General features: G+C 34.8%; 3 long non-coding RNA genes across 3 annotated transcripts; 2 read left to right on the top strand and 1 right to left on the bottom strand.

The window, feature by feature from the left end:
• Positions 1 to 31,719: 31,719 nt before the first annotated feature.
• LOC142232762 (uncharacterized) lies at positions 31,720 to 32,187 on the bottom strand. Its single transcript, XR_012721202.1, has 2 exons — positions 31,951 to 32,187; positions 31,720 to 31,883 (listed from the first exon to the last, which is right to left on the bottom strand). It is a non-coding gene; the product is annotated as an uncharacterized LOC142232762 (long non-coding RNA).
• Positions 32,188 to 46,560: 14,373 nt separating this feature from the next.
• LOC142232824 (uncharacterized) lies at positions 46,561 to 47,198 on the top strand. The gene is made up of 3 exons (XR_012721221.1): positions 46,561 to 46,818; positions 46,912 to 47,000; positions 47,154 to 47,198. It is a non-coding gene; the product is annotated as an uncharacterized LOC142232824 (long non-coding RNA).
• Positions 47,199 to 49,198: 2,000 nt separating this feature from the next.
• On the top strand, positions 49,199 to 49,668 carry LOC142233225 (uncharacterized). Its single transcript, XR_012721361.1, has 3 exons — positions 49,199 to 49,291; positions 49,385 to 49,473; positions 49,627 to 49,668. It is a non-coding gene; the product is annotated as an uncharacterized LOC142233225 (long non-coding RNA).
• The last annotated feature ends 22,421 nt before the right edge of the window (positions 49,669 to 72,089 follow it).

The raw sequence follows: 72,089 nt of genomic DNA, 5'->3' as shown, positions 1-72,089 counted from the left end.
AGTCGGTGGGAGAGAGGTATTGGCGCTGCTTGACTCCGGTGCGGCTGCATGTTGTCTAGGTAGAAATTCGCGGTCGTTTCTCAATAATTTTGAAAAGGATATAATAAAGCTCAGGAATCAAGATGTCAGAACGGCAAGTGGTGGTAGAGTTTCGGTAGAAGGGGTTGTGACATTGCCGGTCATATGGAAAGGAATTACCAAAGACTTAGATTTTCTTATTGTGCCTGGTTTGGAGCAAGAGGTTTACTTTGGTATAGATTTTTGGAGGACGTTTGGTTTAACCTTAGTCGGGGAGCCCAAAAATCAAGTACCAAATGTAGATTGTCTGACGAGAATGGTAGAAGAGGATGAAGAGTCACACCTTCACCAACTATCTTCTGATCAGGAAAAGTTGTTATGCGCTGTGAAGAATGAGTTTCCTTCATTTTCTCTTCTCGGTCTTGGCCGTACGGCTTTAGAGGAGCATGTGATTGAGGTTACGGACGAAGATATACCAGTGAAGCAGAGACACTATCCCGTGTCTCCTGCCATCCAAGAGCTTTTATACAAGAAACTCGACCGCATGCTAAGTCTTGGTGTTATTGAAGTTAGCAACAGCAGTTGGAGTTCACCGGTTACTCTTGTGAGGAAGGAGACAAAGAACAGGTTATGTCTTGATGCTCGTAAGTTGAATTCTAGGACCATAAAAGATGCTTACCCTCTTCCTCACATTGATGGTATCATCAGTAGATTACAGGACACAAAATTCATATCTGCCATAGATTTGAAAGATGCATTCTGGCAGATTCCATTGGAGAGGAAATCGAGGGAGAAGACGGCTTTCACAGTCCCTGGGCGGCCATTGTACCAATTCACGGTTATGCCATTTGGATTGTGCAATGCCGCCCAGAGAATGTGTAGGTTAATGGATAAAGTTATCCCTGGCAGTCTTCGCAACCATGTCTTCGTCTACCTTGATGACCTCTTGGTGGTTTCTGCCAGCTTTGACGAACATCTTAATCTTTTGCGAGAAGTTGCACGCCGCCTGCGTCTTGCTGGTCTTACCATCAATGTGGAGAAGAGCAAGTTCTGCTACAAGGAGGTGCGTTACCTGGTATTTGTGGTGGGCAATGGGAGCATTAAGACGGATAGTGCAAAGGTAGAGGCGATCAGGGAGTTTCCTATCCCGAAGACACCAAGGCATCTTAGACGATTCTTAGGGATGTGTGGATGGTACCGCAGGTTCATCCAGGATTATGCTAGTATAGCGGCACCATTGCACGAGAGCCTGACGAATGACAGAGTCGGAAGATTTCACTTGTCTGAAGAAGCGATCCGGTCCTTTGAGACTTTAAAGGATAGGTTAACCTCAGCACCGGTGCTCGTGAACCCGAACTTTTCGCAAAGGTTCTACATCCAATGCGATGCTTCTACTCAAGGTGTTCGCGGCGTCCTTTATCAAACCGATGATGATGGTAATGAGCATCCCATAGCCTACATGTCGGCAAAACTTAATAAAGTTCAGAAAAACTACAGCATAACTGAACTTGAATGTTATGCTGCAGTGCTGAGCATTAAGAAGTTCAGGCCGTATGTAGAAGGGTTGCCCTTTACCATCATCACCGACCATTCGAGTTTAAAATGGCTCATGGGTCAGAAGGAGTTGTCCGGTCGTCTCGCTCGTTGGAGCCTAAAACTTCAGGCGTTCGAATTCGATATTCAACATCGAAGGGGCCAACATAATGTCGTCCCTGACGCTCTTTCGAGAGCTTACATGGAAGAAATAGTAGAGGGGATTCGTATATTGGACATTGATTTAGATAGCCCTTATTTTGAGTCCGATGATTATGTTGCTTTGAGAAAAAGTGTACTGGAGAGTGAAGGAGAAGTACCAGACCTATGTGTATCAGACCGATATGTTTATAAACGAACCCGATTTGCGAGTGGTGACGTTGTCGACGATGATGCAACTTGGAAGCTATGGGTGCCTGAGGAGTTGCACGCGGAGCTAGTATTGGCTGCCCATTCATCACCATCCTCCGGTCATGGAGGTTTGCATAAGACCCTTTCGCGGCTTAGGGAGAGATATTACTGGCCACGCATGGTGAGAGACGTCCAGGATATCGTTCGTTCATGTGATATCTGCCATGCTAACAAGACATCAAATGCATTTAAGCGACCTCTTATGGGTGAGCAAATTGTCACAGGGAGACCATTCCAAAGGCTCTACGTGGACTTTATGGGTCCATACCCACGATCAAGAGACGGAAACACCTCACTATTTGTATGCTTAGACCATTTCAGCAAATTTGTCTTCTTGGAGCCTATGCGTGCTGCCACCGCATCTAATATCACACGATTTCTGGAGGAAAAGGTCTTTCATATATTTGGGGTTCCTGAATATATCCACTCGGACAATGGGAAGCAGTTCACATCCGAACTGTTTCGCCAACTCCTAGATGAATATGGTATCAGACATATTCGTACAGCTTTGTACGCGCCCCAATCTAATGCGGCAGAGCGTGTGATCAGATCAGTCTTGCAAATGCTCCGTTCATATATTGGTAAAGACCAAAGAAATTGGGATTCTCACATTAGCGATGTCGCATTTGCGTTGCGAAGTACGACACATTCATCAATAGGACTGTCGCCATACTACACGGTATTTGGTGTGAACATTGTGCAGCATGCATCAACTTATGGGGTATTACGTCGAGCTGGACCTCTAAGGGATTTGGACCTGGATACCATTAATCGTTCAGATAAACTACAATTAATACGCCATAAAGTTTTTACGCATTTAGAGAAGGCTCATGAGAGATCGGCGAGATGTTATAACACCAGGTCCAAAGAAATTCGTTTTAAGGAAGGTCAATTTGTGTATAGAAGGAACTTTAAACTAAGTAGCAAAGTACAGAACTATAATGCTAAACTTGCCCCAGCCCACATTAAGGGGATTGTTTTAAGGGTTCTTGGAAACTCATTATATGAAGTAGGCGGTTTGGACGGCAAGAGCAAAGGTATATTCCACGGTAAGGACTTATTTCTAGGATAGTGTATTTGCCCGGTTTTATAGAACTTCGTGGGTCCTTGCCACACGTTTCGTTAGGATTTATTTCAGATATCCGTTATCAATATCGTAACATTTAGGATTCAGCATTCATCTGGCAAAATGCGAATTATGTATTACTTTCCTGAACCTTTAAATGAACTGATTCCGAACGAGTATAGAAAATGATAATCGAACTTTTTGCTGTCGGTTGACAATAGTAATAGCAATAAAAATATTATAAATAAATTCAATTCAAAAACATAAATAATAATTATAAATAAAAATAAAAATAATAATAAAATAAAATAGATAAATTAAAAATAAATTAAATTTCAATCCACTCAAGCATTAAATTTTTAGTTAAAAATATTTCCGATATTCTTAATATCAATTTTTGTTTTATTGGGACAAAATTACAATTGTAAGGAAAGTTGATAGTGACTTGTCAACTGATACCATTTTTTTCTTTTAATTATTACCATTAATGTTTTTCCGACCCTTCATACAATTTTATTATACCCTAAACCACATAGTGGTTTGGGTATAATAAGTTTGATCGGCCAAAAAATGTGCCTACCAGAAATATTGATTTTGGACCCCATAAAATATATACCGATCGACTCAGAATCACCTCCTGAGTCGATCTAGGGCTTGGTGTCCGTCCGTCCGTCGGTCCGTCCGTCTGTCCATGTATTTGTTGTTCACAGGATTCCGGTCGCAGTTATTAACCGATTTTGACGAAATTTGGTACAGGGAGTTTTTTGGGCACAAGGACGAACGCTATTGAATTTGGAAGAAATCGGATCAAATTTAGATATAGCTCCCATATATATGTATCGCCCGATTTCGACAAATGGGGTCACGTTGCGCGTTTTTGCAAACGCATCATCACCAAATTTGGCAAAAGGTAATATTTTCCATCGCCCTTCAAGTCTGCAAAATTTCATCCAAATCGGTTCAGATTTAGATATAGCTCTCATATATATGTATCGCCCGATATTCCCAAATTTGGCCACAAAACCCTTATTTATCAACCGATTTTGGCTAAATGTAGTCTTCTATAGCACTTACTATATGTGCAAAAAATCATCGAAATCGGTTCAGTTTTAGATATAGCTCCCATATATATGTACCGCCCAATTTTTCTAAATTTGGCCATAAAGCCCTTATTCATCAACCGATCTGACCCAAATTTGGCTAAATGTAGTCTTCTATAGCACTTACTATATGTGCAAAAAATCATCGAAATCGGTTCAGATTTAGATATAACTCCCATATATATGTATAGCCAGATTTTCCCAAATTTGGCCATAGAACCCTTATTTATTAACCGATCTTACTAAAAGTTTGCTAGATTCAGTCCTCTATAGTACTAACTATATGTGCAAAATTTCATCGAAATCGGTTCAGATGTAGATATAGCTCCCATATATGTATCACCCGATTTTGAAAAATCGCCCCTAATAACCTTATGTTTGACCATACAGGCCTCATTTCTTAACTGATCTTACTCAAATCTTGCACAAGGTAACCTTTTGTGGTATTAATCAAACCCGCAAAATATTATGCAATTTGGTTCAGATTTAGATATAGCTTCCATATATATGCATCGCTCTATTTTCCCAAATTTTGCCATAATACTCTTATTTATTAACTTCCTCAAGATACTCTTCTATGATATTATTGGATTAGATTTCAACTTAGTTAAAACATTAGTTAGCTCATATTTTTTTGTTTTCATTTGAAACCGTTTTTTCATTTAAATTATTTCTTCCCGTGTAATGATTAATTTTTATGTGGAATGCCTTTTGGAATTGAATTCAATAATCAAGCCGAGAAAATTAGTCATCAATAACTAAAATCAAACTAATCAAGTTGAAGATTTGGAATAAATTATTTATTTACTTAACGAGATGTTCTGTTTTTTTTTACGCAATCGTTCCATACAACAAGTCGCATCGACGTCTGCGAGCCTGTTACGAACGAACATCACGTTAAGCAATAATAAGTTGTTTTTAGATTTAACTACGATTTGAACGCAACCATGATCACTATTCTTCAGAAAAGAAGAAGAGTAGGAACAGATTTCTAAGGGGAGAGTGGGGGGAATCTTGCTATTGACTTGGTCACGTTTATTGGAGAGCTCGTTTTTTTCTTTTTTTTTTTTTGAAGATAACAAGACAAATTAGAGAAAATGAACGAGACAAGAGAGATTTTGTAAATCAAAAAAATATTGTTCTTTTCCACAAAAGTTAATTTTCTATATATATATAAAATAAATATGTGCAAAGGAATTTTATGTAAACAAAAAAAAACATAATAAAGATAAATGTATTCAACAGTTAAATTGAAAATGAAGCTACTCATATACAATAAATGTATATACATAATTACTATACACAAAACATATTTAAAAGTATACAAAAAGAATAACTAAAGAAAACGATTAAGAATTAAATAATATCTAAATACACCTCTTGAATAAAAAAAAGGAAAGCTCGCCACTTTTCCACCCTCCATGTGGTGGATGTTCTCATTCTCAAAAAGGGGCATGTCAAAGTGGGTGCTGTGTTAACCTAACCTAATTAAAAAAAAATTGTTGTGAAAGAACAATATAGGCAGATTCACATAATATAGTGAACCTATCAAAATAAAAATATCTCTAATAAAAGAAAAAAATAAACGTTTGTGAATTGGCCTTGCAAAAATAAACATCAAATTTAAATAAAAAGAATTAATAAGAGTATTCTATGGCAAATAAACAAGAAAAAACATAGAAACAGAGTATCAAAGAAATTGCAAAAACAAAACATAACAAAAAGGTAAAAAGTCACTTGTTTGAACGATAGATGTCAAGAAAGAAGAACTCAAAATTAAATGCAAGCGCGATAATAAAGAAAAAAAAAAGACAACAAATATAAAATTACGACAGCTGCAGCGATTTTGGGACAAACGTACGAGGAAAACAGACCAGAAATTATTGGAAAGCAGTAAACTGTACACTGTTAGAAAAATATGTTTTTCATATGTTCCGATATAAACAAAATGTGTTTCGGGCACAATTTTTAAACACAATATATTTAAGTGCCAACATGTAATGTTCCTAAACTAACACTAAATGTTTGGCACACATATGCTAATATGTTAAAATATATTTTGTTTGGGGCATGAATGTTTCATAAAAATAATATGTTGAATGTAAACATATATAAATTTACAAATTTCGAGTAAACATATATATGTTTACAATTTCTGTGAAACGGTTGGATGTTGTTTCGGAAAACTGCTTTATGATAAGGCCACAAATTTGATATGCTTAAGTCTAAATATTATTTAATTTGAATATTAGAACGAGTACTCGAAGTAAAGAGAATAGACATTCGGAACCAAGAGCATAGAGATTTGAAAAACAAAAAACAGCATGTGTTTTCGCCTTGAGAGGAGAATTTTATGTATGTGTGGGTAAGTGTTTTGTTTATCATTTTGACATTATGGATACACATTTTTAACGGCCTTAAAGGTAAAAATTTAATTAAGTACAAAACACAAAAGTGTTGTTAAATGCTAGTAAAAAACGGTTCACGCCTAAATAAATTTATGTGTACATTATAAAATTATTTATGTATGTTTATACTCTTCTTTTGTTAGAGTTTTTGATTTTCTTCCGAAATTTCAAACTTGTATACCAAAAACAGTTTTTTGTTATAAAATTGTTATTTTTGCAAAAAAATATAATAATATTTTATTCAAAAGCCATTTCGTTTATATCAAGCACTGTTTCTGACTTTAAATCTTTAATAACCCACATTTCGAAGTTTCATTATAAATAAAAAAAAAACAAAAACATTATAAATTACAAAAACAATTGGTTCGGTCGGAGCAGGAATTGAACCCACGACCCTTTGCATGCAAGGCAGACATGCTAACCACTGCTCCACGTGGCCAACAAATGTATGTTTCTCTTAAATAATGTTATGTTGGCATGGGCTCGTGGGCGCTGCAAACTATGCTATATAAATGTAACTTATAACGATAATTGTCTACTGGTGACTATAACTGCTACGTAGCCCAGTGGATAGTGTGTTGGCTTACAAACTGTATGGTCCTCGGTTCGATTGAGGAATAATTTCTTCAACATTATTTGTATTATAGAAAAAGGTACCAAGAACTAAAAATTTCGTGGAAGTGAAAATTATGTTAGGGAATGAGCACAATCTTCTTTGGGGAAAGTTCTTCCAAGCATATAATATTTTTGGGCTCAAAATGCTTCCAAACATATAATATGTTCACAGAAAACAAACATATTAATGTTTCGGCAGCATCCAATAATATATGTGCTTCCTGCAAAATATGTTTGGAACATATGTTAGAGAAGTGATTTTTTTGAGGGTGTATGTATGTAGGTTTATAAGAATGGGAAATGTTGTCTAATAAATTGGAAATTAATAAATTAATAAAAACAAATATGTATATAGCTATTTATATATATATAAAAAAAAGTTATATATACACCCTCAAAAAAAATCGCTTCTTTAACATATGTTCCAAACATATTTTGCAGGAAGCACATATATTATTGCATACTGCCGAAACATTAATATGTTTGTTTTATGTGAACATATTATATGTTTGGAAGCATTTTGAGCCAAAAATATTATATGCTTGGTAGAATTTTTCCCAAACACGATTGTGCTCATTCCCTAACATACTCGTAATTTTCACTTCCACGAAATTTTTTAGTTATTGGCACCTTTTTCTGTAATACAAATAATGTTGAAGAAATTATTCACTTTTATAATTTTTTTAAATTTTACCTTTCGCCTGCACGGAGAATCGAACCGAGGACCATACAGTTTGTAAGCCAACACACTATCCACTGGGCTACGTAGCTGTTAGTCACCAGTAGATAATCATCGTTTTAAGTTACATTTATATAGCATAGATTGCAGCGCCCACGAGCCCATGCAAACATAGCATTATTTAACAGAAACATACATTTGTTTGCCACGTGGAGCAGTGGTTAGCATGTCTGCCTTGCATACAAAGGGTCGCGGGTTCAATCCCTGCTCCGACAGAACATTTTTTTGTTTTTTTGTTTTTTTTTGTTTTTAATTTACACATTTATATTTATACTATATTAAATTTTTTTAAATGAAAATTCGAAATGTGTGTTATTAAAGATTTATAGTCAGTTACAGTGCTTGATATAAACGAAATTTACTGATTTTTGGATAAAATATTATTTTTTATTGGAAAAATAAGAATTTTTTAATAAAAAACTGTTTTTGTACAAAACTTTAAAATTTGGAAGGAATTCAAAAACTAACAAAAGAAGAATGTGGAGTCGAGTATAAACATTTATACATAATTTTATAATATAAACATAAATTTATTTAGGAGTGAACAGTTTTTTACTAGCATTTAACACCATCGCTCTAAAATTCCTTTTATTTTTCTTTAATAATTCATTTTAAAGAAAATAAACTTTTTAAATTGTTTTAGCTGTAAAACTCGAACTTAATGCCCGCTTTTATATTTGATGGTGTCCGTCAACTCCTCGTGGACTACTTTTTAATAAAGAGGAACTAAAGTTTGTTTTTTTACATTTTACTGTGTAATTTTTCACTATTTCCTCCTTATTTATTTTACTGTCCCAACTCTAAAAAGAGTATAGTGCCCTTTCGTTATTTTTATGAAGACCCCTGATTTATTTTAACGAAAAATTGTGTCCATAATGCCAAAATGATAAAGAAAACACATGTTCACACATGCATAAAATGCTGCTCTCAAGGCGAAAACATATGCAGTTTGTTTTTCAAATGTCTATTCTCTTGGTTCCGAATGTCTATTCTCTTGGTTCCGAATGTCTATTCTCTTTATTCAAATTAAATAATATTTAGACTTAAGCATATCAAATATTTAGCCTTATCATAAAACAGTTTTCCGAAACAACATACAAGCGGTTTCACAGAAATTGTTCTTTTTTCATTCTCTCGCTTTGTTATGTTGATATCTTTCGTCAACCCTCCCGGTTTCCATCTCTATTTCTTTCTCTATACTCTCTTTTTGTCGCTCTCTGAATAAAGTATCACAACATATATATGTTTACTCGAAATTTGTTAATTTATATATGTTTACATTCACACATATTATTTTTATGAAACATTCATGCCCCAAACATAATATATTCTAACATATTAACATAGATATCCCAAACATTTAGTGTTAGTTTAGGAACATTACATGTTCGCACTTAAATATATTGTGGTTTAAAATCGTGCCCGAAACACATTTTGTTTATATCGGAACATATGAAAAACATATTTTTCTAACAGTGTAGTGAATTCAACATAAATATAAATAAAAATAATTAAAACCCTGTATGTATATAGTTAGTCTAAGTTATCATTGGAAATATTGTTGTAGATATGTAGTTCTCTGAATTGTAAATAAAAATAAGAACACTATGGAATTGAAACCTTTCTCTCTTGTCTGTAAATTCTTTGACATGATGGAGTAGATGCTTAATATGTAATGATGTGTGGGTGTTGTGTTTTTGGTGATCAGAGAGGGATGTACGTTTGAGTAATTTGTGATATCGAACATGCCATGATCGTATAAACAGAGGGGGGGCTATTTGACTAAGGTACCACATATGGGTATTTCCATGAATTTATGTGAGCCAAAAGGAAATAAAAAGGATGTATTCTCGCTGAGTTACAGGAGGGGAGGGAGGCTCTGACAGACGGACAAAACAATTTCGAACGGATATCTTGTGTTATATATGTTGTGGGTAAAATTTGGAATTTCAGGAAAATTTTGTTTCTTTATGACACGAAAGAATTATGATTATGGTCTGATATATCCTTGGTGGAAATAACTCAACCCGATTCACGACGAGCAGCCTAATTTAGCCACCGTGTCAGCTACCATTATTGGGATATATCTTGAAGGAAAATGAACCATAACAAAACATAAACATACACACACACATTACAAATATAACAAAACCTCTTCTCTACGTCTGTTGCAAAACAAAAAAACTTTCGGAGAGTAGTTACTTCTACTCTGTGTATAGACTTTCAATTCCAATCAGCGTTGCCGTTTTGGTCCGATCGGACCAAAAGATTTCTAATTTTTAAATTTGGTCCGATGGTCGGACCGAACAGAATTTGGTCCTTTTCCATAAATTTGGTTTCTATCACATATTAAATACTAGATGGTGCACCGCAAAGAATATTGTCGGGAGGCCAAATATTTCACATGCTTAAAATACGAATACGAATTTTGCTTAGAATAGAAGACGTATTTCTCTGCAATAAAGCTTTTTCCTTGTCTAAAAGTCTCTAAACTTTTCAATGAAGTCTGTTTGTCCTTATAGCTAAGTGATTCGACATAAAAATGTGTATCCTAACATGAATGAAAATTTCGTTTTAATGAAGTCAAAATGAATTTAATATTTCTGAAAAAATCTTCAAAATTAATAAAATGTTTCAACACATTGTTTTAAAGTCATTATACCCTAAACCACATAGTGGTTAGAGTATAATAAGTTTGATCTGCCAAAAAACGTGCCAACAAGAAATATTGATTTTAGACCCAATAAAATATATACCGATCGATTCAGAATCACCTCCTGAGTCGATCTATCGCTTGGTGTCCGTCCGTCCGTCTATCCATGTATTTGTTGTTCACAGGATTCCGGTCGCAATTATTAACCGATTTTGATGAAGTTTGGTACAGGGATTTTTTTTTTGGGCACAAGGACGAACGCTATTGAATTTGGAAGAAATCGGATCAATTTTAGATATAGCTCCCATATATATGTATCGCCCGATTTCGACAAATGGGGTCACGTTGCGCGTTTTTTCAAACGGATTGTCACCAAATTTGGCAAAAGGTAATCTTTCCCATCGCCCTTTAAGTCTGCAAAATTTCATCCAAATCGGTTCAGATTTAGATATAGGTCCCATATATATGTATCGCCCGATTTTGCCAAATTAGGTCATAAAACCCTTACACCCTCAAAAAAAATCGCTTCTCTAACATATGTTCCAAACATATTTTGCAGGAAGCACATATATTATTGGATACTGCCGAAACATTAATATGTTTGTTTTATGTGAACATATTATATGTTTGGAAGCATTTTGAGCCCAAAAATATTATATGCTTGGAAGAATTTTCCGCAAAGAAGATTGTGCTCATTCCAACATTTTCCATTCTTATAAACCTACATACATACACCCTCAAAAAAACTTTTATTTATGATTTATCGCTCGATATATATATATATATATATATATATATATATATATATATATATATATATATATATATAATATATATATATATATATATATATATATATATATATATATATATATATATATATATATATATATATATATATATATATATATATATATATATATATATATATATATATATATATATATATATATATATATATATATATATATGTATTAGAAGTAGAGGAAAATTACGAATTTCTACAAATTTCGCCTAAGCAGAGCCGATTTTAAAAGGGAAATGTTGGTATTTTGACCATTTTTGTCGAAATCAGAAAAACATATATATGAGAGCTATACCTATATCTGAACCGATTTCAACCAAATTTGGCACGCATAGCAACAATGCTTATTATACTCCTTGTGCAAAATTTCAACTAAATCGCAGTAAAAAATTGGCCTCTGTGGTCATATGAGTGTAAATCTGGCGAAAGCTATATATGGGAGCTATATCTAAATCTCAACCGATTTCCGTCAAATTTGGCACACTTGACTACACTACTAGTTGTACTCCTAGTGCAAAATTTCAATCAAATTGGGCCAAACCTCTGGCTTCTAGGACCATATTAGTCCATATCGGGCGAAAGATATATATGGGAGCTATATCTAAATCTGAACCGATTTTAACCAAATTTGACACACATGACTACACTACTAATTGTACTTCTAGTGCAAAATTTCAACCAAATTTGGCCAAAAGTCTGGCTTCTAGGACCATATTAGTCAATATCGGGCGAAAGATATATATGGGAGCTATATCTAAATCTGAACCGATTTCAATAAACTTTAGCACACTTGACTACACTACTAATTGTACTCCTCGCGCAAAATTTCAAGCAAATCGGGATAAAACTCTGGCTTCTGGATCCATATAAGTGCATATCGGGCGAAAGGTATATATGTGAGCTATATCTAAATCTGAACCGATTTCTTCCAAAATCAATAGGGTTCTATTCTGACCCAAAACAGGAACATGTGCCAAATTTGATGTCGATCAGACTTAAACTGCGACCTAGACTTTGATCACAAAAATGTGTTCACAGACAGACGGACGGACGGACGGACGGACAGACGGACAGACGGACAGACGGACATGGTTATATCGACTCAGGGAACCACCCCGAGCATTATTGCCAAAGACACCATGTGTCTATCTCGTCTCCTTCTGGGTGTTACAAACATATGCACTAACTAATAATACCCTGTTCCACAGTGTGGCGCAGGGTATAACAAGTATATACAGCACTAAGTTCGGCCGGGCCGAATCTTAAATACCCACCACCATGAACCAAATATTAGGGTTTCCTGTGAAATTTCAGGAGGGCTTGAGGACACTTCCCGAAGATAAATTTAAAGATTTCACCTATGAGGACTATATCAAATTCTGGATTTATAAGAACCATTTTTGTTTGAGTTTTAGAGGAATCGTTAACATCTCTTGTAAGTGTGCAAGAAAATTATAAAATAACGTCTTGATTTGAAATTTTAAATCTGTAAATTTTCACCCGAGAAGTAAAAACTGGAAATTTTACATTGAGTTTCAAGCAATTTTCATGATCAGTGCGCCTTCTATACCCTCAAGAAGTGAAGTCGTTCTATATATGGAGGCATTACCAAATGGACCGATAAAAACTTAATCCGATACACGTTTTTGTGAGCCTAAAATACCAGAATATTTACAATTTCAGGCAAATCGGATAAAAACTACGGTTTCTAGAAACCCAAGGAGTTAAATCGGGAGATCGTTCTCATGGGGGCTATACTAAAATATGGACCGATACTCACCGTTTTCGGCACACCTCTTTATGGCCCGAAAATACCTCTAGATTTCCAATTTCAGGCAAATTGGATAAAAACTTCGGATTCTATATGGGGGCTATACCAAAACATGGACCGATACTCACCATTTGTGGCACACCTGTTTACGGTCCTAAAATACCTATAAATTTCCAATTTCAGGCAAATTGTATATAAACTACGGATTCTATAAACCCAAGATGTAAAATCGGGAGATCGGTCTATATGGGGGCTATACCAAAACATGGAACGATACGAACCATTTTCGGCACACCTTTTGATGGTCCTCAAGTACCTCTAGATTTTCAATTTCAGGCAAATTGGATAAAAACTCTGGTTTCTATAAGCCCAAGACCCCAAATCGGGAGGTCGGTTTATATGGGGACCATACCAAAACATGGACCGATGCTCACCATTTTTTGCACACCTCTTTACGGTTCTAAAGTACCTCTCGATTTCAAATTTCAGGTAAATTGGATAAAAACTGCGGTTTCTAAAAGCCCAAGAAGTAAAATCGGGAGATCGGTCTATATGGGGGCTATACCAAAATATGGACCGATACTCACAAATTTTGGCACACGTATTTGTGGTCCTACAATACCTCTAGATTTCCAATTTGATGTAAATTGAATAAAAACTGCGGTTTCTATAAGCCCAAGAAGTAAACTCGGGAGATCGGTCTATATGGGGGCTATACCAAAACATGGACCGATACTCACCATTTTGGCACACTTCTTTATCGTCATAAAATACCTTCAGATTTCAAATTTCAGGAAAATTGGATAAAAAACTACGATATCTATAAGCCCAAGACCCCAAATCAGGAGGTCGGTTTATATGGGGACTATATCAAAACCTGGACCCATATAGCCCATCTTCGAACTTGACCTGCCTGCAGACAAAAGACGAGCTTGTGCAAAATTTCAGCGTGATTGCTGCATTATTCAAGACTGTAGCGTGATTACAACAGACAGACAGCCAGACAGCCAGACAGACAGACGGACATGGCTATATCGTCTTATAATTTCTCCCTGATCAAGAATATATACACTTTATATAGTCGGAAATCGATATTTCGATGTGTTACAAACGGAATGACAAACTTATTATACCCCAGTCACCATTCTATGGTGGTGGGTATAACCAGATCGGGGATAACTATACATGACAACTATATCTAAATCTGAACCGATATTTTCCAAAATCAATAGCGATCGTCTTTGTTCCCCAAAACGACCCTGTGCCAATTTTGAGGACGATCGGACTTAAACTGCGACCTGTACTTTGCGCACAAAAATCGACTCAGAATTTAATTCTAAGACGATTGGTATACTAAACGATGGGTCTCAGACTTTTCCTTCTTGGTTTTACATACAAATGCACAAACTTATTATACCCTACAGTGTGGCGCAGGGTATAAATATGGGAAATATGAAGCGGCAGAAATTTTAATGCAATTGTACAAAAGAGCATTTATGATTTATCACGCGATACTTATGTATTCGAGATATAGGACATTTAGAGTAACATTTACAAGTTTTGCTATTTAGCAGTGGCGATTTTACAAGGATATTGGTTAGATCTCGCCAAGATATGTAGTCAAGAGTGGGTTGTGATATATTATTTGGTCAAGTCGGGCGACTTGGAGCCTTATTTATGTTATGTATTCGAGATATAGGACAATTTTAGTAATATTTACAATTTTTTCAACTCATCAGTGGCGATTTTACAAGGATATTGGTTAGATCTTGCCAAGATATGTGGTCAAGTGTGGGTTGCGATATATTATTTGCTCAAGTCGGCGACTAGGAGCCTTATTTCAAACTCAACCGTTCTGTGGAAATTCTGGCATTACAGTGTATAGGATATGACTAAGATATGGGGAAATCATCACAGAGTTCTGTATAAAGTCAAGGAATTTTGGCCATATTTGTATAAACCGGAAAAACGAATATATGGAGGCTTTATCTAAATCTGAACCAAATTAGATCACACTTGATACACCTAAATATCATACTAAATATATTCTCTGTGGAAACTATCCAGTCAATTGGAGGAAAATCCCATTGAAAATGGGTCTAAGATATGAAAAAGTCTACCATATTTCCCCAACTCTGGTGTATGTATATATAGGAGCTATATATAATCTGAACTGATTTTGACTAAATTTGAACTGCATAGTTAAAATAATAATTTACCAAGCATTGGTAGAATGCCAACTCTGTTCTCTGTGCAAAATTTCACGAAATTCGGTAGTAAACTTTGGCCTCTGTTGCCATATGAGTCTAAATCGGACGAAATATATATATGGGAGCTATATCTTAATCTGAACCGATTTGGATAACATTTTGCAAGTTTTTCGAGACTCATAAAATATTCGGATGTACTGAATTTAAAGAACATCGGTTGATAAACACGCCAATTATAAGCAGATCGGGGATAAATATATATGACAGCTATATCTAAATCTGAACCGATTTTTTCCAAAATCAATAGCGATCGTCTTTGTTCCCCAAAACGACCCTGTGCCAATCGGACTTAAACTGCGACCTGTACTTTGCGCACAAAAATACATGAACAGACAGACAGACAGACGGACATCGCTAAATTGACTCAGAATTTAATTCTAAGACGATCGGTATACTAAACGATGGGTCTCAGACTTTTCCTTCTTGGCGTTACATACAAATGCACAAACTTATTATACCCTGTACCACAGTAGTGGTGAAGGGTATAAATATGGGAAACTGAAGCAATTTTAACGAAACTTCGCAAAAGTTTATTTATGATTTATCGCTCGATATATATATATGTATTAGAAGTTTGGGAAAATTAGAGTCATTTTTACATCTTTTCGACTAAGCAGTGGCGTTTGTACAAGGAAAATGTTGGTATTTTGACCATTTTTGTCGAAATCAGAAAAACATATATATGGGAGCTATATCTAAATCTGAACCGATTTCAACCAAATTTGGCACGCATAGCTACAATGGTAATTCTACTCCCTGTGCAAAATTTCAACTAAATCGGAGCAAAAAATTGGCCTCTGTGGTCGTATGAGTGTTAATCGGCCGAAAGCTATATATGGGAGCTATATCTAAGGAAAATGTTGGTATTTTGACCATTTTTGTCGAAATCAGAAAAACATATATATGGGAGCTATATCTAAATCTGAACCGATTTCAACCAAATTTGGCAAGCATAGCTACAATGGTAATTCTACTCCCTGTGCAAAATTTCAATTAAATCGGAGCAAAAAATTGGCCTCTGTGGTCGTATGAGTGTTAATCGGCCGAAAGCTATATATGGGAGCTATATCTAAATCTGAACCGATTTCAATAAAATTTGGCATACTTGACTACACTACTAATTGTACCCCTAGTGCAAAATTTCAACCTAATTGGGATAAAACTCTAGTTTCTGGGACCGTATTAGTCCATATCGGGCGAAAGATATATATGGGAGCTATATCTAAATCTGAACCGATTTCAATAAAATTTGGCACACTTGACTCTAGTACTAATTGTTCTTCTTCTGCAAAATTTTAAGCAAATTAGGGTAAAACTCTGGCTTCTGGGGCCATATAAGTCCATATCGGGTGAAATATATATATGGGAGCTATATCTAAATCTGAACCGATTTCTTCCAAAATCAATAGGGCTCTATTCTGAGCGAAAGCACATACTTGTGCCAAATTTGAAGTCGATTGGACTAAAACTGCGACCTAGACTTTGATTACAAAAATGTGTTCACGGACAGGCGGACATCGCTATATCGACTCAAGGGCCCACCCTGAGCATTTTTGCCAAAGACACCATGTGTCTATCTCGTCTCCTTCTGGGTGTCATATGCACTAACTTATAATACCTTGTGCCACAGTGTGGAGCAGGGTATAATAAAACTCAATTGAACAAATAATACAATGTTTGTACTATAATTTTCTCGAAGAGGAGCGGAGCGGTTTTTTTTTTCTCCGGAGCGGGAGCGGAGCGAAAAAAATGGACCGCTCCGGATCCCTGATTTCAGCCACACTAGGACAAGCAAACATACAAAGGTATGTGAACAGCGGCACTCCCTAAGGAAGAGTTCTATCACCTCTTGTTTGGAATGTTGCTATAAACAACCTTCTGGTTTCCCTAGAAAAAGAAATGATAAAAGTGGTGCCATACGCAGATGATGTGGCGCTGGCAATCAGGGCAAAATTCCTTTCCACAATCAGAGATATTATACATAGAGCCCTCCAAATGACTGAGAAATGAGCGGAAGATAATGGTCTTGGGGTAAATCCTGCCAAGACAGAACTAGTCATGTACTGGAAAGATCGCAAAACTCCCACGGTTAGGCCCATTTCCTTAGGGGGTATTGAAATTCGCTTTGCTGAGTGTGCAAAATACTTTGGCGTTATTTTGGATAGGAAGCTGAACTTTAAGCTTAATATTGAAGAAAGGAAAAAAGTGGGGACTAAAACCAAAAATTGTGCATTGGCTATACACGGCAGTGGTTAGACCAAAGAGTATATATTTAGAAAGAAATTACATCAAGTTCGAATCGAAAATTCGAAGTTTGCGAACTCCGTCCAACATTGGATCCCGTAACTTTTGGGGTACAGTGTTGCATTGTGGGCTTAGAAAATATTAATGTCGTTTGTTTTTTTACGAAATCAGATTGGCACTACATTGCCATTTACATGACATCAATATAGCATAGAAAAACCTACCCATATACGATGACAAACAATTAACAGCAGCTATACTAAAGAAATGTTATGATGAAATTCCCATTTTGAATTTGGAAATATGTTAATACCTAACAACTAATGGGATGTAAATATTTTCATTTTGTCCCTTGTAAAAAAAACAGCAAGTAAATTAAAAATGTCAATCTAAATAATAATAATTATTGGATATTTAGTGTGAATGTAGTACAACAACAACATTGGATTTAAATTATAACTATCGGGGTCTCAGAAAATAACAGGTTGATTTTGAGAAAAAAAACATAGGTTACAAAGCAAAAACCTCGTAATTTTATGTTGCAATATATGAGAGTGTATGCGAGTAAATGTGGGACAATGCGTATTTGCTCAATATTTAAAAATTCTCTTTCGCTCCCACTGCAAGTTCTAATTTACTATATGAGTCATACATTAAGAACTTGTGAAAATCAATGATAGACTAATATTTTTTTTGCAATGTTCTCAAAAGGGAAGGGGAATTCTAAAGGCGATTGCGCACGGTCCTCTAATTGGCAAAGTTTCATGTCATAACTTGATATATGGATGAATATATTCTTGCATGTGGAATTTTCTTAGCAATCCTCAAAATAATTTTTTGTTTTTATTGTCACATTGGATTGAATTTAAAAATATCGGGGTCTCAGGAAATAACAGGTTGGGTTTGAGTAGCTACGCTGAAAAAAAGCATACCCGGTTCCAAAGATTTTGTCTTTACTTTAAAAAATTTGGTATTGATTCCGAGCCAAAGAAGCGGAGAATACAAGTAAGGATACTTTTAAGACACAATTCTCTTTTAAAATCGGGGTTTGTGTACTTGCTTCTAGGAAGCAAATTTTAATTTTTCGCTTTTTCAGCTTTTTTTCTTCATATGCTATCAAATTCCTTTAAAAACAAGTTAACGACGACTTTATTTTCCAAATTAAGACTCGACTTCTAGTAGAAATTATGCTGTGTTTCAAGTAAAAAACGTCTTTAAAATAAAGTGTTGAAAAACATGTCCTATATTTGAACGATTTTTTGCTTTGTAGTCAAGATGCAAAAAGACAACAAATTTAAAGACAATTTCATTAAATTTAAAGATTTTTTCTAAATTATTAAAGTCAAGTTGACCTTAGCCCAAACATTTTTTCTTTCATGTTATGATATCCATTTTTAAATCAAATCACTTAATTATAAGGACAATACGACTTCATTGAAAAGTTTATCGACCATTGGTCAACTAGAGAAATGCGTCTTCTATGCTAAGCAAAATTTGCATTCGTATTTTAAAGACATGAAATCTTTGACCTCACGACAATATTTTTTTCAGTGTATGCATCCATACATATATGTAACTACCACTACAAATGGCTTTATATGAAAAATAAAAATACCAAGATAATCCTCGTAATTTTAATTTGCAGCATGTGTGTATACGTATTAGCTCAATATTTAAAAATTCTCTTTCCGTCTCATTACAAGTTCTAATTTACTATCTCATTCACACACAAACACTTGAGACGTTAGAAACTTACAGCCGTATTCATAAAAAGTTAATTGACGTTTATAAACGATTGAAAAATAGCATTCATAAACGATTAATAGCTTACCAAACCTTTAACAAGTCTTTGGTAAATTGGGCAATACCTATTAATTTATCGCTGTTTTATGCTATTTTGTATATCATTATATGCCAATGCGCATAAAATGGGCGATCTTTTCTAATAAAAACCCTATTTTGATGCCATTTTTCAAAATACTATTCCAAATAAGAGAACTGCAGAAATAGAAGTACAAAATTCATACCTACCAATATTATGTAAATTTAACGTCATCTTAAACTTCCTTTTGTTAATTTAATGAAAAATGCGTAGCTCGAGAAATTAAATAGATGAATTCCATTAGATTAGTGATGTGTTTTTAATAACAATAGACTTTATATTCGAATACAATCCGGTTCGATTAATACTAATATTGATACTAACATATTGACTAAGTACACTAGCCAACAGTCGTTTTGTGAATTGGTTCTAGCATAATGTTTCTCATTGATTTTGACCTACTAAACACGAAAATGAGTTTTAAAAAATTTTCTGTCGATTGGTTTTCGAGATACAAATTTTTGAACTTTTTTTTAATTTTTGGAGGTATACTTACAATTTTGAGCATATCTTTCGTCTTCTTTGACCTATTTGATCCTACTGCTACTCAAATTAAAGAAAATTGAGCCGTCTACAACTCATTCTCAGAAATTTTTCAAATCGGGTAAGTAGTTTGGATGTTGGCGGCTTAAAAAGGTTAAAAAACGGCGTTTTTTAGTAAAAATGTGGCAGAAAAAAGACCAAATCAACGCCAAAAAAAAATGAGTAGAAACAAAGATATAACTGTACATTTTATGCCATGTGGAAAACAGCGTTGATGCGTTGATTTGGTCTTTTCGGTCTTTTACCATTCCGCTATTTGTTGTTAGATTTTGTTAAGTAAGGGCTTATTTTCTTTGTAAAAATTTCAGCTATACGTAAAAAACCCAAAATTGCTGTTAGCATCGTGTTTTATATTTTATATGAATTTTTATATGGTTTTTTCTGCCACATTTGTACTAAAAAACGCAGTTTTTTAACCTTTTTAAGCCGCAAACATCCAAACTATTTACCCGATTTGAAAATTGTGAGAATGAGTTGTAGACGGCTCATGAGAATGAGAATGAGTTGTAGACGGCTCAATGTTCTTTAATTTGAGTAGTAGTAGGATCAAATAGGTCAAAGAAGACGAAAGATATGCTCAAAATTGTAAGTGTACCTCCAAAAATTAAAAAAAAAGTTCAAAAATTTGTATCTCGAAAACCAATCGACAGAAAATTTTTTAAAACTCATTTTCGTGTTTAGTAGGTCAAAATCAATGGGAAAAAGTATGCTAAAAACAAATAACAGAGAAAATTTTGTTATTTGTGACCTAGTGTTATAAAATGATTGTATATTGTGAGTAATGTATTCTGTATAAATTAATTTAGCCTGGAAAATTATGTTTCGCCACAAAATCATTAAAATGTTGAGACTTTATTTTTATTAAGATCAACCGGTTATAATTCGATCTTCATCACTACGATGAAAATGACAAGATGTAACGACTTGTGTTGCCACCTGATCACTAAAAACGCATGATAACTATAATAGTGTTATTAATGATTAATGAATACCTATTTTTATATAAGGCTTATAGAATAAAAAGAGCGTGATAGCTATCAATGGTTTAGAGTGCACGTTAATGATTTTTTATGAATAAGGCCGTTATAGTGCAAACCAATGATTGGTTCGCATTTAATTTTGCATTATGTTCTTTGATTTCCACAAAAATGTAAAATTTGGCACATTGCCTAATCAAAAATAGTTAAAAATGCACATTTGCATATGCAAACACTTTTCCCATGCACTTTTTTTCAAGAAAACTTGCAAATTTGGCAACATATACCTTTTACGGCCATTTACAGGTAGCTCCGTTAGGCTTTAACTCCCATTTAAAAAAAGTAAATTGCAAATATCTTCTTTCCGGTTAACTTTAACTGAAAAATTTTCGACTGTAAAGTTTCTAATTGGCAAATGGAATATATAGGCAAGATGGCAGCTATGTCCATAAAACGGTTTAAAAGTTCGTTAGTTAACGAAGCAGTAACGGAGCTTCATGAAAATGGGGGTTAATTGGATTTCACAAATGACTTTAAATTACAAAATCGAGCCACAAAATGGAATAATTTTTCTCAGGCGATGCTGTCAAATTATATTTTTGTGATAACCAATAATTTGATTAAAAATGTGCTGGCAGTTCATTCTGCACATTTTCGTTTCTCTGTTTCAAAAAAGGGCCTTGTTGCGTTTGAAAAACTAAGCTATATGAAAATGTATGTATCTGAAATTCGTAGCAATCCTCAAAACTAGTTTTTTCCGCTTAATTCATTTCTAATAAATTAAAAACAAATAATATAAATAAGTTTTGATTCTCGGTTTCAAAAATGGACTTTGTTGCCAAATTAAACTTTGAAAAAATAAAACGTATGAAAATGTGTGTATGTGAAAATCATAGCAAAAGCAGCATTTGTTCAATTGTCACATATCTAAACAAAATCCTAATAATACAAAAGTAACTGAATTTTAAACCTACACAGAAAAAAAATTCACGAAAATTTTTCCAATTAAAATCTTAATTGAGTTTTAAAAATATTCAATTAAAAATATAATTGATTCAACAAATTTTTTAATTGAACTAAAAATCAATCACACAAATTAATAGTATCAATTAATTTGTTAATTGACTGTCAATAATATTTTAATTGATACTATCATTTCTGTGATTGAATACATTTCAATTAAAAAATTAATTGGATCAATTAAGTTCGTGATTGATAAAATTTGTTTTTTTTTTTTTTGTGTAGTAAAGCAAAATCGATCAATTCCAATAGAGCGTATTTATTTTGCATATGTACATAATTTTGTATTTAACCTACAATCTTAGATCTTCCGTTTGGATATTTTCATATGCTTTAAGATTGTGGCAAAAAAAGCAAAAGTAATAATCGTAATAAAAACGTAACATTGTACAGCCAACATGGGGTAATGTTGTTTAGAAATGTGACAATTGAACAAATGCTACTTTTGAGGATTGCTTCGATTTTCACTTACATACATTTTCATACGTGTTATTTTTTCAAAGTTAAATTTTGGCAACAAAGCCAATTTTTGATTGACATTGAACCATTCAACATGCATACGCATACATATATAAAGTTATGGCATCACACATACACACAAAAAATTATAACCAAATTTTTTTCAATTAAACACTTAATTGAATTTGGAAACGTATTCAATTAATATAATTATTCAATTAATTATTTAATCAAATCCGAATAAAAACCAATTAAAAAATTTATTGATATTTGTTGCCTTTCCAATTAAAATATTAATTGATTCAATCAATTTGTTAATCAATTCGGAAATAATTTTCAATTACAAACGTGATTGAAATTTTTTCCGTTTCCAATTACACATGTGATTGATCCAACCACCTTTGTGATTGAAATTGGATAATTTTGAGCAATGGAAAGAGCGAAAAGAGAACGGGTATTTATTTAACAATGTATGATGGAGAGATCAGTCTGTGGAAGTAACTCGTAACGAACGGCTAGGTTTTTGTTTTTCGCGTAAATTGAAAAACATGATTGGTGACATTCTGTCTGCTGCATTCAAAATGTTTGCATAAATATTTTGAACGCAACAACAAATCATAGCAAAGGGTTGAAATAAATAAAGTGTGCAACAATAAATGACCACGTGGTAAAGGTTTGAAAAATATATGACAGAACGCATTTGAAATTACCTGTGTTTGCGTTTTGTGGTATTGTAAAAATGGAAAACAATCTACGTTTATTGAAGGTAAGAAATTATGAAATGTGAATACCGTTTTCCATTGAAGCCTGTTTACATTAAACTGAATAAAATAATATATTTTTTATTCATTTCTTTTAGTACCCAATTTTATTTCGTGAAATGGACCAAACAATCCCATCAACTCCATAATTTTGTCACATATATAAGAATATGTTTGCAATCAAAAGGTGGGTACCGTATTGTTCTTTTAAAATAATAAATTTTTTTCACTCCTAGTTTTCTTAAAACCAAGAGTGGTATGGGTTTGTTGGAAGATTCACCTTGAAGTTGCGAAGTAGAGTTGGCATTAAATTAATTTTTGTTTTACCTGCCTTTTTCAGTTTGAACCCAAGTAGAGAGCAGTATATCTGATATATAAACTAATGTGCTGAATAATGTAATGGTTAAAAAGTTCTTTCTTTTGCATTTAAAAATATGAAAAATATCCGAAAATAATAAAAATATGTATTTTCCATTTATTTTTTTTTTTATTTCCAGAATTTGCAAGTTATCATCAATATAATACCAAATATTACATTGCTTTCCCATTATTTTTGTCTTTGATTGGTTCAAATTTTAATAGACGATTTCAATGTGTGGACATTTTGGAAAGGAATTAAATTACCGAGCTCCTTAATACACCTTTTTATGCTAAAAGACTACAACTGCAAAAGAAGATTATAAATCTGTAACCTGGAACTAAGAATTGAACTTGATATTCTATGCAGGTAATGTTTAACAAAATTAACTTTTAATTGAACAAAATAAAATTTGAATTATTCTGTTTACTTTCAGAAAAGCTAATTTGGCTTACAGGCTGCTGATTTATTGGAAATATAGGCGCATCTACATGTTAGAAGGAACATGCTGATATGATTATTATGATAAGGACGATAATGATTTATATAGTTTATTTTTTCACCCTATAGTTGTTATTGATAGTAATTGTATGTGTAAGTTATGCTAGAACAAAATTTATATTGCACAATTCAAAAAATAATAAAATATTGAATATTTTTAATAAGAAACACATATTTTCTTTTATTTAAAATAAAACTAAATTCGATTTTGGGGGCGCAATATATAATTTTTTTGAATGAAATTTATAGCCAATTTCAATTAATTATTTAATTGAATAAATCAAATAGTTGATTGATTTTTGTCGCTAAATTAATTACAATTTTGATTGATTCAATTAAAACTGTGATTGAATTTTATGTTAAAAATCAATCACGTTTTTAATTGATTCAATCACATAATTAATCGATTCCGTGACAAAAGTCTATTAAATTTTTAATTGAAAATCGTGTTGGTTTTCAATCATAATGGGTGATTGATACTATCATTTTCGTGATTGAAGACATTTCAATTAAAAAAATGATTGAATCCGCGATTTTCGTGATTGAAATCAACAAAAAATTTTTTGTGTGTAGTCATCTAATGGTCCGGGCGCAATCGCCTCTAGAATTCCTTTTCCCCCTCCCTTTTGAGCACATTACAGAAATAAATGGTAGCACATTTTCCATCAAATCATTGGTTTTCACAAATATCTAATTCGACAATATAGCCTAAAAGAACTATTCCATTTTGTAGCTCGACATTTAAAGTCACTCGATTATCCAAAGTAAAACGTATATGTTGCCATGTTTCAACGTTTTCTTGAAAATAAATGGGTCGGAAATCTGTAGTTGGCATATGTAAATGTATGTGTTTAACTAGTTTTGTTTAGGCGATGTTGTATTTTTTGTGGAAATCAAAGAGCATATTGCAAAATTAACAGCCTATTTCTGATATCCGAACGAAAGCAATTGCGAACGAACGGTAGTCACTCACTTTCGTCTGGATTTAGGTTTCTCTAACTTCCTTTCGTTCGTTCGCATGGCTTACGTTACTGTCAAATGCTAGCATTACCAGATCTCAATTATTACAATTTCCTGAAAAAGGACCATACCCAATAAACACAAACGTTTGAAAAATGCCAAATTTCAAAAATTTTTCAAACATTTTTTCAAAGGATTAGGGTAATATTCAAGTTGAGAAATTGTTGAGAAAATCGCGTCCTCAACAAAAAACAGACATTACCCTCAACAGTGAAATTCAACACATTAGTAATAATATCTCAAATGTTATCCTCAAATTGAAATGCATCGCTACTAAATAATTTGTCAAACAATTTTCGATGCGAGTCAAATTCAAAATTAACATCGTTGCAAATACTTTTCAACCTAAATTTGTATGAATGATATCCCCACTTCAAATTGAAAGTCAAAGCCAAAATTCTATGCATTTTGTATAATTTATTCATTTTCATCAAAATAAAATATATAATAATACACTACACTACATAATACACTACAATACCAATTGATAAATAATAATCTTATTAAACATATCAACAAATTAGAACAAAAAAAAAAAAAACAAACAACAAAACTTTAAATATCTTAAACATTATTAGTAAACACTTTTGCATTGATAATTCGATTTCCTTCCTTTTGGTGTCATAAAACAGCATTAAAATTTGTTAACATGCGGGCAATTTGAAATTAGGAACGTACTGGACCGCGTGTTAGAATTGATTTCCAGCAGAAGGAATTCACAAAATATCCATTTTAAACTGATAATAGCATATGAATTAAACTGACGATGTGATACACATTTTCATCCAGAAGTTGTTGATTTCAACAATTTGTTGTTTTTAAAAATTTTAAGTTGCACTTGTAATGTTTCTGGAAACTTTTTCTTGTCTAAAAGCCACTCATTTTTCATTGGTCAGCTTCTTAATGTTTGCAAGAATGTAGCATCCAAAGATTTTAGTTTTCTGCAAAGAGATTTAAATTTAGTGACTTCTCTAAAGTGTTGATTTAATTTTTCATATTGACGTACCAATTATTATAAACTATTTGAAGCAGTTCCAGTTAATTGTCCACCATTTTTTCATCGGTCAGCTTCTTATTGTTTTCAAGAACGTAGAATCCATAATTTTAGTTTTCTGCAAAGAGATATACATTTAGTGACTTCCTTAAAGTTTTATTTAATTTTCTTACCTATTTTTATAAACCATTTGGTTATTTGTCTAAAATTTTCCATTTTTTTAATTTCTTGCAATTGACCACGAACTTCGTTGCACAAATAAGTATTGAAAACCACATGGTTTTTTCGTTGCATTTTAGGGTAGTGTTTTGTCAAAGTTTTCTCATATTATCTTCAACACCTTTTCAAAGATTTCGTCAACATTTTGGCAAATTGGAAGTAATTCGCAAACAATTTGAATATGTATTGAAGATGAGCTATTTCAAGTCAAGTTGAATTTATGTTGAAAATTATATTTACCCTCAAACTGAAAAGTTGTTGCATTTGAAAAACGCTCATCCTGTGTTTATTGGGTACATTTTAAAAATTATTGTCCATAAAATTCAATCTGGCATCGCCTTTCATTTGGCAAACTTTTCCCGTTTCTAATAAAGGGTGATTTGTTAAGAGCTTGATAACTTTTTTTAAAAAAAAAACGCATAAAATTTGCAAAATCTCATCGGTTCTTTATTTGAAACGTTAGATTGGTCCATGACATTTACTTTTTGAAGATAATTTCATTTAAATGTTGACCGCGGCTGCGTCTTAGGTGGTCCATTCGGAAAGTCCAATTTTGGGCAACTTTTTCGAGCATTTCGGCCGGAATAGCCCGAATTTCTTCGGAAATGTTGTCTTCCAAAGCTGGAATAGTTGCTGGCTTATTTCTGTATACTTTAGACTTGACGTAGCCCCACAAAAAATAGTCTAAAGGCGTCAAATCGCATGATCTTGGTGGCCAACTTACCGGTCCATTTCTTGAGATGAATTGTTCTCCGAAGTTTTCCCTCAAAATGGCCATAGAATCGCGAGCTGTGTGGCATGTAGCGCCATCTTGTTGAAACCACATGTCAACCAAGTTCAGTTCTTCCATTTTTGGCAACAAAAAGTTTGTTAGCATCGAACGATAGCGATCGCCATTCACCGTAACGTTGCGTCCAACAGCATCTTTGAAAAAATACGGTCCAATGATTCCACCAGCGTACAAACCACACCAAACAGTGCATTTTTCGGGATGCATGGGCAGTTCTTGAACGGCTTCTGGTTGCTCTTCACTCCAAATGCGGCAATTTTGCTTATTTACGTAGCCATTCAACCAGAAATGAGCCTCATCGCTGAACAAAATTTGTCGATAAAAAAGCGGATTTTCTGCCACTGATTTTGGCAATAAAATTCAATGATTTGCAAGCGTTGCTCGTTAGTAAGTCTATTCATGATGAAATGTCAAAGCATACTGAGCATCTTTCTCTTTGACACCATGTCTGAAATCCCACGTGATCTGTCAAATACTAATGCATGAAAATCCTAACCTCAAAAGAATCACCCTTTATTTGGTTTAGCTCAATTGACTTTCGACCTTCGCATTGACTTTCGTTTCAATATTCGTTTAGATACCCCTTAGAGAAACCAAAATCCGCTGTTTTTCGTTTTGTATGCGAACGAAGACTAGAATTCGGATAGCAGAAATAGGCTGTAAATTGTAGACCATAATTGATGTTCACAAATTCATACATAGGTTGACGAATTACGAATGTATATGTGCAAATCTTTCAGCATAATCCAAAATTAATGGTAGCCATCATTAAGTTTCACAAATACATCCATATACAGTGCACTCGCGGTAACGTGTTGCCAAATTTCCAAGTTTTCTTGAAAATAAATGCATGGGAAAAGTGTTTGCATATGCAAATGTGAATTTTTAACTATTTTTGGTTAGGCAATGTTCCAAATTTTACATTTTTGTGGAAATCAAAGAGCATAATGCAAAATTAAATACGAGCCATTCATTGGTTTTCACTATAAGTTTCTAACGACGCAAGTGTTTGTGTGTGAATGAGATAGTAAATTTGAACTTGCAATGAGACGGAAGAGAATTTTTAAATATTGTGCTAATCAGTGTACGAAAACAAACGAAACGATTGAGGTACGTATCATTTAAAGTCACAAACTTTTCAATTTTCGCCAATTGTTTTGTACGTAGTCACAAACAAAACAACAAACATTTCAAAAGCAAAAAAGACGAAACGAAACGATTGCTTTAATGCTCTTCGGATTTGTGTTGTTTTGTTATTTCGTTCGGTAACGAAACGGCAATAAAACGTTTGCAAACGTTTGCTGAACGAAACGATGACAACAACGTGACATAACCAATACGTTTGTTAAAAAAGAGTTTTGTTAAAGAAATTGAATTGTTTAAAAAAATATAATACAATATAAAGGAGTTATTGTTCGAAAAATAAATTGAATAAATAATGCAAAACAAAAAAAGTAAGTAAAGTCTAAAGTCGGGCGGGGCCGACTATATTATACCCTTCACCACTTTGTGGACCAACATTTGTGTTACCATCTCAACTCCTTCATGACGGTTTATATTCCCATATACAAATATTTATACCTTAACCGATTTGGAGACAATATTTTGTACAAAATCTCTAGAATTAAAATTCAAATTGGCTAATGCCCTGGGATGAAGCACAATGTTACTAAAAAATATGGGAGACATTTAAATCTGAACCAATTTTGATGCATCTTCGCAAAAGTGTATTTATCGGCCAATAGATGTGTATTAGAGTAATAGGAAAATTTGAGTCATTTTTACAAGTTTTCGACATAGCAGTGGCGATTTGATAAGGAAAATGTGGGTATTTCGGCCATTTTTGCCTATATGGAAAAAACATATATATATATATATATATATATATATATATATATATATATATATATATATATATATATATATATATATATATATATATATATATATATATATATATATATATATATATATATGGAAGCTATATCTAAATCTGAACAGATTTCAACCACATTTTGCATGCATAGCTACAATGTTAATTATACACCCTGTGCAAAATTTCACGTTCGAATTGAAGCTTTGACATCTGAAAAATCGGGAAAATCGGGTTAAAGATATATGGGAGCTATATCAAAATCTGAACCGATTTCAACCAAAATAAGCATGCATATCCAAACCCTTAATTTTACTTCCTATGCAAAGTTTCAAGTAAATAGAGTTAAAACGATTTAAACAAAATTTAGCAAGCGTACACACAAAAAAAAATTTTTTGATTTCAATCACGAAAATCGCGGATTCAATCATTTTTATACCCTCCACCATAGGATGGGGGGTATATTAACTTTGTCATTCCGTTTGTAACACATCGAAATATTGCTCTAAGACCCCATAAAGTATATATATTCTGGGTCGTGGTGAAATTCTGAGTCGAACTGAGCATGTCCGTCCGTCCGTCCGTCTGTTGAAATCACGCTAACTTCCGAACGAAACAAGCTATCGACTTGAAACTTGGCACAAGTAGTTGTTATTGATGTAGGTCGGATGGTATTGCAAATGGGATATATCGGTCCACTTTTACGTATAGCCCCCATATAAACGGACCCCCAAATTTGGCTTGCAAGGCCTCTAAGAGAAGCAAATTTCATCCGATCCGCCTGAAATTTGGTACATGGTGTTAGTATATGGTCTCTAATAACCATGCAAAAACTGGTCCACATCGGTCCATAATTATATATAGCCCCCATATAAACTGATCCCCCGATTTGGCTTGCGAGGCCGCTAAGAGAAGCAAATTTCATCCGATCCGGCTGAAATTTGGTACATGGTGTTAGTATGTGGTGTCTGACAACCATGCAAAAACTGGTCCACTTCGGTCCATAATTATATATAGCCCCATATAAACCGATCCCCCGATTTGGTTTGCGAGGCCTCTAAGAGAAGCAAATTTCATCCGATCCGGCTGAAATTTGGTACATGGTGTTAGTATATGGTCTCTAACAACCATGCAAAAATTGGTCCACATCGCTTCATAATTATATATAGCCCCCATATAAACCGATCCCCCGATTTGGCTTGCGAGGCCGCTAAGAGAAGCAAATTTCATCCGATCCGGCTGAAATTTGGTACATGGTGTTAGTATATGGTCTCTAACAACCACACAAAAATTGGTCCACATCGGTCCATAATTATATATAGCCCCCATATAAACCGATCACCAGATTTGACCTCCGGAGCCTCTTGGAAGACCAAAATTCATCTGATTCAGTTGAAATTCGGTACGTGGTGTTAATATATGGCCTTAAATATCCATGCAAAAATTGGTCGAAATCGGTCAATAATTATATATAGGCCCCATATAAACCGATCCCCAGATTTGACCTCCGGAGCTCCTTGGAAGAGCAAAATTCATCCGATTAGGTTGAAATTTTGTATGTGATGTTAGTATATGGTATGCAACAACCATACAGGAATTGGTTAATATCAGTCCATAATTATATATAGCCCCCATATAAGCCGGTCCGATGCCTTCTCGAGAAGCAAAATTAATTCGATCTGGTTGAAATTTTGTACGTGGTGGTAGTATATGATATTTAACAACCATGCCAAAAGTGGTCCATATCAGTCCATAATTATACATAGCCCCATATAAACCGATCCCGAGATTTGGTTTTGGAGCCTCTTGGAGGAGCAAATTTCATCCGAGTGAGTTGAAATTTGGTACATTGTGCTAGTATATGGTCGTTAACAACCATGCCTAACTAGGGCCATATCGGTCTATAGTTATATATGGCCCTCAGATAAATCGATCCCCAATCACACAAATATTGGTCCATATCAATAATTGTACATAGCCCCGATATAAGCGACCACCTTATTTTAATTCTGGCTCCCTACATACCGTGCAAAAGTCCATATCAATTCCTAATTATTTATAGACTTACCTAAACATACCTTTTTTGTCTAAATGGACTAACTCACAATTTAGAAAACGATTTAAGATACCACAACCCAAGTAATTTGATTGTGGATGACAGTCTTTCGTAGAAGTTTCGACGCAATCCATGGTGGAGGGTACATAAGATTCGGCCTGGCCGAACTTACGGCCGTTTATACTTGTTTTAATTGAAATGTCTTCAATCACGAAAATGATAGTATCAATCACCCATTTTGATTGAAAACCAACAAGATTTTTAATTAAAAATTTAATTGACTTTTGTCACGGAATCAATTAATTGTGTGATTGAATCAATTAAAAACGTGATTGATTTTTAACATAAAATTCAATCACAGTTTTAATTGAATCAATTAAAATTTTAATTAATTTCGCGACAAAAGTCAATCAACTATTTGATTCATTCAATTAAATAATTAATTGAAATTGGCTATAAATTTCGATCAAAAATTTATATATTGCGACCCCAAAATCGTATTTAGTTTTTTTCTTTTGAAATAAAAGAAAATATGTGTTTCTTATAAAACATATTTAATATTTTATTATTTTTTGAATTATGCAATAGACAAATAAATTTGGTTCTTGTCATTTGTGTTTTGTTCTAACATAACTTACAAATACAACTACTATCAATAACAACTATAGGGTGAAAAAAATAAATTATATAAATCATTATCTTCCTTATAATAATAACCATGTGAGCATGTTCCTTCTAATATGTAGATGCGCTTAGATTTCCAATAAATCAGCAGCCTGTAAGCTAAATTAGTTTTTCTGAAAGTAAACAGAATAATTTGAATTTAATTTTGTTCAATTAAAAGTTAATTTTGTTTAACATTACCTGCATAGAATATCAAGTTCAATTCTTAGTTCCAGGTTGCAGATTTATAATCTTCTTTTGCAGTTGTAGTCTTTTAGCATAAAAAGGTGTATTAAGGAGCTCGGTAATTTAATTTTAGTAACCATTCCTTTCCAAAATTTCCACACATTAAAATCGTCTATTAAAATTTGAACCAATCAAAGACGAAAATAATGGGAAAGCAATGTAATATTTTGTATTATATTGATGGTACTTTGCAAATTCTGGAAAAAGAAAAAAATATAAATGGAAAATACATATTTTTATTATTATCGGATATTTTTAAATCCAAAAGAAAGAACTTTTTTACCATTACATAATTCTGCTCATTAGTTTATATACCAGATATACTGCTCTCTACTTGGGTTCAAACTGAAAAAGGCAGGTAAAACAAAAATGCAATTTAATGCCAACGCTACTTCGCAACTTCAAGGTGAATATTCCAACAAACCCATACCGCTCTTGGTTTAAAGAAAACTAGGAGTGAAAAAAATTTATAATTTTAAAAGATCAATACGGTACCCACTTTTTTATTGCAAACATATTCTTATATATTTGATAAAATGGTGGAGTTGATGGGATTGATTGGTCAATTTCACGAAATAAAATTGGTCACTAAAAGAAATGAAAAAAATATATATTCCATTGAAGCCGTTTAATGTAAACAGGCTTCAATGGAAAACGGTATTCACATTTCACAATTTCTTACCTTCAATAAACGTAGATTGTTTTCCATTTTTACAATACCACAAAACACAAACACAGGTAATTTCAAATGCGTTCTGTCATATATTTTTTTCAAACCTTTACCACGTGTCCGTTTGTTGTTGCACACTTTATTTATTTCAACCCTTTGCTATGATTTGTTGTTGCGTTCAAAATATTTATGCACACATTTTGAATGCAGCAGACAGAATGTCGCCAATCATGTTTTTCAATTTACGCGAAAAACAAAAACCCAACCGTTCGTTACGAGTTACTTCCACAGACTGATCTCTCCATTAAACATTGTTGAATAAATACCCATTCTCTTGTTCTCTTTTCGCTCTTTCCATTGCTCAAAATTATTCAGTTTCAATCACAAAGGTGATTGGATCAATCACATGTGTAATTGGAAACGGAAAAAATTTCAATCACGTTTGTAATTGAAAATTATTTCCGAATTGATTAACAAATTGACGTAACAAATATCAATAATTTTTTTAATTGGTTTTTATTCGGATTTGATTAAATAATTAATTGAATCAATTAACATATTAATTGAATCCGTTTCCAATTTTATTTTAAGTGTTTAATTGAAAAAATGTTGGTGATAATTTTTTGTGTGTAGTTAGAATGTTAATTTTACTCCCTCTGCAAAATTTCACGTAAATCAGAGTAAAACTTTTGCCTTTGTGGTCATATTAATCCAAATCGGGCGAATTCTATATATGGGAGTTATATCTAAATTTGAACCGACTTAAGTAAAATTTACCACACTTGACTACACTACTAATTGTATACCTAGTGCAACATTTCAAGCAAATTAGAATAAAACTTTGGCTTCTGGGGCCATATAAGTACATATCGGGCGAAAGATATATATGGGAGCTATATCTAAATCGGAACTATTAACCGTACGCCTTGTGCAAAATTTGAAGCAAATCAGGGCAAAACTCTGGCGATTGTTTTTGAGCCAAAGTGAAATTCTGTACCAAATTTGAGAACGATCGGACTTAAATTGCGAGCTGTACTTTGCACCCAAAATTATATACAGACAGACGGACGTATATACAGCCGGACATCGCTAAATCGACTCAGAATTTCATTCTAAGACGATCGGTATACTAAACGATTGGTTTCAGACTTTTCTGAAACCAATCGTTACCAAAGCGTTACATACAAATGCACAAACTTATTATACCCTATGCCACAGTAGTGGTGAAGGGTATAAAAATAACATTCAAGATTTTTCTTCTTGTTAGGACTTAATGAATGAGCAAACGTTTGCGAAACGTTGGCATTCAATGTGTACCGTTTTGTTTTCTACATTTTACTAAGCACCACAGTACTTTTCAGTTTAGGTTTGGTTTCCACTCACGAACAAAAACAATACAAAACGAAAGGCAAGTGCCGTTATGTCAGGTTTTCGTTTCGTTTTGGACATGTGGATTGTACGAAACGAAACAATTGGAAACGTTTTGTTTTGCTTGTTTTCGTACGCTGCACATTGGGTCAAATGACCGAAATCTCACGCATGAAATCAATTTTTGAACTTGTGAAAATTAAACAATTGGTGCTACGAAAAAGTTGACAACACATTACCAAAAACAAATCCAAACTGGTAAAACAATATGGCAATCCGTTTGGCCGTTTTAGGCCGACGAAGTGGCAACTCTTTGTTATTGATTTTTTTCTTGAATTCATGGTTTAGCAAGGTGCTTTAAAGATTTTGCTGGTAAAAAAGTTTTTTGTTATGTTATAAACTTAATTTGAAATGTAAAATTTAAGCCAAGGTATGTACTTTTAGTAAAAATTAACAACGATTGTAAATATTGTTTGGTTATTTAGAAATATGTGTGTCTGGAGTAGAACTTACTATATTGGAACGGATTGGTAGAGTTCTATACTGCGTTAGAAATGTTGAGATGTTGTCTTTCTTGCAAGCACAAATTTGTCTGCTTATAAGTGCTAATGAAGGTACCCCATTATAATTATGGTGTTACAATCGAAACGCAACAATTATTAAATATTGGGTAGAAAACAACATTAAAAGCAGCGAAGTCTACCATGACAACTTGAAGAAAAAAGTAAAATAATTGTGCAGAAAAGACAAAACAATGGTAACGAATGAGAAATTTGGGTAAATCTGCAATATCTACCACATCATTAATAATAGCTATATAAAATAAAATGTCGCCCTGGGTGTCTTACTGTAACTGATTCTTCGACACAGGTTCCGTTACAAAATTTGCTAAATCATAAAGCTAATATTTTAATATAGACTTACATATAGCAGATTGTCAAGGTAGTAATATGATCACTTCAAATATGTTTCAAGAACAAAATGTTATTTTTGGACTGGGAACGCAAAAATGTTTTTTTTTTCTACAAACACATACAGGGTTGGCAAAATCTGGACATTTTTTAACGAATATGTTCTCATTTCTACATAGTGTTGCAGAAATAGTGGTACTCAAAACTTTTAGCTAAAATGAGAGTGTAAGAGATTGAATTGAACTAAAATTGCTGAAATCATATACACTCTAAGGTAGTGATCAAGATGGAGTAAGAGTGTGCATCAGTTCTAATGTAGATTTTCAGATTCCAATGTTACTACATATTGATATATTTAATTTGGTGTATGATAAATGTGGTCCATTAGAAAGTGGGCGTGGGTGTGGGCGGTGGTACATGTACAAAACTTCAGAGCTCTAGGCGCTTCATTTGGGTTGAAATACTCCCTTCATTTGAAAGTGGGCGTGGCAATGAGCGGATCGGTCCAAAATTTCTATCATACTTTATTCTCATCCCCAGTGGTAAATGTACAAAATTTCAGATCTCTAGGTGCTTTCATTGGTTTAATGGGTCAAAAACCTGTCATTTGGCCCACTGTGCGCTGGTGCTAATACGTATCACACATGCTGCAAATTAAAATTACGAGGATTATCTTGGTATTTGTATATGTATGGATGCATAACTACTCAAAACCAACCTATGTTATTTCCTGAGACCGTGATATTTTTAAATTCAATCCATATATCAAGTTATGACATGAAACTTTGCCAATTAGAGGACCGTGCGCAATCGCCTTTAGAATTCCCTTTTTCTCCTTCCCTTTTGAGAACATTGCAAAAATAAATACTAGTCTATCATTGATTTTCACAAACATATACATATTTCATTTTTCTAGTGTGTGAATGAGATAGTAAATTAGAACTTGCAGTGGGAGCGAAAAGGAATTTTTAAATATTGAGCAATACGCATTGTCACACATTTACTCGCATACACTCTCATATATTGCAACTTAAAATTACGAGGTTTTTGCTTTGTAACCTATGTTTTTTTTCTCAAAATCAACCTGCTATTTTCTGAGACCCCGATATTTGTTGTTGTTGTTGTACTACATTCACACTACATATCCAATAATTATTATTATTTAGATTGACATTTTTAATTTACTTGCTGTTTTTTTTTACTAGTGACAAAATGAAAATATTTACATCCCATTAGTTGTTAGGTATTAACATATTTCCAAATTCAAAATGGGAACTTCATCAAAAACATTTCTTTAGTATAGCTGCTGTTAATTGTTTGTCATCGTAATGGGTAGGTTTTTCCATGCTATATTGATGTCATGTAAATGGCAATGTAGTACCGATCTGATTTCGTAAAAAAAAACAAACGACATTAATATTTTCTAAGCCCACAATGCAACACTGTACCCCAAAAGCTACGGGATCCAATGTTGGACGGAACTCGCAAACTTCGAATTTTCGATTCGAACTTGATGAAATCTCTTTCTAATTATATATTCTTTGTTTAGACCTATAATGCTATATGGTGTTGTAGTCTGGTGGCCGCCACTTCACCACCCGACAAGTTTAGACAAAGTTCAGCGTATGGCGTGCTAGTGTATCTCAGGCGCATTCACCAAGCCAGGAACAAATTCCTTTAATGTCATGCTGCATCTATTGCCTCTGGACATTTTGGCCAACCAGTCAGCTGCAACAACGGCTGTGCGGTTGCGCGAGCTATCGCTGTGGTCGGAAAAAAGTTAGGGTCACAGTTCGGTCCTCAAAATAATGTCAGATGTGCCAAACGTAGTGGATTGCACTTTGGCGACACCACTTTTCGACAACAAGTTTGAAACTCTAATTCCCAAGAGTGAGGCGTGGTGCACACAGGTCCCGGAGAATACACGATATATAGATTTCTACACTGATGGCTCCAAATTGGATGGATTTCGGCCTATATTCTAAAGATCTGGAACTTCGAATAGCGAAAATATTACCTAATCACTGTAGTGTTTTTCAGGCTGAAATATTAGCAATAAGAAGGTGGCGAATTGGCTGAGAAGTAATGTTCCACAAAATGTTGGCATTAACATATACTCAGACAGTCAACCTGCAATAAATCCTTGGACTTTGTGTTCCTTAACTCGAAAACGGCCATCACTGCCGCAAATCTCTCAATGAGATGGCTGTGCAGCACAATATTCACCTAATATGGGTGCCTGGCCAGCGGAACATACCGGGGAATTGCGAAGCGGATGAGTTGGCAAGGCTAGGGGCTACCTTACATATTCCAGGGGAACTAGAATCTGTTGGTATGCCCCTGGCTACCTGCAAGCTCATGCTGCGTGAGAAGGCTGTTATGACGGCAAATGTTCGATGGGAGAATTGCAAGGGCTGTAACGACACCAAGCAAATATGGCCCCATTTAAACTTAAACCGCACACTAGATATGTTAGTGTTCTCGAGACGTCTCGAGGGTCGCTGCCTGATAGGCGAATTTGCAAAAACTATTGGTGCGAAGTATAATGACTACTGTATAATGCGGAGTTTAGTGGTACTGAGTTTTGTTTTTCCAATTTAAGAACATTTGTTAGGGGTTTCTTTTTATTTTATATTTTTCGTTTATTAAGAACGCTGAAAATTTTTCGAGTTGACGGTCATATACAGTCTTTTAAACTTAAACGATAACATGACAGCTTACGATTAGTGAAACTTAACTTGATCGATAACATGACATCTTACGATTATTGGCTTAACAAACTACTTACAGGCTAGTTATTGGAACGTTACATGACAACATACTACAATTCGGCATTCCTGACTAAATGGATTCCCTGATCCGTATATGAAGTATGTGAATTCTCTCACACGTCACATTCCCCTTTACTGCGAAACCAGCGTTTAATATTCTGGACAGCCCACACTCCTTTGTATGGTCTCTGAGCTTGTTGAAAACCATCTACATCTTCTACAACGTATCTATCGTTCCTTAAAACATTCGATATCTTATAAGGACCTTTAAACTTGGGGATTAATTTCCTGGCAACGCCTGCATTACTATCGAAGTTTCTAATCATAATATAGTCGCCTATTTCGTACGTAGCCGGATTTCTACGTTTGTGGTTAACAAAATCTGCGTTGTATTTTTGTGCCTTTATCTCTTTTTCCCTAGCCTTTTCTCTAACCTCTACAATATCTCTGTAACAGTCCTCCATAATATTTTCTCTAACCTTGTCCACAAACGTTCCTTTTTGGTTTACTCCAAATAACATAACGCTTAGGTGCTCATTTATTGTCCTGTTTGTTGTGTTGTTCAACACGAATTCAACAGATTGAAGAATATTGTCCCAGGGTGTCCTCTTCCCTAATTTTCGAAATCATCGGACCTAGGCTTCGGTTTATTCTTTCTACTTGTCCATTAGCCTGTTGCAATCGCGATGTGTTTACTATCGTTTTCCTCCATAAAGGTTGCAAATTCGTTAGAAGTAAAACTGGTACATCTGTCTGAAACTATGCATTTCGGGATGCTATAATAACGAAAATATTCCTTGAGTGACTTGATCACCTCTTTAGTTGCCGTTATGTTAGTTGCATAAACCTTAACAAACTTGGAACACGAATCTACTACTATGAGAAAAATATGTTTCTTGTGTCGTTGCCATTTATTGGACCATAATGGTCAATATGTAACATATCAAAAGGTCTAGCAGGCTTCGGAATGTTATGTAAAAACCCCTATACTTTTCCACTTTTATCAGAAAATGCTATGCATTTCAGAAAATTTTCCACATGTTTCTTCACTTTGTTGATGCCTACATGACCCATCTCATCGTGATACTTGTACAACACATGAGACGCCATAGCGCTAGGAACATAAAATCTCAACTTGTCCTTCTGTATCTTCTTGTATATAACATCATTTATCATCTCGTATAGTTTTTGCTCCTTATTCTGTAACTTTCCTTCAAACGTCGTATTTCCGGGTCTCTATTCTGACATATTACTAAGTTTTCCTCAAATGTGTTTGTTTCAACTACCATTATTTCCTGGCATCTGCTCAAAGCGTCTACATGCTGCATACGCTTTCCTGACCTATGTTCAACAGTATAATCAAAGTTCTGCGGTGTTTTTCTTAGAGATATTAAAAATTTGAATAAATTTTTTGTGTTTCTGCATGTAAAGAAAAGTTTAATTGGCGCCGGTGTATTTTAAATCATTCAGATAAGTGATTAGTTTGTTGAAAAGATCAATGATGGTTAATCCTCTGTGTAATTAATCTGTATTGTATTGATTCTCATTGGGTTATTGATAATAAATTCCACCGTCGAACGGAACGGACGTGTTATCCAATAGCGGATAAACTCATCGTAATAGGTACCTACTAAGAATTTCAATTGTGGTGGGATATTAAGCCACCATGCAGCGAAATTCCAAGTCATCCACTGGTTTGCCCAGTGGACGGGTACCGACTGGAGTTATAAATCTGGGCAATGACCAAGAGTTAGACCCAATTAGTCGACCTGTAGACGGGTCGAAAGTGGCGACACTCTGACAAGTCGAACTTTTTCTAAGGTAACGACATCAAAAGGAGGTAATCCCTCACGAAAGAGATTCAAGGAACGCAGAAATGCTTTGTTTATCCTAAAGAAGTTAGGATCAGGGAACGATCACCGGATGAGCTGCCATCCTCCGAAAGGGATCAAAGATCGTTTCCCTCAGTTGCTAAATACAGCCTTGTTAGCCATCACATCATTATTAAAGGAGCATTGGACGGTATGGTTCCAAAGCAAAAATGGGGGAAATTGAGAATGCTCTGTCTGTCGTCTACTCAGAGGTGCTGGAAAAGTTTCCCTGCCCAGATCCTCGACACCAAGAGGTTGGTTGGTATCAAGGACGATTTAAGCTAGTCGCATTTGAGGACCAGAGGTCTATAGAATGTTTTAAAGCTGCTCTGATACTAATTGATGAAGTTTGGGAAGGAGCTGCTCTAGAGTTAGTCGAGAAGAAAGACCTGCAAACCCTTCTGACTCTGAATCTATTTTAAATAGGCTGAAACGATGCAATCCAGATCTTCCAACAGCTGATTGGAAGGTTGGCCGTTTGGATGAAGTGGATGGACTAAGACGGCATGCAGTGTTTATATCGAACACTCAGTCTTTGCCATATCTAGCACAGTCAGAGGGCCATGTATGTTATGGCTTTCATTATATCCAAATGAAGATGTATAAAAACGATCAGCTAAAGGATTCAGAAATGGACAAGCCTCTGTCTGAATCAGAAGTAATCGGATCCTCTTGCGAAGTCGAGGGAGAAAGTTGAAGACATGGATAGATACCGTATGCGTGAGTCTACTGCCTCAGAACTCACCAAAGTTGAACCTATGGTTATTGCGAGAGTCACCGAGGTCTCTGAAGAGGGCAGTCTTGATGACTCGATTGAAGCGGCTGATGTGACGGTTGTTGAAAATCTCGACAAATAGTTCTTATTCAAGAACCATATGTTTATGTAGGGTTTCCATATGGATAATTTTCAAAAGAGAACTTTCGCTTTAAAAAAAGAGAACAAATTTACATAAATAAAGTTTAAAATAAAAAATTCTTTATTAAATAATGAATAATTTTATTGATGTTAAAATTAAAATAATAATAGTTTCTAATGATAGAAACAAAGAAATAAATATATAATAAAACAATAAAAAACAAAAAGAATCACATTTTCTTAAAAAATAAACAAAATAAATTGACAACGACAACGTATTGGCGTATTTACGTCGTACGTTCAATTACATCTATTTCTAATTTTTACACCGTACGTCGAAACGTCGCAATTGTGTTCCGGCCTTTAATTTGCCAACAGATTTAACCCAGTAAACAATTAGTTGCGAACAATTGTGACGGATTCCTACTAAATAAATAAAATTCCATCAATCTAGGATTTTTGTTTTTGAAATAGAGTACATAAAGAGCACTGTTGGACAAAAAAATACGGCACCAAAAAGAGAGTGAACAAAAAGATACGAACACAAAAAGAGAACATGTTCTCTTTAAAAGAGATGTAATGGACAGCCTATGTTTATAGAAACAAAATATGTGAATTAAGTACTCCGGGGTTCAAACTATTGCAGTATACTGATAATGATGTAAATCGAGCCTGTATAATTGCTAAAAACGAGCTTAACTTATTTCTGCTTCCTTGAAAGTGCAATGCAGACACTGTCGTTGCCAATTTAGAAATAGCCAAATGCAAATATTGGGTATCTTTGGTCTACATGGGACATGACAGGGAGATGCCTCCATATGCCGTTAAAACCTTAGTGGAGGAGTCACTGAAAACAAAGACGAAACTCATTATGGGATGCGATGCGAATGCACATCATAGTATATGGGGAAGTAGTGATACTAATGCAATGGGAGAGTCGCTAATAGAGTTTATTTTGCGTACTAATCTGGTAGTTTGCAACAAGGGAGATGCCCCAACCTTTGTCACTAAAAACAGGCAAGAGGTTTTGGACATCACCTTGGCCTCGCAAGAACTGATAAACATAATATCTGAGTGGCAGGTTTTAAGTGAACACAGCTTCTCAGATTATCGCTACATCAGTTTCAAATTTGATGTTCATACCGCCAAGACCATATTTCCGCCAAATGTTACGAAAGCTGACTGGAATAGGTATAGGGAATCGTTCAATATGATGATTCCGGAAATAACAGAGACAAATATGAGAAATGTGCGAGATATCGAACGCGCAGTGGAGCGGATTACTAAGACCTTCAACATCTCACTGAAAGCTGCATGCCCTAGAGGGAAGCCAAGGGGGTCTACGGAATTCATTAATATGAGGAAATCCTGCAGGAAGCTCTTTAACAAGGCAAAGTCCACTAGAGCCCCTGAGGATTGGGACGCTTACAAGAAGAATCTGAGAGGATACAAGCGAGAACTGAGAAATGCTCAGCATAACTCTTGGAATGATTACTGCAGCAGTATTGAGAATACGTTCGAGGCTTCCAGACTACGGAACGTTCTAGCATCCACTTATTGAGGAAATTGTATCAGAATCTAGAATAAGATGGGCGTTAAATAGCTTTGGACCATTCAAATCCCCCGGACCTGATGGAATTACTCCGGCGGAGTTACAAGCCGTGACTGACAAAATTATCCCCTGGTTGTCGGTGATATATAAAGGATGTATCAACTTATCATATATCCCAGGAAAGTGGAGGGAAACAAAAGTCGTTTTCATACCTAAAGCGGGAAAAGCCTCTCACTCGAGGGCGAAGGATTTCCGACCAATCAGCTTATCCTCATTCCTACTTAAGTCTCTGGAGAGGATGATAGATATTTATCTTAGAACTAGCATCGATTCAAGTTTGTTCTCGAAACGACAGCATGCATACTCGAAGGGCAGGTCTACTGAGACCGCATTACATGAACAAGTCAGCTTTATTGAAAGCTCACTATCTGTCAAAGAATACACAATCGCGGCGTTTCATTGAAGGGGCGTTCAATAATGTCCATCCGAGCTCGATATTAAATGGACTGACAACTCTGAATGTTGATCCATGTATACTTAGGCTGTTAGACGAACTTCTAATGAAGAGAAGTATTTCAGCCACACTAGGACAAGCAAACATACAAAGGTATGTGAACAGAGGCACTCCCCAAGGAGGAGTTCTATCACCTCTTCTTTGGAATGTTGCTATAAATAACCTTCTGGTTACCCTAGAAAAAGAAAGGATAAAAGTGGTGGCAGACGCAGATGATGTGGCTCTAGCAGTCAGGGGAAAATTCCCATCCACAATCAGAGATATTATTCAGAGGGCCCTCCGGATGACCGAGAAATGGGCGAAAGACAATGGTCTTGTGGTAAATCCTGCAAAGACAGAAATAGTCATGTACTGCAAAGATCGCAAAACTCCCACGGTTAGGCCCATTAGGGGGTATTGAAATTCCCTTTGGTGAGTGTGCAAAATACCTTGGCGTTATTTTTGACAAGAAGCTGAACTTTAAGCTTAATATTGAAGAAAGGGCGAGAAAAGCAAAGGTAGCTTTGTACTCGTGCAAAAAGGCAATAGGAAAAAAGTGATGATTAAAACCAAGAATTGTGCATTGGCTATACACGGCAGTGGTTAAATCTATAATGCTATATGGTGTTTAGTCTGGTGGCCGGCACTTCACCAGCCTACAAGTTTAGACAAAGTTCAGCGTATGACGTGTTTGTGTATCTCAGGCGCATTCAGCAAGACAGGAACAAATTCCCTTAATGTCATGCTGCATCTATTGCCTTTAGACATTTTGGCCAAACAGTCAGCTGCAACAGCGGCTGTGCGGTTGCGCGAGCTATCGCTGTGGTCGGAAAAAAGTTACGATCACAGTTTGGTCCTCAAAATAATGCCAGATGTTCGCAACGTAGTGGATTACACTTTGGCGAGTCCACTTTTCGACAAAAAGTTTGAGGCTCTAATCCCCAACAGTGAGGCGTGGTGCACACAGACCTCGGGGAATTAAGAATATATAGATTTCTACACTGATGGCTTCAAATTGGATGGACAATTGGGTTTCGGAGTATATTCTTATGATCTGGAACTTCGAATAGCGAAAAGATTACCTAATCACTGTAGTGTTTTTCAGGCTGAAATATTAGCAATAAGAGAGGTGGCGAATTGGCTGAGAAGTAATGTTCCAAAAAATGTGGGCATTAATATATACTCAGACAGTCAACCTGCAATAAAATCCTTGGACTCTGTGTTCCTCAACTCGAAAACGGCCATCGACTGCCGCAAATCTCTCAATGATATGGTTGAGCAGTACAATATTCACCTAATATGGGTGCCTGACCATAGGAACATACCGGGGAACTGCGAAGCGGATGAGTTGGCAAGGCTAGGGACTACCTTACATATTCTAGGGGACCTAGAATCTGTTGTTATGCCCTTGGCTACCTGTAAGCTCATGCTGCGTGAGGAGGCTGTTATGATGGCAAATGTTCGATGGGAGAATTGCAAAGGCTGTAACGACACCAAGCAAATATGGCCGCATTTAAACTTAAACCGCACACTAGATATGCTAGTGTTGTCGAGACGTCAGATAGCACTCCTGATATCTGCTATAACGGGTCGCTGCCTGATAGGCGATTTTGCAAAAACTATAGGCGCGAAGTATAATGACAATTGTATGAGCTGTCATGATGCGGAGGAAAAGGAATCAATTAAACACCTCTTATGTGAGTGTCCTGCATTTTGTGTAAAGCGCAAGCAACTTTTAGGAGCATATAGCTTCAGATTATTGGCGGATCTGGAAAACGTTAACTTAAGCAGTCTGCTAATGTTTTTGGAACAATCTGGTTGGTTCAACAAAGAAAAATAATCAAGAAGGTTCAGCGGTTAAAACTAGAAGTGCCCATATGTTGTAGATACTTTTAGTTAATGTGGTATCACAATGGACTGAATAGTCTAAGTGAGCCTGAATCTTAATCGGGCTGCCACTTTAACCTAACTCAACCTAACCTCATTGTATTATTTGTCTATTAAATAGTTTGTGTTAGTTTAAAATAACAAGTGTGCTTTGCTTTCTTGTACCAGTTATTTTGTTTTTTACATGTAATTTTCTCAGTGGCTGTGGATATACATACATACATTATTATCAAGCGGTGGTGTCAATACTTGTATTGTTGATTTGGTGGTCAAACGGTGTTGTCAATACTTGTATTTGTTGATTTGTGTTTTTGGCGTTTTTTGGTTTCTTTGTGACATTTTAGTATATTGAGGCAGTGGGATATTTTCATTTAATTTTTGTTATAGTTTATTTTATAATTTGTATTTGGATTTCAACTTAATTTTATTTTGTGACTGAATTCACTATGGTATGCTCGAATGAGGTTTGTAAAATTGCTTCTCATGATGAGATTGTTATTGAATACTGGCTTTGTGGTGGGCATTGGCATTCGAGGTGTGCTGGACTGGCTGCAAGGGTGGTAGATGAATTGTACGTTGGTAACAACGGTCTTAGATGGTGTTGTGTGAGATGTAGGAAGAATAGTGTGGAGTTCTATAACTTTTTTAGGGAGACTACGTCTGAGGTGACTACGTTGACGCGTGACTTATGGGAGCTGTATTCGAACTTTGTGAAATTTTCGACGTTGTTTGATAGGTTTCCAGATCTTTCGTCATTTGTTGCTCGTGTATCGGGTACGAAACGGAAGAGGTCTTCGAAAAAGTCGTCGCCGAAGGATGGTCGTACTAAGGTTGTTAGGACTGATTCGGGGCTGCCGAAATCTGGTGTGGGATCATCAACGGTTGGGGGTGTGTCAGCGGTTGTAAGGGGTACGAAGGATGCGATGCCAGGTGTTTCCGGTACGTCGGAAGGTGGTGCCGTATCATCACTGCCCCGAGCGGCTGTGAATGCTCCTATTTCTTGTGATCCTCTTCCAGGTATTGTAGCTGAACAGTCCACGCAAGCTCCTGTACCGCCGATTCCTTTTGTGACTGACTCGACTTCTTCGCGGGGTCGTGGGGTTGATTCAGGTTTGTCTCTCATAAGTTTCGCGACGCCTACTTTGTCGGATTGCCGTCAGCCTCAACCAAAGGGGAAAAGCTCGAAGAGACTCAATATGGCTGCCTCAAAGAGGGTAGTTTTTGTTTCATTGATTGTTATATTAGGTCTAGGGTCGATAGTATATCGGGTTTTAGGACTATTAGGTTGAAGTCTCAGTTCTCCGAGAATAGATCTTCATTTAAGATTATTGTCCATGCTGATCTCTTCGATACGCTGTGTAATCGTGATTTTTGGCATCCTAGGGCATGATACGCTGTGTAATCGTGATTTTTGGCCGTCTAGGGCATTCGTTAAGGAGTTTGTTGATCGGTCTGATAACTTAGCTAGATTACCTAGCAAGCCTCCTCCATCTCCAAAAGACTGAGTGGCTCTTTTTCTATTGCTTATCAGAATGTCAGAGGGTTGATGCTGATAGTTTTGATTTTGAGTTTGCGATCGGTATATGATTCTGAGATTCTTTGTGGTCGTTACTTGGTGTTCAGGAAGGATCGTATGGGTAGGATTGGTGGTGGAGTACTAATTGGAGTCATTGACACCTTCCCATCTGAGCGAATTGTTCTGGACGATGTTGATGGTATTGAATTCCTTGCGGTAAGGGTAGATGTTCTGGGATTTAGGTTATTCGTCACATGCTCATATATTCCTCCGGCTCCCGAGTATTCTATCTACACACAAAAAATTATAACCAAATTTTTTCAATTAAACACTTAATTGAATTTGGAAACGTATTCAATTATTATGTTAATTGATTCAATTAATTATTTAATCAAATCCGAATAAAAACCAATTAAAAAAATGATTGATATATTTTACGTTTCCAATTAAAATATTAATTGATTCAATCATTTTGTTAATCAATTCGGAAATAATTTTCAATTACAAACGTGATTGAACAATTTTCCGTTTCCAATTACACATGTGATTGATCCAATCACCTTTGTGATTGAAATTGAATGATTTTGAGCAATGTAAAGAGCGAAAAGAGAACAAGAGAATGTGTACTTATTAGTATGATGGAGAGATCAGTCTGTGGAAGTAACTCGTAACGAACGGTTGGGTTTTTGTTTTTCGCGTAAATTGAAAAACATGATTGGCGACATTCTGTCTGCTGCATTCAAAATGTGTGCATAAATATATTGAACGCAACAACAAATCATAGCAAATGGTTGAAATAAATAAAGTGTGCAACAACAAATGGCCACGTGGTAAAGTTTGAAAAATATATGACAGAACGCATTTGAAATTACCTGTGTTTGCGTTTTGTGGTATTGTAAAAATGGAAAACAATCTACGTTTATTGAAGGTAAGAAATTATGAAATGTGAATACCGTTTTCCATTGAAGCCTGTTTACATTAAACTGAATAAAATAATATATTTTTTATTCATTTCTTTTAGTGCCCAATTTTATTTCGTGAAATGGACCAATCAATCCCATCAACTCCATAATTTTGTCAAATATATAAGAATATGTTTGCAATCAAAAGGTGGGTACCGTATTGTTCTTTTAAAATAATAAATTTTTTTCACTCCTAGTTTTCTTAAAACCAAGAGTGGTATGGGTTTGTTGGAAGATTCACCTTGAAGTTGCGAAGTAGCGTTGGCATTAAATTAATTTTTGTTTTACCTGCCTTTTTCAGTTTGAACCCAAGTAGAGAGCAGTATATCTGATATATAAACTAATGTGCTGAATAATGTAATGGTTAAAAAGTTCTTTCTTTTGCATTTAAAAATATGAAAAATATCCGAAAATAATAAAAATATGTATTTTCCATTTATATTTTTTTCTATTTCCAGAATTTGCAAGTTATCATCAATATAATACCAAATATTACATTGCTTTCCCATTATTTTTGTCTTTGATTGGTTCAAATTTTAATAGACGATTTCAATGTGTGGACATTTTGGAAAGGAATTAAATTACCGAGCTCCTTAATACACCTTTTTATGCTAAAAGACTACAACTGCAAAAGAAGATTATAAATCTGTAACCTGGAACTAAGAATTGAACTTGATATTCTATGCAGGTAATGTTTAACAAAATTAACTTTTAATTGAACAAAATAAAATCCGAATTATTCTGTTTACTTTCAGAAAAGCTAATTTAGCTTACAGGCTGCTGATTTATTGGAAATCTAGGCGCATCTACATGTTAGAAGGAACATGCTGATATGATTATTATGATAAGGAAGATAATTTTTTATATACTTTATTTTTTCACCCTATAGTTGTTATTGATAGTAATTGTATGTGTAAGTTATGCTAGAACAAAATTTATATTGCACAATTCAAAAAATAATAAAATATTGAATATTTTTAATAAGAAACACATATTTTCTTTTATTTAAAATAAAACTAAATTCGATTTTGGGGGCGCAATATATAATTTTTTTGAATGAAATTTATAGCCAATTTCAATTAATTATTTAATTGAATAAATCAAATAGTTGATTGATTTTTGTCGCGAAATTAATTACAATTTTGATTGATTCAATTAAAACTGTGATTGAATTTTATGTTAAAAATAAATCACGTTTTTAATTGATTCAATCACACAATTAATTGATTCCGTGACAAAAGTCAATTAAATTTTTAATTGAAAATCGTGTTGGTTTTCAATCACAATGGGTGATTGATACTATCATTTTCGTGATTGAAGACATTTCAATTAAAAAAATGATTGAATCCGCGATTTTCGTGATTGAAATCAAAAAAAAAAAATTTGTGTGTATGAGCGTCATTTTGTAGCAATAAATAGTATTATGTCTGGAATGAATGATTCGGACAGGGTCGTGGTTTTGGGCGATTTTCATTTGCCTATGGTGTCTTGGCTCGACTTGCCTAATACGGAGGCGTTGACTCCACTGACTACTTCTGGTGGATCGGAATGGGTGACGACTTTTTTGGATCTTTTTCTTGATGTTGGTTTGGGTCAGATAAATGGAGTTTTGAATTTCTTTGGGAAGATTCTTGATTTGGTTTTTGTAGGCGATCCTTATAATTTTGATTTGTTTGTAGGTGTGATCGGTTGTCTGATATCGATATGGCTGTTGATAATTTCTACAAGGTTTAGGACGGTTTTGTGTCGCGGACTGTTCCTAGGCGATGGTTGGATTTCCCTAGGAATCGGTCATGGTATTCTCCTGTGTTGACGAGACTCAGGAATGATAGGAATAGATGTTTTAGACGTTATAAGAGGACGGGATCTGATTTTGATTATGCTCGGTACTCTGTCGCTAGGTCTATTTATAATATGGAATCAAGAGAGTGTTATGTTCCTTACATTGATAAGGTTAGAGGTGACATTCATTGTAACCCGAGGTCTTTTTATGATGTTGTTGGGATGAAACGTAAGTCTTCGACTAGGCCGTCGAAGATCCGGAGAGATGGTGTTGACTTTTATGGGGACCAGTCCATTGCGGACTGTTTTGCGGGCTATTTTGAATCTGTTTATAGAAAGGGTGCTTATGATGCTGATGGTTCATATCCCTATTCTATTAGGTCGCTTGATAGGGTGGCAATTCCATTATTTGATAGTCTGTCTGTGTCTGGGTATTTGCGTGGGGTTGAGGCGTCCACCAGTGGTGGTCCAGATGGGATTCCTGGGATAATTCTGAGGTTTTGCTCCGAATGTCTCTCTGCTGAAATAAATAAAGTGTGCAACAACAAATGGCCACGTGGTAAAGTTTGAAAAATATATGACAGAACGCATTTGAAATTACCTGTGTTTGCGTTTTGTGGTATTGTAAAAATGGAAAACAATCTACGTTTATTGAAGGTAAGAAATTATGAAATGTGAATACCGTTTTCCATTGAAGCCTGTTTACATTAAACTGAATAAAATAATATATTTTTTATTCATTTCTTTTAGTGCCCAATTTTATTTCGTGAAATGGACCAATCAATCCCATCAACTCCATAATTTTGTCAAATATATAAGAATATGTTTGCAATCAAAAGGTGGGTACCGTATTGTTCTTTTAAAATAATAAATTTTTTTCACTCCTAGTTTTCTTAAAACCAAGAGTGGTATGGGTTTGTTGGAAGATTCACCTTGAAGTTGCGAAGTAGCGTTGGCATTAAATTAATTTTTGTTTTACCTGCCTTTTTCAGTTTGAACCCAAGTAGAGAGCAGTATATCTGATATATAAACTAATGTGCTGAATAATGTAATGGTTAAAAAGTTCTTTCTTTTGCATTTAAAAATATGAAAAATATCCGAAAATAATAAAAATATGTATTTTCCATTTATATTTTTTTTCTATTTCCAGAATTTGCAAGTTATCATCAATATAATACCAAATATTACATTGCTTTCCCATTATTTTTGTCTTTGATTGGTTCAAATTTTAATAGACGATTTCAATGTGTGGACATTTTGGAAAGGAATTAAATTACCGAGCTCCTTAATACACCTTTTTATGCTAAAAGACTACAACTGCAAAAGAAGATTATAAATCTGTAACCTGGAACTAAGAATTGAACTTGATATTCTATGCAGGTAATGTTTAACAAAATTAACTTTTAATTGAACAAAATAAAATCCGAATTATTCTGTTTACTTTCAGAAAAGCTAATTTAGCTTACAGGCTGCTGATTTATTGGAAATCTAGGCGCATCTACATGTTAGAAGGAACATGCTGATATGATTATTATGATAAGGAAGATAATTTTTTATATACTTTATTTTTTCACCCTATAGTTGTTATTGATAGTAATTGTATGTGTAAGTTATGCTAGAACAAAATTTATATTGCACAATTCAAAAAATAATAAAATATTGAATATTTTTAATAAGAAACACATATTTTCTTTTATTTAAAATAAAACTAAATTCGATTTTGGGGGCGCAATATATAATTTTTTTGAATGAAATTTATAGCCAATTTCAATTAATTATTTAATTGAATAAATCAAATAGTTGATTGATTTTTGTCGCGAAATTAATTACAATTTTGATTGATTCAATTAAAACTGTGATTGAATTTTATGTTAAAAATAAATCACGTTTTTAATTGATTCAATCACACAATTAATTGATTCCGTGACAAAAGTCAATTAAATTTTTAATTGAAAATCGTGTTGGTTTTCAATCACAATGGGTGATTGATACTATCATTTTCGTGATTGAAGACATTTCAATTAAAAAAATGATTGAATCCGCGATTTTCGTGATTGAAATCAAAAAAAAAAAATTTGTGTGTATGAGCGTCATTTTGTAGCAATAAATAGTATTATGTCTGGAATGAATGATTCGGACAGGGTCGTGGTTTTGGGCGATTTTCATTTGCCTATGGTGTCTTGGCTCGACTTGCCTAATACGGAGGCGTTGACTCCACTGACTACTTCTGGTGGATCGGAATGGGTGACGACTTTTTTGGATCTTTTTCTTGATGTTGGTTTGGGTCAGATAAATGGAGTTTTGAATTTCTTTGGGAAGATTCTTGATTTGGTTTTTGTAGGCGATCCTTATAATTTTGATTTGTTTGTAGGTGTGATCGGTTGTCTGATATCGATATGGCTGTTGATAATTTCTACAAGGTTTAGGACGGTTTTGTGTCGCGGACTGTTCCTAGGCGATGGTTGGATTTCCCTAGGAATCGGTCATGGTATTCTCCTGTGTTGACGAGACTCAGGAATGATAGGAATAGATGTTTTAGACGTTATAAGAGGACGGGATCTGATTTTGATTATGCTCGGTACTCTGTCGCTAGGTCTATTTATAATATGGAATCAAGAGAGTGTTATGTTCCTTACATTGATAAGGTTAGAGGTGACATTCATTGTAACCCGAGGTCTTTTTATGATGTTGTTGGGATGAAACGTAAGTCTTCGACTAGGCCGTCGAAGATCCGGAGAGATGGTGTTGACTTTTATGGGGACCAGTCCATTGCGGACTGTTTTGCGGGCTATTTTGAATCTGTTTATAGAAAGGGTGCTTATGATGCTGATGGTTCATATCCCTATTCTATTAGGTCGCTTGATAGGGTGGCAATTCCATTATTTGATAGTCTGTCTGTGTCTGGGTATTTGCGTGGGGTTGAGGCGTCCACCAGTGGTGGTCCAGATGGGATTCCTGGGATAATTCTGAGGTTTTGCTCCGAATGTCTCTCTGCTCCATTGTCGATGTTATTTAATAGTTCATTGAGGTTCGGTTATTTCCCTCTAAGATGGAGGAGCTCTTTTGTCGTACCACTTCGTAAGTCGGGGAGACTCTTTGATGTGGGTAATTATAGGGTGATAGCAAAATTGAGTGCTATTCGCAAGGTTTTTGAAAAGATGGTGACTGATGTTTTGTCGCATGGCATTTCTTCGATACTGGATCCCTGCCAGCATGGTTTTCGTAAGGGCCTATCGAACTTGGTGAATTTACTTCTCATGTTATTAATCAGTTTGTTGTTGGGAATCATTTTATTTATACGGATTTTAGTAAGGCTTTTGACCGGGTGAATCATAAGCTCTTGTTATATAAGGTGGATAGGATTGGATTGGCCAGTACACTTTTGGCTTGGATTTCGTCGTATCTTGATTGCCGTACGCAGATTGTGTCTTTTGGTGATTCCTATTCAAGGTGCTTCGATGTCACATCAGGTATGTCTCAGGGTAGTCATTTGGGGCCTGTATTATTTGTGTTATTTATAAACGATTTACCTCAGTCCGTAGTTAACTCTAGGATTTTGATGTATGCTGATGACGTTAAGTTATTCTCCTCGTTTGATTGGTGTAGGGTAAATCTGATGGATTTGAACTTGAGGAAATGCAAGTTTATGCGATTCTTTAGGTCTAGGCCTATTGACCTATCGTAGGCTTAATTTTAATGGTCATATTGATTCAATAGTGAGTAAGGCGTATGGGGTTCTAGGATTCATAAAGGAGTTTTCGGACCCTTATGTTACAAAGAGGATTTTTACTGCCCTTGTTAGACCCATTCTAGAGTATGGTTCTATCGTGTGGGATCCTCAGTATGAAGTTTACATTGATAGGATAGAATCGGTTCAGACGCAGTTCTTGTTGTTCGCTTTGAGACATCTTCAGTGGAACAGTGATTTTGTTCTTCCTCCATACACTTCTAGATTGAGGCCGATTAATTTACCTACTCTTAGGAGCCGACGGACGATGTTGAGCTCCATGATGATGTATAGGTTAGTTAGTGGGGATATTCCATGCTCGGAGTTGATATCTAGGATTAGGATAAATGTTCTTTTTAGGGCATCTAGGAATTACCAGTTTCTTTACATTGATTTTAAACGTTCTAATTATGCTTCTGTGGAACCATTCGTAGGATGTGCATTATTTTTGATTCAGTCTATCATCTAGTTGACACTAACCTTAGTATTGATATGATGAAGTCTAGAATTTTGGCATATTTGGATAACTAATAGACTAATATTTGATCTTGTGTTTTAATATATCCGGCTGATGAGTCCTTCTCTGTAGCTGGTCAAATCCCTCTGCCTCCACCCCGCCATGATCCGGATCATGGTGTGTACGCTGTCCCTACGTCATGGGGACGAGGTCCTCACGGTCGGAAGGGGCGGGAAAGTGGGCGATGGGACCGTTCGTTATTTCCCATCTAGCTATTCTAAGATTTAAATCTTTCTTATTGAACGTCAACATTAATGAATTAGAGTCCGTGACTATTTTAAAAGTTCTTTCATGCAAATAGGCTCGAAACCGCCTCAACGCGTATGTTATAGCCACAATCTCTAGTTCATAGCTATGAAATTTAGATTCTGATTCCGTTAACTTTTTCGAAAAATAAAATACTGGGTGCCTCTTCCCATCTCCTTTTTTCTGTATCAGAATTGCACCAAACCCTAATGCACTGGCGTCGCAATATAGCACCGTTTCTGCCTGAGGGTCGTCCAACGCCAAAACAGGTGACTCCAAAAGTTTATATTTCAACGTTTCAAAAGCCTGTAATTGGTCATATCCCATCTTAAATTTTCTATCTTTCTTTCTTTCTTAAATCATATAGCGGTTTTGCTATTAAAGAAAAATCTTTAATCAATCTTCTAAAATAAGAGCATAAACCTAAAAAACTTTACAGTGTGTGAACTTTGTCTGGCAGAGGAAAATTTCTAATTGCTTCTAAACCTTTCTCATCCGCACGAATGCCTGCCGCATCAATGGTGCATCCAAAATACTTAATACTACTCCGAAAAAATTAACATTTGTCGAGGCGCAATTGTAATCTATCACTGACAAACCTTTTCATAACTTCTTCGAATATTTCCAAATGTTCCTGCATATTTTCTGTAGCTATCATAATATCGTCTAAATATATAATGACTTGTCCTTGCCGTACTAGGTCCGCAAAAATTTTATTTATAAAAATTTGAAAAACTGATGGTGCATTTTTAAGCCTAAATGGCATTCGTAAAAACTCGTATTGACCTAAAGGTGTAACGTAAGAGGTATATTTTACGGATTCCGCACTCATATAGACGTGAAAGAATCCATTCCGCAAATCGAGTTTCGTAAAAACTTTATTTTTGGTCATGGTCTCCAGTAAATCATGTATTAAAGGAATTGGATAATTATATTTCTCGCTATACGAAAGCCTGCGTGGTGGACAATTGAAGGGTTTAATTTTGAGAGACTGTGTGTCCAATGTCACCGCAAGCATAGCCGTACCAGGTGCTCGTCTGGGCTTACTACATTCTGCAGCATAGTGTCCAATACTATTACAATTGTAGCACTTTACGCCAGCCTTTAATGTTGTTGTTGGTTTTGTCTTGGATGGTTCAGCCACATCTGATTTGGGTAACATAACATTTACTAATGATTTCAGCAAGTCCGAAGGTGTTTTATGCTGTTGCATTGAAACTTGCGTTCTCACCTGAATATTCGATATACCATCGATCAAGTACTCTAGCAACTCATCTTCGTCGAGCTTCAACTTACTGGCCAACATAATTTTTTCATCATAGTAGTCACTGAAATTCTTTCAAAACACCACTTGCGTTGTTCAAATTTTCGACGAGTCTCCAGCTTTGTCTCTTTCGAACCGAACGTCGTACAAAAATGCTCCAGCAACTCATCGACTTGTTCGTTTGGTCTACTACGTCTCGTGTGCAACCATACCTGTGCTCTGCCGACTAATTTTGTTGCGAACAAAGCACGGAACATGTGATCATCGAGATTGTACGTTTCTTTGATGTCTCTCAGTTGTGTGACCCAAAATTTCCCATCTGTCGTTCCATCAAATTGTCGTTTTGTGCCGTCTGGTGAAACATTTAATTTAAGATATAACCACTGCAATGTTGTTAATTGCAGCTTATCCAAAACTTCCATTTTATCAGGAAATAAATTATTTTTAACACCTCCGAATGATGATTTGCGTTTTGGTCAGACCCACTACCGATATACTTTAGTGGTACTGAGTTTGTTTTCCCAATTTAAGAACACTTTGTTGGGGTTTTCTTTTTATTTTATATTTTTCGTTTATTAAGAACGCTGAAATCTTTTCGAATTGACGGTCATATGCAAACTCCTTAATTGAAACGATAACATGACAGCTTACGATTAGTGAAACTTAAGTTAATCGATAACATGACATCTTACGATTATTGGCTTAACAAACTACTTACAGGCTAGTTATTGGAACGTTACATGACAACATAGTACAGAAGGAAAAGGAATCAATTAAACACCTTTTGTATGAGTGTCCTGCATTTTGTGTAATTTAGGGGCATATAGCTTTAAATTACTGGCGGACCTGGAAAACGTTAACTTAAGCAGTCTACTAATGTTTTTGGAGCAATCTGGTTGGTTCAACAGAAGAAAAAAATCGAGAAGGTTCAGCGGTTAAAACTAGAAGGGTCCATATGTAATAGGTACTTTTAGTTAATGTGGTATCACAATGGACAGAATAGTCATTAATTCACATTAATTATATTAAATTAAAACTAAATATATTTCACAAACATATTGAAAGGTAAAATTAGAAATACAAAACAGAACATAAAATTTAATAATTTAAATACATAATAGAAAGGAGTTTTTATAGGAACAGACCGCATAGCAAGTACATCTGAAGAATATAGTGGTACCTGGAAATAAAGAATATAATTTACAAAATAATAAAAAAATAGACCATATTATAAGTGTACTTACCAACAAAAATTTCCGCAATATATGCAAAGACGTGTTTATTAAATTGTTTTGCTATGCTCTGCAACAAACTTCTTGCTACGAAACCATGGTTTTATAGCAAGAATTTTTTGCAGAGTATTACAAAACAATTTGATAAAAACGTGTTTGCATATATTGCGGAATTTTTTTAGTAAGTACACTTATAATATGGTATATTTTTTTATTTTTTTATAAATTATATTCTTTATTTTCAGGTACCACTATATCCTTCAGATGTACATGCTATGCGGTGCGTTGCTATAAAAACACCGGGCTACCACATGTATTTAAATTATTAAGTTTTATGTTCTGTTTTGTATTCCTAAGTTTACTTTTCAGTATGTTTGTTTTATTTAGTTTTAATTTACAACAGTGTGTGCTTGACAGCGATCGTGTACGGTCATTATTCGTGCATCATTTTGAGTTAGCAGAAAACCAGTTTTACCGCTATATTTCATCAGTGAAGTTTTTGTGAATATAGACAACTAATACATAAATTGCAGTCTAATTTGTGAAATTTCGAAAACAAAAACAAAGCAAACCAATATCATATATGGGAGCCACCGTGGTGCAATGGTTAGCATGCCCGCCTTGCATACACAAGGTCGTGGGTTCGATTCCTGCTACGACCGAACACCAAAAAGTTTTTCAGCGGTGGATTATCCCACCTCAGTAATGCTGGTGACATTTCTGAGGGTTTCAAGGCTTCTCTAAGTGGTTTCACTGGAATGTGGAACGCCGTTCGGACTCGGCTATAAAAAGGAGGTCCCTTGTCATTGAGCTTAACATGGAATCGGGCAGCACTCAGTGATAAGAGAGAAGTTCACCACTGTGGTATCACAATGGACTGAATAGTCTAAGTGAGCCTGATACATCGGGCTACCACATAACCTAATCTAACCTAATATCATATATAAATCTAAACAAATATACGCATACAATACATTTAACTAAAGAGCGAAAGGACATACAGTTATTTTCATTTCCTTTTTGTTTTTGTTCTATGTGTCATAATAAAAGCAAAATGACGCCACCTGATCGACTTCTGTCAATGAGGATCGACAAAACAAAAACTTTGAAGAATACCTCATTATTTCCAAAATACTTAATTATTTCGAGAAAAAAATTGATAATAATTTAGCTCAAGTGTCTTCATTTTTACTTAAGAAAACTATTGATTATTTATGTGGTGGAGAAATTGACATTTGTAAAAAGTTAAGAAGTGGCAACATTCTATTAAAAACGAAAACATATTTACAAGCAACAAAATTAATCCAATTAACTGCTTTAACGCCAGAAATTGAAGTTGAGATTACAGAATATGAATTTTTGAATACGTCTAAAGGTGTAATTTATGCCAGAGACTTAATTGGTACAGACAATGAAGAAATATTGCGTGAAATGAAACCCCAAGCTGTTTCAGAAATAAATAAGATAATGAAAAAATACGATGAAAAACTTGTGGAGACTGGTTTGTTAATCCTCACATTTTCTAAACCTAATCAACCTGAGGAAGTTAAAGTCGGTTATGAAATCACTCCAGTCAGACCTTTTATACAATATCCTCCACGATGTTTTAATTGTTTCAAATTCGGACATTCCACAAAATTTTGTTCTAAAGACAAAATTTGTTGCAATTGCAGTCTACCTTTTCATACTAATCCAGAAGTAAATGAACTATGCCAAAATGAAAAAAGTGTGTAAATTGTGACGCATTAAACATGAAAGACATAAATCATAATACAATGGACAAAAAATGTCCAGTGTTCCTGAAAGAAAAAGAAATACAAGCTATTAAAACCAAAGAAAATTGGACAATAAGAAAGCACGAGAAATTTACAATTCTAGACATCAAATCAACATTCGCTTCTTTTAAGTTAGGTTAGGTTAAAGTGGCAGCCCGATTAAGATTCAGGCTCTGTTTAGTGGGGGCGTAAATTCCCACTAAAGTCATATGGGGTTTTGATGGGGTTGTAATTCAGGTCGGTATAGACCTTACGATTTCTCACTATAAATTTGAGGTCGACTATGACCTCTAAAAAATGTCACTGATGTTCGTCCGATTTTACCGCACTTTGCGTTTCAAATTTATAAGTCTTTGATATATGTTAGTTTTCGATGTAATATATATTATTCTTTATTTATTTCTATATAATTTTACTTCAGTTTATTTTACTTTTGTATATTAGTTCACAATGTAAAATTGGCAAATGTAAGTTAATTTCTTTTAGTATAAATATTAATGTATATTTGTTTGGAGTTGTAACGACACCAAGCAGATATCACTCCTGATATCTGCTATAACGGGTCGCTGCCTGATAGGCGATTTTGCAAAAACTATTGGTGCGAAGTATAATGACTATTGTATGAGCTGTCATGATGCGGAGGAAAAGGAATCAATAAAACACCTCTTGTGTGAGTGTCCTGCATTTTGTGTAAGGCGTAAGCAAATTTTAGGGGCATATAGCTTCAGATTACTAGCGGACCTGGAAAACGTTAACTTAAGCAGTTTGCTAATGTTTTTGGAACAATCTGGTTGGTTCAACAGAAGAAAATAATCGGGAAGGTTCAACGGTTAAAACTAGAAGTGCCCATATGTAATAGGTACTTTTAGTTAATGTGGTATCACAATGGACTGAATAGTCTAAGTGAGCCTGAATCTTAATCGGGCTGCCACTTTAACCTAACCTTAACCTAACCTAGGCTCAATGGTGATGAGTGAACTTCTGCTCGACTTGATGGAGGTATAAGTTCATAGTTGAAATGAATAAAATTACAAGTCAGGTTTGTAATTTCATATTGTAATGGGTCGTAGGTTGAGGAATGAACTTCTGCTCGGCTTGGTGGAGAACTGAGTTAATTGTTGGAACGAATAAAAGTACAAATAAGTTTTGCAATGCCTTGATCTAGATTTGCTGTATAATGAACCTCTGCTCGGCTTGCAGGGCTGAGTTCATGTTTTGAATGAATAAAATTACAAGTCGGTGTTGCAATTTTATCTGTAACTAGGTTTGTGATTGATGAATGAACTTCTGCTCGTCTGAATAATGTCTTATGAAGATTTGAGTAGGTCGTCGGTCGGTCGGGTTTGATTCTGGTTTTTGGTGACTAGAATCCTGAACTAGGCTAATTTGCGGATGATGTATGGACGAATGTCGGCTATCATCGCATAAAGTTGACGATGTGATGTCTTCGTGATCACGATGTCGATTGGATCCAACTTTGTTGACAGTTGAAGTCGGAACTGCGAGTTTCGGCTGTGAGAAGTTTTGTAAAGGCAAAGTCTCAGGTCGTGGTAGAACGGTGTTATTTGTGGATAGGATATTTTGTTTTTGTTGTAGTGTGACTGTATTTTATTGTTGTATAAATTAGGTTGATATGTGGACTGTAAAATTATATGATAAAATGTGGCCTGTGTTTCTTTAGGTCGATAAAGAGGTCCAGGAACTAATTGAATTGCATTGTCGACCAAGAGATCTGAATATTTTAGATATGTTTTTTTTTTTTTTGCTATGATTTTCAGTACATGAGATTTGATTTGGACGTGGTTTTGAAGAAATAAATTTGTTTTGAGATGCGCAGGAAGTTTCTGAGTTGAAATTGTAGGAAGTCTGGGACGGATTTAATTGTATTGTTGATTTTATATTTTTCAAAAATATTTTGTATTTGCTGAAAGTCTTCCAATATTTCACCCTGAGTTGCTTTGGGTTTATTAAATTTGAATTCGGGTAAATAAGGTCTCGAAATTTTTCGTACGCAACCATAAGTCTTCCGAATGATTTAGAAGAAATTCTAAGGCCGTTATGTGATAATTGACTTGACTGCTGTCGTCGGTTTCTACAAGATCAATTAAATCATCACATTAATTATGAAATTTTTGTTGCTGATGACATCACTGATCGTTGTTGCACGATGACTTGATGTCCCAGTATTTTTGCACAATTTATAGTTGTACAATTGTTTTTGTACAAATGTCCAAAATTTTGCACTGAATATATTTTTGCCAATGTTGGCCTTGAAATAGTTTTACAGTTAGGAAGTACCGTTTTTTCTTTTGAAAATAATTTCTTTTTGAAATTGGTTTTGCGAAATGCCACAAACACTAAGTTGATTTTTTTGAACCGATCTCAATTTTACAAAATGTCACAATATTTCATAATTTACAAAGTGTACTTTTGTGCACATATAGTTATGTCATTTGATATTTGAATGAGTTTTCGCATTAATGTTCAATACTCAACATTTTTTAAGAATATGTTACTTGATGTATGTATGTTATTTGATGTATGTATTTTAATTGTGACGATTCATTTTCTTAATATTTTTTGTTTGTTTTTGAAATCTCGAAATAATCACAATGTGAGTTAGGTCACTTTTCGTTTTAGCGAAACGAAAAATGTTCAAAAGTTTGCACAAATAATTAATAATAAAGAGAACTTTTATTTTGAAAGTTTCAAAATTATGAAATTTTAAATACTATATACGTATTTTCATTTTCGAAAATGTCACTTATGTAGTTTTGCGTTTTGACACGAATAAAAAAATAAGATTTCAAAATTTCCACTTTTCCACAAAATTCACTTGATTCTTTTGGTGAAAATAACATACTCTTCGACCTGGATGCGAAAATAAATTTTACAAAAAGAAGTTTTGATTACTTTTATCACTTTTTTATCCGTAGGTCACTGTTCACTTTTGATGTTTGTTTTTGATGTCGAATCATTGAACATTTTTAATAACACCGATATATTATTAAAAACACACTATCCGGTTCGAAGGACCAAATGTTTAGTGGGGGCGTAAATTCCCACTAAAGTTATATGGGGTTTTGATGGGGTTGTAATTCAGGTCGGCCTTACGATTTCTCACTATAAATTTGAGGTCGACTATGACCTCTAAAAAATGTCACTGATGTTCGTCCGATTTTACCGCACTTTGCGTTTCAAATTTATAAGTCTTTTATATATGTTAGTTTTCGATGTAATATATATTATTCTTTATTTATTTTTATATAATTTTACTTCAGTTTATTTTACTTTTGTATATTAGTTCACAATGTAAAATTGGCAAATGTAAGTTAATTTCTTTTAGTATAAATATTAATGTATATTTATTTGGTTTATGATTGATCTTTTCGTTGTTTGTTTGATGAACGCGACCGACGCAAGGGTTTAATGACTACTCCTGCTTCCCTTTATTTGTTAAAGGGTCAAAGCAAAGGAGAAGACAACATTAACAACAACAACAACAATGATGTCGATTGCCATCGATAATGAGTATGGCTTGTATTGTTGTTAACTGTTGTTCTAATAAGAATAGACAGAAGAAATAATGAATCGATATTCATATAATTTGCAGAGTATATTGGGGTGGGTCGTAGTTTTAACATTTTGATATTTTAATAAAGATGAAAACAATTTAAAAAAAATGGTGAAATTTAACAAATGAAATAAAAGTTACAAAAAAATTATAAAACATGAGAAATAAATAAAAAATAATCTGATTTAATGTGGTTCGACATTAAAAAGGGTCACTTAGACTATTAAGTCCATTGTGATATCACATTAATTAAAAGTACCTATTACATATGGGCACTTCCAGTTTTAACCGCTGAACCTTCTTGTTTATTTTTCTTTGTTGAACCAACCAGATTGTTCCAAAAACTTTAGCAGACTGCTTAAGTTAACGTTTTCCAGATCCGCCAGTAATCTGAAGCTGTATGCTCCTAAAAGTTGCTTGCGCTTTACACAAAATGCAGGACACTCACACAATAGGTGTTTAATTGATTCCTTTTCCTCCGCATAATGACAGCTCATACAATAGTCATTATACTTCGCCCCTATAGTTTTTGCAAAATCGCCTATCAGGCAGCGACACGTTATTGCAGATATCAGGAGTGATATATGACGTCTCGAGAACACTAGCATATCTAGTGTGCGGTTTAAGTTTGCTTGGTGTCGTTACAGTCCTTGCAATTCTCCCATCGAACATTTGCCATCATAACAGCCTTCTCACGCAGCATGAGCTTACAGGTAGCCAGGAGCATACCAACAGATTCTAGTTCCCCTGGAATATGTAAGGTAGTCCGTAGTCTTGCCAAATCATCCGCTTCACAGTTCCCCGGTATGTTCCTAAGGCCAGGCACCCATATTAGGTGAATATTGTACTGCTCAGCCATCTCATTGATAGATTTGCCGCAGTCGATGGCCGTTTTCGAGTTGAGGAACACAGAGTCCAAGGATTTTATTGCAGGTTGACTGTCTGAATATATATTAATACCCACATTTTTTTGGAACATTACTTCTCAGCCAATTCGCCACCTCTATTATTGCTAATATTTCAGCCTGAAAACCACTACAGTGATTAGGTAATCTTTTCGCTATTCGAAGTTCCAGATCATTAGAATATACTCCGAAACCCAATCGTCCATCCAATTTGGAGCCATCAGTGTAGAAAACTATATATTCTTAATTCCCCGGGGTCTGTGTACACCACGCCTCACTGTTGGTGATTAGAGTCTCAAACTTTTTGTCGAAAAGTGGACTCGCCAAAGTGTAATCCACTACGTTAGGCACATCTGGCATTATTTTGAGGACCGAACTGTGACCGTAACTTTTTTCCGACCACAGCGATAGCTCGCGCAACCACACAGCCGTTGTTGCAGCTGACTGTGTGGCCAAAATATCTAAAGGCAATAGATGTAGCATGACATTAAGGGAATTTGTTCCTGTCTGTATGTTTTGTTTGCCCTCCGATGTTTTAATGAAACCTGGAGCGGAGTTGGTGGATTAGAACCTTCGGTAGTCTGGAAGCCTCGGACGTATTCTCAATACTGCTGCAGTAATCATTCCAAGAGTTATGCTGAGCATTTTTCAGTTCTTGCTTGTATCCTCTCAGATTCTTCTTGTAAGCGTCCCAATCCTCAAGGGCTCTAGTGGACTTTGCCTTGTTAAAGAGCTTTCTGCAGGATTTTTCCCCCTCGGTAGCTTTCAGTGAGATGTTGAAGGCCTTAGTAATCCGCTCCACTGCGTGTTCGATATCTTGCACATTTCTCATATTTGTCTCTGTTATTTCCGGTATCATCATATTGAACCATTCCCTATACCTATTCCAGTCAGCTTTCCTAACATTTGGTGAAAATATGGTCTTGGTGGTATGAACATCAAATTTGAAACTGATGTAACGATGATCTGAGAAGTTGTGTTCACTTAAAACCTGCCACTCAGATATCATTTCATTCAGTTCTTGCGAATTGACAGGAAGGCATCTACCTGTCATGTAGACCGAAGATACCCAATATTTGCATTTGGCTATTTCTAAATTGGCAACGACAGTGAAGGAAGCAGAAACAAGTTAAGCTCGTGTTTAGCAAATATACATGATCGATTTACATCATTACCAGTATACTGCAATAGTTTGAACCCCGGAGTACTTAATTCACATATTTTGTTTTTATAAACATATGGTTCTTGAATAAGAACTATGTCTATGTCCCCTTTCATCAGGAGAAATTTTAAGGCAGCCTTACAATGATTTATTTGGAGGATCCGTAGGACCATCGTGATTTTCAACAACCGTCACATCAGCCATCAAGAATGTCCTCTTCAGAGATCTCGGTGACTCTCGCAATAACCATAGGTTCAACATCGGTGAGTTGTGAGGCAGTAGAAACCTCTTCACGCATACGGTATCTATCCATGTCATCAACTTTGGTATCTCCCTCGACTTCGCAAGAGGATCCGCTTACTTCTGATTCAGACAGAGGCTTGTCCATTTCTGTATCCTTTAGCTGATCGTTTTTATATACCTTCATTTGGATATAAGGAAAGCCATAACATACACGGCCCTGAGACTTTGCTAGATGTGGCAAAGACTGAGTGTTCAATATAAACACTGCATGCCGTCTTGGTCCATCCACTTCATCCAAACGGCCAACCTTCCAATCAGCTGTTGGAAGATCTGGATTGCATGGTTTCAGCCTATTTAAAATAGATTCAGGGTCAGAAGGGTTTGCAGCTATCCACGCATGTGCTCTAGGTCTAGCCGGTATGTCTTTCTTCTCGACTAACTCTAGAGCAGCTCCATCCCAAACTTCACCAATTAGTATCAGAGCAGCTTTAAAACATTCTATAGACCTCTGGTCCACAAATGCGACTAGCTTAAATCGTCCTCGATACCAACCAGCCTCTTGGTGTCGAGGATCTGGGCCGGGAAAGTTTTCCAGCATCTGTGAGTAGACGACAGACAGAGCATTCTCAATTTCCCCCCATTTTGCTTTGGAACCATACCGTCCAATGCTCCTTTATTATGGATAGCCATCACAAGGCTGTCTTTAGCAACTGAGGCAAACGGTCTTTGAACCCCTTTGGAGGATGGCAGCTTATCCGGCGATCGTTCTTTTTTTCCAGTCAAGAATTCCTTGAGCCCATTTTAAGGAATCGCTTTGTTTAGACGACAGCGTGCTTGGGTCGACTGATCCTAACTTCTTTAGGATAAACAAAGCTTTTCTGCGTTGCTTGAATCTCTTTCATGAGGGATTACCTCCTTTTGATGTCGTTACCTTTGAAAAAGTTCGACTTGTCAGAGTGTCGCCACGCTTCTGTTACCAGACCAACCGTAAACTACAACGCATTGCATATGTTTGATACATACACACCAACACCACCCACTTCAGCAAATGCACCCATCAACAAAAGCAAACAACAAACCAAGCCAGCTAGCTCATACTCACCTGCACCAAAAACAACAAAAATTCAAATAGTGCCCAAAAATTTATCAAAGCGAAAGAAAATGGAACTGAAAGCAAAACGAAGAAAGACCACTGGTAGGAACACGAGCACAAGAAATGAGAAAACATCGATGTCCATGGAATCTAACTCTTCCGACGTTAAGAGATGTTAATACAATTACATAGTTATTTATTTGTATTATCTTAAACTTAAGTGCAATTCTCTTGGATTTTTTTGATTTTATTTTTATCTTTTCTTTTTAATGTCTTTGAAAATAATCCAATGGAATATGAGAGGTTATCTTAACAATTATCTTGAACTACAAATGATCATAAGAGAGCACAGTCCTCATGTTATCATGCTACAGGAGACACGCTTGGTATCCATTAGTGGAGTTCCAGTGCCTATAAATTATGCATTTTACAACAGAAACAGTTCTGGTAATCCTTTTGGAGGGGCAGCTATTCTTGTACATAAACGAATTCAGCTTTACAGTGTGTGAACTTTGTCTGGCAGAGGAAAATTTCTAATTGCTTCTAAACCTTTCTCATCCGCACGAATGCCTGCCGCATCAATGGTGCATCCAAAATACTTAATACTACTCCGAAAAAATTAACATTTGTCGAGGCGCAATTGTAATCTATCACTGACAAACCTTTTCATAACTTCTTCGAATATTTCCAAATGTTCCTGCATATTTTCTGTAGCTATCATAATATCGTCTAAATATATAATGACTTGTCCTTGCCGTACTAGGTCCGCAAAAATTTTATTTATAAAAATTTGAAAAACTGATGGTGCATTTTTAAGCCTAAATGGCATTCGTAAAAACTCGTATTGACCTAAAGGTGTAACGTAAGAGGTATATTTTACGGATTCCGCACTCATATAGACGTGAAAGAATCCATTCCGCAAATCGAGTTTCGTAAAAACTTTATTTTTGGTCATGGTCTCCAGTAAATCATGTATTAAAGGAATTGGATAATTATATTTCTCGCTATACGAAAGCCTGCGTGGTGGACAATTGAAGGGTTTAATTTTGAGAGACTGTGTGTCCAATGTCACCGCAAGCATAGCCGTACCAGGTGCTCGTCTGGGCTTACTACATTCTGCAGCATAGTGTCCAATACTATTACAATTGTAGCACTTTACGCCAGCCTTTAATGTTGTTGTTGGTTTTGTCTTGGATGGTTCAGCCACATCTGATTTGGGTAACATAACATTTACTAATGATTTCAGCAAGTCCGAAGGTGTTTTATGCTGTTGCATTGAAACTTGCGTTCTCACCTGAATATTCGATATACCATCGATCAAGTACTCTAGCAACTCATCTTCGTCGAGCTTCAACTTACTGGCCAACATAATTTTTTCATCATAGTAGTCACTGAAATTCTTTCAAAACACCACTTGCGTTGTTCAAATTTTCGACGAGTCTCCAGCTTTGTCTCTTTCGAACCGAACGTCGTACAAAAATGCTCCAGCAACTCATCGACATGTTCGTTTGGTCTACTACGTCTCGTGTGCAACCATACCTGTGCTCTGCCGACTAATTTTGTTGCGAACAAAGCACGGAACATGTGATCATCGAGATTGTACGTTTCTTTGATGTCTCTCAGTTGTGTGACCCAAAATTTCCCATCTGTCGTTCCATCAAATTGTCGTTTTGTGCCGTCTGGTGAAACATTTAATTTAAGATATAACCACTGCAATGTTGTTAATGGCAGCTTATCCAAAACTTCCATTTTATCAGGAAATAAATTATTTTTAACACCTCCGAATGATGATTTGCGTTTTGGTCAGACCCACTTCCGATATACTTTAGTGGTACTGAGTTTGTTTCCCCAATTTAAGAACACTTTGTTGGGGTTTTCTTTTTATTTTATATTTTTCGTTTATTAAGAACGCTGAAATCTTTTCGAATTGACGGTCATATGCAAACTCCTTAATTGAAACGATAACATGACAGCTTACGATTAGTGAAACTTAAGTTAATCGATAACATGACATCTTACGATTATTGGCTTAACAAACTACTTACAGGCTAGTTATTGGAACGTTACATGACAACATAGTACAGAAGGAAAAGGAATCAATTAAACACCTTTTGTATGAGTGTCCTGCATTTTGTGTAATTTAGGGGCATATAGCTTTAAATTACTGGCGGACCTGGAAAACGTTAACTTAAGCAGTCTACTAATGTTTTTGGAGCAATCTGGTTGGTTCAACAGAAGAAAAAAATCGAGAAGGTTCAGCGGTTAAAACTAGAAGGGTCCATATGTAATAGGTACTTTTAGTTAATGTGGTATCACAATGGACAGAATAGTCATTAATTCACATTAATTATATTAAATTAAAACTAAATATATTTCACAAACATATTGAAAGGTAAAATTAGAAATACAAAACAGAACATAAAATTTAATAATTTAAATACATAATAGAAAGGAGTTTTTATAGGAACAGACCGCATAGCAAGTACATCTGAAGAATATAGTGGTACCTGGAAATAAAGAATATAATTTACAAAATAATAAAAAAATATACCATATTATAAGTGTACTTACCAACAAAAATTTCCGCAATATATGCAAAGACGTGTTTATTAAATTGTTTTGCTATGCTCTGCAACAAACTTCTTGCTACGAAACCATGGTTTTATAGCAAGAATTTTTTGCAGAGTATTACAAAACAATTTGATAAAAACGTGTTTGCATATATTGCGGAATTTTTTTAGTAAGTACACTTATAATATGGTATATTTTTTTATAAATTATATTCTTTATTTTCAGGTACCACTATATCCTTCAGATGTACATGCTATGCGGTGCGTTGCTATAAAAACACCGGGCTACCACATGTATTTAAATTATTAAGTTTTATGTTCTGTTTTGTATTCCTAAGTTTACTTTTCAGTATGTTTGTTTTATTTAGTTTTAATTTACAACAGTGTGTGCTTGACAGCGATCGTGTACGGTCATTATTCGTGCATCATTTTGAGTTAGCAGAAAACCAGTTTTACCGCTATATTTCATCAGTGAAGTTTTTGTGAATATAGACAACTAATACATAAATTGCAGTCTAATTTGTGAAATTTCGAAAACAAAAACAAAGCAAACCAATATCATATATGGGAGCCACCGTGGTGCAATGGTTAGCATGCCCGCCTTGCATACACAAGGTCGTGGGTTCGATTCCTGCTACGACCGAACACCAAAAAGTTTTTCAGCGGTGGATTATCCCACCTCAGTAATGCTGGTGACATTTCTGAGGGTTTCAAGGCTTCTCTAAGTGGTTTCACTGGAATGTGGAACGCCGTTCGGACTCGGCTATAAAAAGGAGGTCCCTTGTCATTGAGCTTAACATGGAATCGGGCAGCACTCAGTGATAAGAGAGAAGTTCACCACTGTGGTATCACAATGGACTGAATAGTCTAAGTGAGCCTGATACATCGGGCTACCACATAACCTAATCTAACCTAATATCATATATAAATCTAAACAAATATACGCATACAATACATTTAACTAAAGAGCGAAAGGACATACAGTTATTTTCATTTCCTTTTTGTTTTTGTTCTATGTGTCATAATAAAAGCAAAATGACGCCACCTGATCGACTTCTGTCAATGAGGATCGACAAAACAAAAACTTTGAAGAATACCTCATTATTTCCAAAATACTTAATTATTTCGAGAAAAAAATTGATAATAATTTAGCTCAAGTGTCTTCATTTTTACTTAAGAAAACTATTGATTATTTATGTGGTGGAGAAATTGACATTTGTAAAAAGTTAAGAAGTGGCAACATTCTATTAAAAACGAAAACATATTTACAAGCAACAAAATTAATCCAATTAACTGCTTTAACGCCAGAAATTGAAGTTGAGATTACAGAATATGAATTTTTGAATACGTCTAAAGGTGTAATTTATGCCAGAGACTTAATTGGTACAGACAATGAAGAAATATTGCGTGAAATGAAACCCCAAGCTGTTTCAGAAATAAATAAGATAATGAAAAAATACGATGAAAAACATGTGGAGACTGGTTTGTTAATCCTCACATTTTCTAAACCTAATCAACCTGAGGAAGTTAAAGTCGGTTATGAAATCACTCCAGTCAGACCTTTTATACAATATCCTCCACGATGTTTTAATTGTTTCAAATTCGGACATTCCACAAAATTTTGTTCTAAAGACAAAATTTGTTGCAATTGCAGTCTACCTTTTCATACTAATCCAGAAGTAAATGAACTATGCCAAAATGAAAAAAGTGTGTAAATTGTGACGCATTAAACATGAAAGACATAAATCATAATACAATGGACAAAAAATGTCCAGTGTTCCTGAAAGAAAAAGAAATACAAGCTATTAAAACCAAAGAAAATTGGACAATAAGAAAGCACGAGAAATTTACAATTCTAGACATCAAATCAACATTCGCTTCTTTTAAGTTAGGTTAGGTTAAAGTGGCAGCCCGATTAAGATTCAGGCTCTGTTTAGTGGGGGCGTAAATTCCCACTAAAGTCATATGGGGTTTTGATGGGGTTGTAATTCAGGTCGGTTTAGACCTTACGATTTCTCACTATAAATTTGAGGTCGACTATGACCTCTAAAAAATGTCACTGATGTTCGTCCGATTTTACCGCACTTTGCGTTTCAAATTTATAAGTCTTTGATATATGTTAGTTTTCGATGTAATATATATTATTCTTTATTTATTTCTATATAATTTTACTTCAGTTTATTTTACTTTTGTATATTAGTTCACAATGTAAAATTGGCAAATGTAAGTTAATTTCTTTTAGTATAAATATTAATGTATATTTGTTTGGAGTTGTAACGACACCAAGCAGATATCACTCCTGATATCTGCTATAACGGGTCGCTGCCTGATAGGCGATTTTGCAAAAACTATTGGTGCGAAGTATAATGACTATTGTATGAGCTGTCATGATGCGGAGGAAAAGGAATCAATAAAACACCTCTTGTGTGAGTGTCCTGCATTTTGTGTAAGGCGTAAGCAAATTTTAGGGGCATATAGCTTCAGATTACTAGCGGACCTGGAAAACGTTAACTTAAGCAGTTTGCTAATGTTTTTGGAACAATCTGGTTGGTTCAACAGAAGAAAATAATCGGGAAGGTTCAACGGTTAAAACTAGAAGTGCCCATATGTAATAGGTACTTTTAGTTAATGTGGTATCACAATGGACTGAATAGTCTAAGTGAGCCTGAATCTTAATCGGGCTGCCACTTTAACCTAACCTTAACCTAACCTAGGCTCAATGGTGATGAGTGAACTTCTGCTCGACTTGATGGAGGTATAAGTTCATAGTTGAAATGAATAAAATTACAAGTCAGGTTTGTAATTTCATATTGTAATGGGTCGTAGGTTGAGGAATGAACTTCTGCTCGGCTTGGTGGAGAACTGAGTTAATTGTTGGAACGAATAAAAGTACAAATAAGTTTTGCAATGCCTTGATCTAGATTTGCTGTATAATGAACCTCTGCTCGGCTTGCAGGGCTGAGTTCATGTTTTGAATGAATAAAATTACAAGTCGGTGTTGCAATTTTATCTGTAACTAGGTTTGTGATTGATGAATGAACTTCTGCTCGTCTGAATAATGTCTTATGAAGATTTGAGTAGGTCGTCGGTCGGTCGGGTTTGATTCTGGTTTTTGGTGACTAGAATCCTGAACTAGGCTAATTTGCGGATGATGTATGGACGAATGTCGGCTATCATCGCATAAAGTTGACGATGTGATGTCTTCGTGATCACGATGTCGATTGGATCCAACTTTGTTGACAGTTGAAGTCGGAACTGCGAGTTTCGGCTGTGAGAAGTTTTGTAAAGGCAAAGTCTCAGGTCGTGGTAGAACGGTGTTATTTGTGGATAGGATATTTTGTTTTTGTTGTAGTGTGACTGTATTTTATTGTTGTATAAATTAGGTTGATATGTGGACTGTAAAATTATATGATAAAATGTGGCCTGTGTTTCTTTAGGTCGATAAAGAGGTCCAGGAACTAATTGAATTGCATTGTCGACCAAGAGATCTGAATATTTTAGATATGTTTTTTTTTTTTTGCTATGATTTTCAGTACATGAGATTTGATTTGGACGTGGTTTTGAAGAAATAAATTTGTTTTGAGATGCGCAGGAAGTTTCTGAGTTGAAATTGTAGGAAGTCTGGGACGGATTTAATTGTATTGTTGATTTTATATTTTTCAAAAATATTTTGTATTTGCTGAAAGTCTTCCAATATTTCACCCTGAGTTGCTTTGGGTTTATTAAATTTGAATTCGGGTAAATAAGGTCTCGAAATTTTTCGTACGCAACCATAAGTCTTCCGAATGATTTAGAAGAAATTCTAAGGCCGTTATGTGATAATTGACTTGACTGCTGTCGTCGGTTTCTACAAGATCAATTAAATCATCACATTAATTATGAAATTTTTGTTGCTGATGACATCACTGATCGTTGTTGCACGATGACTTGATGTCCCAGTATTTTTGCACAATTTATAGTTGTACAATTGTTTTTGTACAAATGTCCAAAATTTTGCACTGAATATATTTTTGCCAATGTTGGCCTTGAAATAGTTTTACAGTTAGGAAGTACCGTTTTTTCTTTTGAAAATAATTTCTTTTTGAAATTGGTTTTGCGAAATGCCACAAACACTAAGTTGATTTTTTTGAACCGATCTCAATTTTACAAAATGTCACAATATTTCATAATTTACAAAGTGTACTTTTGTGCACATATAGTTATGTCATTTGATATTTGAATGAGTTTTCGCATTAATGTTCAATACTCAACATTTTTTAAGAATATGTTACTTGATGTATGTATGTTATTTGATGTATGTATTTTAATTGTGACGATTCATTTTCTTAATATTTTTTGTTTGTTTTTGAAATCTCGAAATAATCACAATGTGAGTTAGGTCACTTTTCGTTTTAGCGAAACGAAAAATGTTCAAAAGTTTGCACAAATAATTAATAATAAAGAGAACTTTTATTTTGAAAGTTTCAAAATTATGAAATTTTAAATACTATATACGTATTTTCATTTTCGAAAATGTCACTTATGTAGTTTTGCGTTTTGACACGAATAAAAAAATAAGATTTCAAAATTTCCACTTTTCCACAAAATTCACTTGATTCTTTTGGTGAAAATAACATACTCTTCGACCTGGATGCGAAAATAAATTTTACAAAAAGAAGTTTTGATTACTTTTATCACTTTTTTATCCGTAGGTCACTGTTCACTTTTGATGTTTGTTTTTGATGTCGAATCATTGAACATTTTTAATAACACCGATATATTATTAAAAACACACTATCCGGTTCGAAGGACCAAATGTTTAGTGGGGGCGTAAATTCCCACTAAAGTTATATGGGGTTTTGATGGGGTTGTAATTCAGGTCGGCCTTACGATTTCTCACTATAAATTTGAGGTCGACTATGACCTCTAAAAAATGTCACTGATGTTCGTCCGATTTTACCGCACTTTGCGTTTCAAATTTATAAGTCTTTTATATATGTTAGTTTTCGATGTAATATATATTATTCTTTATTTATTTTTATATAATTTTACTTCAGTTTATTTTACTTTTGTATATTAGTTCACAATGTAAAATTGGCAAATGTAAGTTAATTTCTTTTAGTATAAATATTAATGTATATTTATTTGGTTTATGATTGATCTTTTCG

This window comes from Haematobia irritans, chromosome 4 (genome assembly GCF_050003625.1).
Source record: "Haematobia irritans isolate KBUSLIRL chromosome 4, ASM5000362v1, whole genome shotgun sequence".
Lineage (NCBI taxonomy): Eukaryota > Metazoa > Arthropoda > Insecta > Diptera > Muscidae > Haematobia > Haematobia irritans.
Note: the sequence above shows the minus strand (reverse complement) of the source record. Positions and strands in the feature narration are given on the sequence as shown.